The sequence below is a fragment of the Camelus bactrianus genome, chromosome 24 (assembly GCF_048773025.1).
Source record: "Camelus bactrianus isolate YW-2024 breed Bactrian camel chromosome 24, ASM4877302v1, whole genome shotgun sequence".
In the NCBI taxonomy this organism is placed as follows: Eukaryota; Metazoa; Chordata; class Mammalia; order Artiodactyla; family Camelidae; genus Camelus; species Camelus bactrianus.
The window spans coordinates 25,112,123-25,182,694 of NC_133562.1; the positions used below are offsets into that span (position 1 = coordinate 25,112,123).

The 70,572-nt window shown below is 53.9% G+C and overlaps 1 protein-coding gene across 1 annotated transcript; it reads left to right on the top strand.

Annotated features, from left to right (window-relative positions):
- Nucleotides 1-18,088: 18,088 nt before the first annotated feature.
- Nucleotides 18,089-24,341, top strand: LOC141574919 (tensin-3-like). The gene is made up of 3 exons (XM_074352304.1): nucleotides 18,089-20,573; nucleotides 23,455-23,550; nucleotides 23,849-24,341. The coding sequence occupies exons 1-3, from the start codon at nucleotides 20,450-20,452 to the stop codon at nucleotides 23,995-23,997; spliced, it is 369 nt and encodes a 122-aa protein (XP_074208405.1). The 5' UTR covers nucleotides 18,089-20,449; the 3' UTR covers nucleotides 23,998-24,341.
- The last annotated feature ends 46,231 nt before the right edge of the window (nucleotides 24,342-70,572 follow it).

Here is a 70,572-nt window from a genome sequence, read left to right on the forward strand (position 1 = left end):
CAGTATAGACGGCTGGATAGCCAACGACGGGTAAGATCCTCAGAGGAGGACAACCTAAGACAGGCACAGCCGGCTGGACCACAGATGGCGTACACAATGTGTCCAGTATGGACGGCTGGGTAGCCAACGACGGGTAAGATCCTCAGAGGAGGACAACCTAAGACAGGCACAGCCGGCTGGACCAGAGATGGCCTACTCAGTGTGTCCAGCAGGGACGGCTGGATAGCCAATGACGGGTAAGATCCTCAGAGGAGGACAACCTAAGACAGGCATAGCCGGCTGGACCACAGATGGGCTACTCAATGTGTCCAGCAGGGACGGCTGGCTAGCCAATGACGGGTAAGATCCTCAGAGGAGGACAACCTAAGACAGGCACAGCCGGCTGGACCACAGATGGCCTACTCAGTGTGTCCAGTGTGGATGCCTGGGTAGCCAACGACGGGTAAGATCCTCAGAGGAGGACAACCTAAGACAGGCACAGTCGGCTGGACCAGAGATGGCCTACTCAGTGTGTCCAGCATGGACGGCTGGATAGCCAATGACGGGTAAGATCCTCAGAGGAGGACAACCTAAGACAGGCACAGCCGGCTGGACCACAGATGGCGTACACAATGTGTCCAGTATGGACGGCTGGGTAGCCAACGACGGGTAAGATCCTCAGAGGAGGACAACCTAAGACAGGCACAGCCGGCTGGACCACAGATGGCCTACTCAATGTGTCAAGCAGGGACGGCTGGCTAGCCAATGACGGGTAAGATCCTCAGAGGAGGACAACCTAAGACAGGCACAGCCGGGTGGACCTCAGATGGCCTACTCAGTGTGTCCAGTGTGGATGGCTGGGTAGCCAATGACGGGTAAGATCCTCAGAGGAGGACAACCTAAGACAGGCACAGCCAGCTGGACCAGAGATGGCCTACTCAGTGTGTCCAGTGTGGATGGCTGGGTAGCCAATGACGGGTAAGATCCTCAGAGGAGGACAACCTAAGACAGGCACAGCCAGCTGGACCAGAGATGGCCTACTCAGTGTGTCCAGTGTAGATGGCTGGATAGCCAACGACGAGGCATAGCCGGCTGGACCACAGATGGGCTACTCAATGTGTCCAGCAGGGACGGCTGGCTAGCCAATGACGGGTAAGATCCTCAGAGGAGGACAACCTAAGACAGGCACAGCCGGCTGGACCACAGAGGGCCTACTCAGTGTGTCCAGCTTGGACGGCTGGCTAGCCAATGACGGGTAAGATCCTCAGAGGAGGACAACCTAAGACAGGCACAGCCGGCTGGACCACAGATGGCCTACTCAGTGTGTCCAGCATGGACGGCTGGCCAGCCAATGAAGGGTAAGTTCCTCAGAGGAGGACAACCTAAGACAGGCACAACGGCTGGACCTCAGATGGCCTACTCAGTGTGTCCAGCATGGATGGATGCCTAGCCAATGACAGGTAAGATCCTCAGAGGAGGACAACCTAAGACAGGCACAGCCGGCTGGACGAAAAATGGCCTACTCAGTGTGTCCAGCATGGACAGCTGGCTAGCCAATGACGGGTAAGATCCTCAGAGGAGGACAACCTACGACAGGCACAGCCGGCTGGACAAGAGATGGCGTACACAATATGTCCAGCATGGACGGCTGGATAGCCAATGACGGGTAACATCCTCAGAGGAGGACAACCTAAGACAGGCACAGCCGGCTGGACCAGAGGCGGCGTACTCAATGTGTCCAGTATGGATGGCTGCATAGCCTACGATGGATAAGCTCCAGGGAAGCTCTGGAGCCCTGAAGTACCTGAAATAACCGTAAGTTCAGGAAAAGAATAAAGCTCAATGATAAAGAAAATCTCTATCATTTTATTCATTGAATCATGTTTTTTATGTTTACATATAAAATATGCATATTGTGTGCATATGCATGACTATATTTTGGGTTGTTATGTAATAAAATTACATATTAACATTTTATTTCTTTAAAACATTGACGCATTGTGGCAAAATGTTAGCATTTAAAAATCTTTCTTTTAATAAATCAGATCATATACAAATGCTTGAAGTTTCTTTTTCACCTTTCCTTTATCCCATTCCCTTCTTTGCATCCCAAGAGGTAACCATTATCCTGAAGTCAGTGTTGTTTTACTTTCCCAGCTGTTTTTTTTTTCGCCAGTCCCGCGGCCTGGGGAGGGTGGGGCTCCTGCGAAAAGACGAGGGGCGGGTTCCCCTCCCGATCTCAGAGAAGCTCCAAAAAGGTCAGCGGCATGCCCACCTGCCGCCACCTCGGGCGACCGCGAACCATTCAAATCGCCCGCGCCAAGAGGTACCCGGCGCTCGCGATTGGCTGAGCCGGACCAGCGCCCCTGGGCGGGGCCGGCCCCCTCGCAGCGGCCGCGGGTCCCGCCCCCACGCAGGGGCCGCGGGTCCCGCCCCGCTGGTGCGCATGCGCGCAGTCCCCAGAGGAAAGAGTCTGCGCACACCCCCGCCCGGCCTCCGACTCGCGCCGCGGCTCCCTCCCTTGTCCGCGGAGGCTTGTCGGCTGGGCGAGACAGCAAGAGCTGCGGCCGGCAGGGGGCTGTGCGGACCCAAGGCGGCTGCGGTGGCGCCGGCCTGTGGAAAATGCCACCAGGCGGCGCTTCGGTTCGTTGCTCGTGTGACGGCCGTTCCCCGCCCCCCCATCCCTGAACCCCCTGCGACCGCCGGGGAAGAACCGGCCCGCGCAGTGAGTACCGCACCGAGACGCTTCGGCGGGAACGAGGCCGACGGCCGGCTGTGCCGGTTGCGCCCCTGAGGTGAGTGCGGGCTGCGGCGGCGGCGGCGGCGGCGGCGGCGGCTGCGGCAGCGGCGGCAGGGCGCGGGGCGCGGGAAGGACGGGGGTTGCGGCGGCTGCCACCCCGGGTCCCCGCGGCGGAGGGAGGCCGCGCGGGCCTCTGCGGGGCGGGGAGGGCCGGCGCCGTCAGTGTTTAGTCTCAGCTATTCTGATGTCTAGTTTTGTGCCCTTTGCTATGTCCAATCCTATATGAATTTCTGTTTTTATCTGATCGCATGGGACTAGCCCAGTGGTTCTCCAATTGGCTGGACATTCAAATTGCTTGGAAAACTTTTTAAAAACATAGGGGCCTGCAGCCTTCCCCAGACAAGTTAATTCAGAATTTCTGAAGGTGGGGCTGAGGCATTAGTATTTTCTTAAGCTCCCTGTGTGATTATTATGAGTCCAACAATCACTCCCAACTCTAATAAAACGTTCTGACATTTTATAAAACTTGCCGATTGAGAACCTCAGCATGTGTTTCAAATGAGTTCAGAGGAGAGAGTTTCCAGTGTTAGGTGTTGGTGTTTGTTCTATCAGTTGCATTCACAATGTAGGCTGACAAGGGGAAAAAAAAAAAAAACAACAACAACAAGAAAAAAAAATTCAAAGGGAAGGTAGACAGGCCGTGCAAAGGAGAGCTCAATCACAGAAGAGCTGTCTCCAGGAGACCAAAGTCATGCTCTTTAACATTCTAAGTGATTGGTTTGTGCAGTGAACCAAATCTGAGCAGTTCCAATGTTTGAAAATGTAATGACTTACATAGAAATACTAATATACCCTTCAAGGTCATGGAACAGTTCCTTGGCCTTAGGAAACGTGTAACTTCTGTGAGCTCATGTAGGTCAATTTGATGGGCCTCTTATAACCTTAAGATTCATCTTGCTCCTTATCTTTCCTCTGCATTAAAATATGTTAATACCAGCTTTGGAATCAAATCAATTCTTTTCTTTTTAAATCTGCCTTTTTAAAAGTTCCTTTGTATTTGCAGAATTACCAAGGAGTTGTTAAAAATTACCGTATTTTCTACCTCTGAATGAAATTAAGCAAAGACCGAAGTACGAAAAGGTCATCGAAACAAGAGACTATAAAAGAAACCTGAGAATAGCGGTACACTGCTAATGATAGCCTAAAATTTAATTTAAAGTCAGTCCTGAAACTGTGTAATGGTTAAGGATTGAGTTTCTATCCTCATCCACATGTTTAAAGAATCTTCTGTATTGGCTATCTCTAACCAAATTAGTGGGAATGGGAGAGGGCGGGGAACAGCTCACTAAGAATCTACTCATCTATAGTCCTTTTATCTTTTCATTTAGAAGGGTAAGCTACTGAATGTCATATATATAATGCGGTACATAAAATGTGATAAATGCTGCACCTAACACACAAAGTCTACAATAGACCATAGATCTACAAAGGACTATGATCTATGGAGCAGAACTAGCAGAGTTAACATCAACCCAGTTCCTAGCAAACGTTGCTAACTTATGGCCATAGCTATCGTTTCAGACCCAATAGCTCTCCATTTCCTTGCTTAGCCGTGGAAACTACCATTCTACTTTCTGTCTGTATGATTTGACTGTTTTAGGCACCTCATATACATGGAATCATACAATATTTGTCCTTCTGCTTTATTTCACTTAGCACAGTGCCTTTAACACCTGTCCATGTTGTAGCATGTGTCATAATTTCATTCCTTTCTCAGACTGTATAGTAACACTCTACTATATATAATACCACATTTTGCTTATCCAGTCATGTATAGATGGACATTATTTTCATCTTTTGTTTATTATAAATAATGGTGCCATGAAGATTGGTGTACAGATACCTGTTCAAGTCTCTATTTCCAATGCTTTTGTTTACATATGAGAGGTGGAATTACTGAATCATATGGTAATCGTGTGTTTAATTTTTTGAGGATATAAATATTTTAAAATTTTATATTTCAAGTGTTTGTTAGTCTTTAAAAGTAAAATGAATTTTGGGGTGTTGACTTTATACCCTGTGATACTGTTAAATTCACTCACTAGTCCTAACATTTTATAGATTCCTTTGGATTTTCTACACAGAGAGTCATCATCTTTGAAGAAAACAGTTTAACTTCATCTTTGATAATATTAATGCCTTTTTTTCTTTTTGCCTTATTTCATTGGCTCAGACCTCCAGTGCCATATTGAATAGAAATGGTGAGAGTGGATATCCTTGTTAAATTCTTAGCCTTGGGGGAAGGAATGTAATATTTCACTATTAAATGTTACCTTACCTGTAGAATTTTTTTAAAGCTACCTTTGTCTGATTGAGAGAATACTCTAATATTTCTAGTTTTCTAAGGAGTTTTAAAAATATCATGAATGGATATTAAATTCAGTAAATTCTTAGTGGTTTTTGATGATCTGAATATAATAATTGAATGTTATTTGTTCAACAAATATTTATTATCTACTAGCCAGTATACAGAAGTAAACGAAATGTACAAAATCACTACCCTCTTGGAACTTATGTTAAAATATATAGGGATAAAGTATAAACAACAAAAAAATAGATATTATATATTATACTAGAAGGTGGTAGTTGCTGTAAGGAAAACAATTAAACAAGGAAAGGGGATGGGGTGTCATGGTTAGAGGAAGCAGTTGCAATTTTAAACTAGAGTGGTCAGAGAAGGACGTACTGAGTGAGTAAGTATTTGAGCTGAAGGTGGTGAGTGAGGAAGTCCTGCAGATAGCCTGGAAAGGTCTGGATGATATCTGGGAAAAAGGGTGTTCTTGTCAAGGGGAACAGTAAGTGCAGAGTGTAAAGGCAGAACTCCACTTTGTGTGTTTGGGGGCAGCAAGAAAGGTGGTGTGGCTGGAGGGGAGCAAGTGGTGGGTGACAAAACAGTGCTGGGAGTAGCAGTAGCAGTAATGGAAATAATGCTAGTGATAACAGAGCCCGATACCCGTTGTCTAACAGCTGCCTTCTGCCAGACACTGTCCCAAGTTCATGAAACAGTAACAGCAAGAGATGAGGTCAGAGAAGTAAGTGAGATACATGGGACAAGTCACTCTTGTTGGCCAGAGTAAGAACTTGGGATTCTGAATGATGTGGAGCCACTTTTAGGTTTTGAGCAGATAAATGTTGATCTAACTTAAGCATTAGTAGAAGTGCTGAGGCTGCTGTGCTGACAGTAGATGAGGGTTGAACCAGCAAGGCCAGTGAGGAAGCTGTTGTGATAATCTGCACAGTCCCTGGTGGTTTGGAGGTGGTGAGCAGGTGTTGGGATCTGGATCCGGTTTAAGGAGAGAATGGGCAAGATTCTCTGTTGGATTGGAAGTGGGTGAAGGAGAAGGAACATACAAGAATGACTCTGAGGTTTTGGCTGAGGGGCTAAATGTGGAGTTTGAGGTGGAGTGGAGTAGGTTTATCTGAGTGGGGTGAGAACTAGATTTTGACATGGTAAATCTATTCTTTTGCTAAATTTTCAACTATGCTATGAGAAGGAACCATGGAAAGTTAGAAAAATAGGTTAAAAGTAATGGTGTTTAAATTCAGCACTTTTGAAAAAAAAAGTCTTTAGATGGATCATTTCTTTAGGAATCCAGGTTTGACCTTAGGATATTGGCTGCAACTTTTCCCCCCTCTGTTTCCTATGGCAGCTGCTTACTATTCTAATATTAAGTTTATAACTTGCAGATTCAGAGATCTGAATTTCACAAACAAGTATCCTTTAAAAGGGTTTGGAGATTGATACAAGACTGCCAATGTTTTATTTTTCCAACTCCTTTTTTACTAAAAGTTTTATTTGATCTCAACCTCATGTCATGAAAGGAAGGGTTTTTTTTGTTTGTTTGTTTGTTTTTTCCCCCCACCAAAAACTAAAAGACAACAATGGAAGGACAAAGTGTCATACAGCCATTTAACTTTTGTGACTTCTCTTCAACCATATACGTTCAAAAGTACACGCCTTAAAGAGTGTGGGACAGTCTGTCAGCTGTTTTGGTTCCACTTACTGAGCACGTACTCTGGACTGATGAAGGCATGGAAGGTGTGGATCTTCCCTTCTCCTAGCAGGTCTGGGTGTGCAGCGAATCTTCTGTTCCCCTGAGTCTACAGCCCCATGTCCCTCAGCTATGTGCCATTCAGGTCTTTAAGAGGTTTGTTTTTAAAAACATCATGACACTTAAAGGGAGCCCAATTATTTCATCAGATACACTCAACCATAGGATTAGCAATCTATTCCATGCTGTAGGAAAATTAGGCTGTGATTGGCTTGGACTTCATTTGTGTACCTTCATAAGAAATTTTGAAGGATAATTTTGGCTGTATGCAACTTTTCCAATAAGGAATCACTTTACTCCATCTTAACATATTGTTGCACTGTGGTCTCAGAACAAAGGATAACCCTTTACATAGACTATTTTAGCCTATGGATAAATGCGTTTTGTTGCCCTTATTTTTCTTATTTTGTTGTAGATGGGTCAAATTTTCATTACAGATATTCATCAATTCTCAGACCTGCAACTGAAAATCAGTAATTCAAGGAAGTGGATTAGTTTTCATGAATGAAAACACTTGGGATCTGGATGGAGAGAGTTATTTCCTAACCCAAAGTCACAGATAGTGGAAGTATCATCTCCAGCCTCCCTGGTGTTCTTCAGAAGTAGAGTTGAAAGATCTGATGTGTCAGGGCCGGGCCCAGAGCCAGGCACATAGTGGGGGAAAAACAAATGTTAATTCCTTTCTCCAGCTTTATCATCCTTCCCAACTTTATCCCATTTCTAAATGTCACAGTTGGGATTTTTAGCCCTGGCTAGATCAAGAGATGTCAGATGGTAGAGACAGCTGAGTCTTGAGACAAAGCTGAGGTCTCTTTGAGGTATCACAGTGGAGGACAGGCAAGTTCAATTTCTGGAAGGTGAGTTGAGCTGGTGTCCTGAGGCATAAAGGCAAAAGGCAAAAGGCAAGAAAAGTATAAACGATGGGTGGTTGTTGATATTAGGGAAGAATTGGCTATCAGGAAACTGTAGGCCCTGCCTGAAGGCTGTAGAGAAGAAGCCATGGGCTGAACTGATAAACAAGCTGTGAGAAATGTCAGGTAGCTGGCTGGATAAGAGATGGCCTACTCAGTGTGTCCAGCTTGGACGGCTGGCTAGCCAAAGACGGGTAAGATCCTCAGAGGAGGACAACCTAAGACAGGCACAGCCGGCTGGACCAGAGATGGCCTACTCAGTGTGTACAGTATAGACGGCTGGATAGCCAACGACGGGTAAGATCCTCAGAGGAGGACAACCTAAGACAGGCACAGCCGGCTGGACCACAGATGGCGTACACAATGTGTCCAGTATGGACGGCTGGGTAGCCAACGACGGGTAAGATCCTCAGAGGAGGACAACCTAAGACAGGCACAGCCGGCTGGACCAGAGATGGCCTACTCAGTGTGTCCAGCAGGGACGGCTGGATAGCCAATGACGGGTAAGATCCTCAGAGGAGGACAACCTAAGACAGGCATAGCCGGCTGGACCACAGATGGGCTACTCAATGTGTCCAGCAGGGACGGCTGGCTAGCCAATGACGGGTAAGATCCTCAGAGGAGGACAACCTAAGACAGGCACAGCCGGCTGGACCACAGATGGCCTACTCAGTGTGTCCAGTGTGGATGCCTGGGTAGCCAACGACGGGTAAGATCCTCAGAGGAGGACAACCTAAGACAGGCACAGTCGGCTGGACCAGAGATGGCCTACTCAGTGTGTCCAGCATGGACGGCTGGATAGCCAATGACGGGTAAGATCCTCAGAGGAGGACAACCTAAGACAGGCACAGCCGGCTGGACCACAGATGGCGTACACAATGTGTCCAGTATGGACGGCTGGGTAGCCAACGACGGGTAAGATCCTCAGAGGAGGACAACCTAAGACAGGCACAGCCGGCTGGACCACAGATGGCCTACTCAATGTGTCAAGCAGGGACGGCTGGCTAGCCAATGACGGGTAAGATCCTCAGAGGAGGACAACCTAAGACAGGCACAGCCGGGTGGACCTCAGATGGCCTACTCAGTGTGTCCAGTGTGGATGGCTGGGTAGCCAATGACGGGTAAGATCCTCAGAGGAGGACAACCTAAGACAGGCACAGCCAGCTGGACCAGAGATGGCCTACTCAGTGTGTCCAGTGTGGATGGCTGGGTAGCCAATGACGGGTAAGATCCTCAGAGGAGGACAACCTAAGACAGGCACAGCCAGCTGGACCAGAGATGGCCTACTCAGTGTGTCCAGTGTAGATGGCTGGATAGCCAACGACGAGGCATAGCCGGCTGGACCACAGATGGGCTACTCAATGTGTCCAGCAGGGACGGCTGGCTAGCCAATGACGGGTAAGATCCTCAGAGGAGGACAACCTAAGACAGGCACAGCCGGCTGGACCACAGAGGGCCTACTCAGTGTGTCCAGCTTGGACGGCTGGCTAGCCAATGACGGGTAAGATCCTCAGAGGAGGACAACCTAAGACAGGCACAGCCGGCTGGACCACAGATGGCCTACTCAGTGTGTCCAGCATGGACGGCTGGCCAGCCAATGAAGGGTAAGTTCCTCAGAGGAGGACAACCTAAGACAGGCACAACGGCTGGACCTCAGATGGCCTACTCAGTGTGTCCAGCATGGATGGATGCCTAGCCAATGACAGGTAAGATCCTCAGAGGAGGACAACCTAAGACAGGCACAGCCGGCTGGACGAAAAATGGCCTACTCAGTGTGTCCAGCATGGACAGCTGGCTAGCCAATGACGGGTAAGATCCTCAGAGGAGGACAACCTACGACAGGCACAGCCGGCTGGACAAGAGATGGCGTACACAATATGTCCAGCATGGACGGCTGGATAGCCAATGACGGGTAACATCCTCAGAGGAGGACAACCTAAGACAGGCACAGCCGGCTGGACCAGAGGCGGCGTACTCAATGTGTCCAGTATGGATGGCTGCATAGCCTACGATGGATAAGCTCCAGGGAAGCTCTGGAGCCCTGAAGTACCTGAAATAACCGTAAGTTCAGGAAAAGAATAAAGCTCAATGATAAAGAAAATCTCTATCATTTTATTCATTGAATCATGTTTTTTATGTTTACATATAAAATATGCATATTGTGTGCATATGCATGACTATATTTTGGGTTGTTATGTAATAAAATTACATATTAACATTTTATTTCTTTAAAACATTGACGCATTGTGGCAAAATGTTAGCATTTAAAAATCTTTCTTTTCAGAAATCAGATCATATACAAATGCTTGAAGTTTCTTTTTCACCTTTCCTTTATCCCATTCCCTTCTTTGCATCCCAAGAGGTAACCATTATCCTGAAGTCAGTGTTGTTTTACTTTCCCAGCTGTTTTTTTTTTCGCCAGTCCCGCGGCCTGGGGAGGGTGGGGCTCCTGCGAAAAGACGAGGGGCGGGTTCCCCTCCCGATCTCAGAGAAGCTCCAAAAAGGTCAGCGGCATGCCCACCTGCCGCCACCTCGGGCGACCGCGAACCATTCAAATCGCCCGCGCCAAGAGGTACCCGGCGCTCGCGATTGGCTGAGCCGGACCAGCGCCCCTGGGCGGGGCCGGCCCCCTCGCAGCGGCCGCGGGTCCCGCCCCCACGCAGGGGCCGCGGGTCCCGCCCCGCTGGTGCGCATGCGCGCAGTCCCCAGAGGAAAGAGTCTGCGCACACCCCCGCCCGGCCTCCGACTCGCGCCGCGGCTCCCTCCCTTGTCCGCGGAGGCTTGTCGGCTGGGCGAGACAGCAAGAGCTGCGGCCGGCAGGGGGCTGTGCGGACCCAAGGCGGCTGCGGTGGCGCCGGCCTGTGGAAAATGCCACCAGGCGGCGCTTCGGTTCGTTGCTCGTGTGACGGCCGTTCCCCGCCCCCCCATCCCTGAACCCCCTGCGACCGCCGGGGAAGAACCGGCCCGCGCAGTGAGTACCGCACCGAGACGCTTCGGCGGGAACGAGGCCGACGGCCGGCTGTGCCGGTTGCGCCCCTGAGGTGAGTGCGGGCTGCGGCGGCGGCGGCGGCGGCGGCGGCGGCTGCGGCAGCGGCGGCAGGGCGCGGGGCGCGGGAAGGACGGGGGTTGCGGCGGCTGCCACCCCGGGTCCCCGCGGCGGAGGGAGGCCGCGCGGGCCTCTGCGGGGCGGGGAGGGCCGGCGCCGTCAGTGTTTAGTCTCAGCTATTCTGATGTCTAGTTTTGTGCCCTTTGCTATGTCCAATCCTATATGAATTTCTGTTTTTATCTGATCGCATGGGACTAGCCCAGTGGTTCTCCAATTGGCTGGACATTCAAATTGCTTGGAAAACTTTTTAAAAACATAGGGGCCTGCAGCCTTCCCCAGACAAGTTAATTCAGAATTTCTGAAGGTGGGGCTGAGGCATTAGTATTTTCTTAAGCTCCCTGTGTGATTATAATGAGTCCAACAATCACTCCCAACTCTAATAAAACGTTCTGACATTTTATAAAACTTGCCGATTGAGAACCTCAGCATGTGTTTCAAATGAGTTCAGAGGAGAGAGTTTCCAGTGTTAGGTGTTGGTGTTTGTTCTATCAGTTGCATTCACAATGTAGGCTGACAAGGGGAAAAAAAAAAAAAAAACAACAACAAGAAAAAAAAATTCAAAGGGAAGGTAGACAGGCCGTGCAAAGGAGAGCTCAATCACAGAAGAGCTGTCTCCAGGAGACCAAAGTCATGCTCTTTAACATTCTAAGTGATTGGTTTGTGCAGTGAACCAAATCTGAGCAGTTCCAATGTTTGAAAATGAAATGACTTACATAGAAATACTAATATACCCTTCAAGGTCATGAAACAGTTCCTTGGCCTTAGGAAACGTGTAACTTCTGTGAGCTCATGTAGGTCAATTTGATGGGCCTCTTATAACCTTAAGATTCATCTTGCTCCTTATCTTTCCTCTGCATGAAAATATGTTAATACCAGCTTTGGAATCAAATCAATTCTTTTCTTTTTAAATCTGCCTTTTTAAAAGTTCCTTTGTATTTGCAGAATTACCAAGGAGTTGTTAAAAATTACCGTATTTTCTACCTCTGAATGAAATTAAGCAAAGACCGAAGTACAAAAAGGTCATCGAAACAAGAGACTATAAAAGAAACCTGAGAATAGCGGTACACTGCTAATGATAGCCTAAAATTTAATTTAAAGTCAGTCCTGAAACTGTGTAATGGTTAAGGATTGAGTTTCTATCCTCATCCACATGTTTAAAGAATCTTCTGTATTGGCTATCTCTAACCAAATTAGTGGGAATGGGAGAGGGCGGGGAACAGCTCACTAAGAATCTACTCATCTATAGTCCTTTTATCTTTTCATTTAGAAGGGTAAGCTACTGAATGTCATATATATAATGCGGTACATAAAATGTGATAAATGCTGCACCTAACACACAAAGTCTACAATAGACCATAGATCTACAAAGGACTGTGATCTATGGATCAGAACTAGCAGAGTTAACATCAACCCAGTTCCTAGCAAACGTTGCTAACTTATGGCCATAGCTATCATTTCAGGACCAATACCCCCTTTATAAAAGCAAATATTGTGTAGACCCCCTTCCCTTCCAAACGAGGCACTCTATCTTCAACTATAATTTTTAAGTAAATTTAAATCAATTTAGAATAATGGAATATATGTTATTGTACATTCATAACTATACTATATTCCTATTCCTACACCCCTCTTAATTATAATAAATAAGTTAGGATCAGGGAACGCAATATGAGAAATTATCCCACACGAGAAATTCAGGAAAAATGAAAGAGCAAAGGCAGAGATGGACTCTAAGCTAATAGCAGACCAGTTTTATCTGTAGACGATCACAGACAAAGGGGGAAAAATACTTAATTGAAGTATGTTTAACATGCTAAGATAAATTACAATCTGTCAATGTTGACCAAGAATGAGGAAGTTTGATATTCTTGTGAATAAGCTATTTCTAAACGTACTTATAAAACAATTCAGTGTGTTATGACACGAGTTAAGAGTGCCAATGAAGTGCCCTGGAAACATTTCATCCCAGAGCCAGCCACATGTCCAAAGATGCATTCTGTCTGTGGTGGGAAAGATAAGCGGGCCGGGGGCTCCAGATGAGGGGAGCCGTGTAGCAACTTGGGGCAAGGACGCAGATGCCAAAGCTGGGCCTGTCCGACAGAGAGCTCAGGAGGGACTCAGCTGCTGCTTTGGGAGGTGGCAGGAAGTGGGGGGAGGGGATAGCCCGACCCTGGCTCCTGAAGCACCCCTCCCCTCCCTTCCTACTTGGGTCCCACACAGCGCCCCTCACTCCATCCTGCCTTGGCCTACCTGTGCCTCACATACACCCCGGTGCTTCCCTCCCCGTTGCCTGACCCCGAGCCTCCCTGCCTGCCTTCGACCATCCCCAGTATCCCCATCCTGCCATGACCTACCTGCACCTGGGGCTCCATCCTGCTTCCCTGCTGGGGACTGGCCTTCTTTGACATGTGCGTCTCCTGGCAAGCTCTGGAGCCCTGAAGTACCGGAAATAACCGTAAGTTCAGGAAAAGAATAAAGCTCAATAATAAAGAAAATCTCTATCATTTTATTCATTGAATCATGTTGTTTATGTTTACATATAAAATATGCATATCTGTATGCATATGCATGACTGTATTTTGGGTTTTTATGTAATATAATTACATATTAATATTTTATTTCTTTAAAACATTGAAACATTGTGGCAAAATATTAGCATTTAAAAATCTTTCTTCTAAGAAATCAAATCATATACAAATGCTTGAAGTTTCTTTTTCAACTTTCCTTTATCCCATTCCCTTCTTTCCATCCAAAGACATAACTGTTATCCTGAAGTCAGTGTTGTTTTACTTTCCCAGCTTTTTTTTTTTTTTTTTTTTTTTTTTTTTTTTTTTTTGCCAGTCCCGCAGCCTGGGGAGGGTGGGTCTCCGGCGAAAGGATGAGGGGCGGGTTCCCCTCCCGATCTCAGAGAAGCTCCCAAAAGGGCAGCGGGCTGCCCATCTGCCCTCACCTCAGGCGGCCGCGAACCATTCAAATGGCCCACACCAAGAGGTACCCGGCGCTCGCGATTGGCTGAGCCGGACCAGCGCCCCTGGGCGGGGCCGGTCCCCTCGCAGCGGCCGCGTGTCCCGCCCCCACGGAGCGGCCGCGGGTCCCGCTCCGCTGGTGCGCATGCGCGCAGTCCCCAGAGGAAAGAGTCTGCGCACACCCCCGCCCGGCCTCCGACTGGCGCCGCGGCTCCCTCCCCTATCCGCGGAGGCTTGTCGGCTGGGCGAGACAGCAAGAGCTGCGGCCGGCAGGGCGCCGTGCGGACCCAAGGCGACTGCGGTGGCGCCGGCGTGTGGAAAATGCCACCAGGCGGCGCTTCGGTTCGTTGCTCCTGTGACGGCCGTTCCCCGCCCCCCACCCCTGAACCCCCTGCGACCGCCGGGGAAGAACCGACCCGCGCAGGGAGTACCGCACCGAGACGCCTCGGCGGGAACGAGGCCGACGGCCGGCTGTGCCGGTTGCGCCCCTGAGGTGAGTGGGGGCGGCGGCGGCGGCGGCGGCGAGGCGCGGGGCGCGGAAAGGACGGGGGTTGCGGCGGCTGCCACCCCGGGTCCCCGCGGCGGAGGGAGGCCGCGCGGGCCTCTGCGGGGCGGGGAGGGCCGGGGCCGTAAGTGTTTAGTCTCAGCTATTCTGATGTCTAGTTTTGTGCCCTTTGCTATGTCCAATCCTATATGAATTTCTGTTTTTATCTGATCGAATGGGAATAGCCCAGTGGTTCTCCAATTGGCTGCACATTCAAATTGCTTGGAAAACTTTTTAAAAACATAGGGGCCTGCAGTCTTCCCCAGACAAGTTAATTCAGAATTTCTGAAGGTGGGGCTGAGGCATTAGTATTTTCTTAAGCTCCCTGTGTGATTATAATGAGTCCAACAATCACTCCCAACTCTAAAACGTTGTGACATTTTATAAAACTTGCCGAGTGAGAACCTCAGCATGTGTTTCAAATGAGTCCAGAGGAGAGAATTTCCAGTGTCAGGTGTTGGTGTTTGTTCTATCAGTTGCATTCACAATGTAGGCTGACAAGGGAAAAAAAAAAAAAAAACAACAACAAAAAAATTTAACAGGGAAGGTAGACAGGCCATGCAAACGAGAGCTCAATCACAGAAGAGCTGTCTCCAGGAGACCAAAGTCATGCTCTTTCACATTCTAAGTGATTGGTTTGTGCAGTGAACCAAATCTGAGCAGTTCCAATGTTTGAAAATGTAATGACTTACATAGAAATACTAATATACCCTTCAAGGTCATGAAACAGTTCCTTGGCCTGAGGAAACATGTAACTTCTGTGAGCTCATGTAGGTCAATTTGATGGGCCTCTTATAACCTTAAGATTCATCTTGATCCTTATATGCATTAAAATATGTTAATACCAGCTTTGGAATCAAATCAATTCTTTTCTTTTAAATCTGTCTTTTTGAAACTTCCTTTGTATTTGCAGAATTACCAAGGAGTTGTTAAAAATTACCGTATTTTCTACCTCTGAATGAAATTAAGCAAAGACCGAAGTACGAAAGGTCATCGAAACAAGAGACTATAAAAGAAACCTGAGAATAGCGGTACACTGCTAATGATAGCCTAAAATTTAATTTAAAGTCAGTCCTGAAACTGTGTAATGGTTAAGGATTGAGTTTCTATCCTCATCCACATGTTTAAAGAATCTTCTGTATTGGCTATCTCTAACCAAATTAGTGGGAATGGGAGAGGGCGGGGAACAACTCACTAAGAATCTACTCATCTATAGTCCTTTTATCTTTTCATTTAGAAGGCTAAGCTTCTGAATGTCATATATATAATGCGGTACATAAAATGTGATAAATGCTGCACCTAACACACAAAGTCTACAATAGACCATATATCTACAAAGGACTATGATCTATGGATCAGAACTAGCAGAGTTAACATCAACCCAGTTCCTAGCAAACGTTGCTAACTTATGGCCATAGCTATCATTTCAGACCCAATACCCCCTTTATAAAAGCAAATATTCTGTAGACCCTCTTCCCTTCCAAATGAGGCACTCTATCTTCAACTATAATTTTTAAGTAAATTTAAATCACTTTAGAATAATGGAATATATGTTATTGTACATTCATAACTATACTATATTCCTATTCCTACACCCTGCTTAATTATAATAAGTAAGTTAGGATCAGGGAAAGCAATATGAGAAATTATCCCACACGGGAAGTTCAGGAAAAATGAAAGAGCAAGGCAGAGATGGACTCTCAGCTACTAGCAGGCCAGTTTTCTCTGTAGACGATCACAGACAAAGGGGGAAAAATACTTGACTGGAGTATGTATAACATGCTAAGATAAATTACAATCTGTCAATGTTGACCAAGAGTGAGGAAGTTTGATATTCTTGTGAATGAGCTATTTATAAACGTACTTATAAAACAATTCAGTGTGTTATGACACGAGTTAAGAGTGCCAATGAAGTGCCCTGGAAACATTTCATCCCAGAGCCAGCCACATGTCCAAAGATGCATTCAGTCTGTGGTGGGAAAGAAAAGTGGGCCGGGGGCTCCAGATGAGGGGAGCCGTGTAGCAACTTGGGGCAAGGACGCAGATGCCAAAGCTGGGCCTGTCCGACAGGGAGCTCAGGAGGGACTCAGCTGCTGCTTTGGGAGGTGGCAGGAGGTGGGGGGAGGGGATAGCCCGACCCTGGCTCCTGAAGCACCCCTCCCCTCCCTTCCTACTTGGGTCCCACACAGCGCCCCTCACTGCATCCTGCCTTGGCCTACCTGTGCCCCACATACACCCCGATGCTTCCCTCCCCGTTGCCTGACCCCGAGCCTCCCTGCCTGCCTTCGACCATCCCCAGTACCCCCATCGTGCCCTGACCTACCTGCACCTGAGGCTCCATCCTGCTTCCCTGCTGGGGACTGGCCTTCTTGGACATGTGCGTCTCCTGGCAAGCTCTGGAGCCCTGAAATACCTGAAATAACCGTAAGTTCAGGAAAAGAATAAAACTCAATGATAAAGAAAATCTCTATCATTTTATTCATTGAATCATGTTGTTTATGTTTACATATAAAATATGCATATCTGTGTGCATATGCATGGCTATATTTTGGGGTTTTATGTAATAAAATTACATATTAACATTTTATTTCTTCAAAACATTGAAGCATTGTGGCAAAACGTTAGCATTTAAAAATCTTTCTTTTAAGAAATCAAATCATATACAAATGCTTGAAGTTTCTTTTTCACCTTTCCTTTATCCCATTCCCTTCTTTGCATCCAAAGAGGTAACCGTTATCCTGAAGTCAGTGTTGTTTCACTTTCCCAGCTGTTTTTTTTTTCACCAGTCCCGCGGCCTGGGGAGGGTGGGGCTCCAGCGAAAGGACGAGGGGCGGGTTCCCCTCCCGATCTCAGAGAAGCTCCCAAAAGGGCAGCGGTGTGCCCACCTGCTGCCACCTCGTGCGGCCGCGAACCATTCAAATCGCTGGCGCCAAGAGGTACCCGGCGCTCGCGATTGGCTGAGCCGGACCAGCGCCCCTGGGCGGGGCCGGCCCCCTCGCAGCGGCCGCGTGTCCCGCCCCCACGCAGGGTCCCAGACTGGGACAAGAAGCCTGCCAAGGCCTCGAGCGGCGGGGCCAAGGGCCGGGGTGGGTGGCGTCTCTAATTCTAGTCGTCACACCCCTGCCTTTGTCCATGTGGAAGACCAAGCACCCGAAAGGCGATGGGGCCTGCGGCCAGCTTCTCCCGCGCAGCCCTCACCCCTGCGTGCAGTCTCAGGACAGTGGGAGGAACTGAGAGCAAGTTAGGGTTGTCGGGCGCTGTTTCCCCAGAACCCGAGTGGAAGTGGGGGCTGGCAGCCTGTGGAGCTGTGGGCCCCCTGGGCGGACCCTGGGCAGCGGACTCCCTCCGAGAGCATGCTCTGGCCCTGGCTGGGGGGCTGGCAGGTGCCCGGAAGTATGAAACTCCTCAGGGGCTTCCCGGGGGCTCTGGGCTCAGAAGAGGGTGGCCTGGCTTCCACTGCTGCTCGGAGCCGGCCCTCAGCCTGGGGAGGAAGTCACCAGCTCTCGGGGTTACGTCCCCAAAGTGCCTGGATCTGAGGGGTTAAACAGGCGAGAGAACAGCTCTGTCCAGCTTTTTATTCAAAATTCTTCTACTCAATTAAGGAGATCATAAAAATGCTAAGCATGTCCCTTTCTTCCCAGGAGCTCAATGGACCGACCCATTGTGGTTTCATATGGGGAGCCCGTGGCCTGGGGGGCTGCCAAGGCCCTGAATTGGCCTTTGTGCCAGACTGAGCTCATGGCCGGGCTGCGCTGTGGCCAGATGCCCGGTCCAATCCCCTCCCTGCTCCGTTGGCAAGAGTCCCCGTGACCGTGGCCCTCATCCTGCCCACAGACTCTGCGGAGTGCTTGTCAAGGGCCCTGTTCTGGAACGTTCTCAGCAGACCCTCCTATGGGTCTGCGTGAGCTCAGCCCGTCATCCCAGGGCGGAGGGCTGGCCTGCCCCATTTTGGACTGGCACTCAGAAGAGGCAGGTGTGGCTGGCATTTGCCTGGCGGTTCCTGCCTGGGGGGGCCTGGGGAACAGTCCTGGGCAGAGGGCACCTCCTTGCTAGCCCTGCTGGGCACACAGAGGGTGGTGGAGTTACTGTGGTCGTCATTCTGAGCCACAAATTTAAGAACATTTCTTCTGGGCCGTCCCCCCACCTCAAAATAGCTGATATGCGGCCTGGGCATTGATTTTTTCCAGCTGAACCCCAGGAGCGGAGCTTCCTCTGTTTCCTGGGTGTTTTGTATGGACCCCTACTTGTTCTGTCGGGGGTGCCACTTCTCCCGAGGGAAGAAAGCCACCAGAGGTTCTGTTGTAACCTCTGGAATGTGCCTTTTCCTGGAAAGGCTGCAGTGAAATTTCAGGGAGGTGGAGGAGGGGAAAGGCCCCGGGGCTGTTTTCAGGCACAGCTGGTCACATGACTGTGGCACTTAGGGCCTTGGCATTTTTTAAAGGTGGACATAGAACTGGCGGGAGGTCAGGGCTCTCAGCCTCTGCTCCCCATCCTTAAACGCAGCAGCTGCAGGGAGACAGGTGGTGAGGGAGTGTCTTCTGCAGCCTGGTGGTGCCCTGGTGGGTGTGAGCTCCTGTCTGCTTCAGGAAACAGTGAGTCCAGCCCAGACCTCAGGCTGCCCTCCACATGTGGCCCCCGTGTCCCAGGCGGCCTGGCCTCTGGGGAAGGGGCTGGGAGCCGGGAGCCGCCCGGAGCAGCCCCAGCTGGCCATCTCTGCCCCCCACGAGTCTGGGCTGCTTGTCTCCACCCCCGTGGGGTGGAGTCACGACTTAGAAAGGCAGAGCTAGTGAGGTTGTCACAGTGGAAAAAAATACGACTTCTGTGAGTGAGATTCCCTTACTTAAAGAATAACAGTCATACACGTTCAGCCCCAGATCTGGAAAACAGCCTGTGACCCAGACCCTGCTCCGTCCGGTCCCCAGTGCAGGTGGGAGAGGCTGCCGGTCCCTCCGCCGTGTCAGGGTCACCCCAGGCCCGGTCCCTCCGCCCCTCCCCACATGCTGTGTGCAAGCCCCCACCTGGGGGCCCCGTCCCGCCCGCGGGGCTGGGGGCAGCCCCACGGAGAAGTGCAGAAGGAACCCCGTGTCTCGCCAGGCCAGGAGGTTGGGGCTGGAGTCGGTGCGTACGGGGCTGGGACAGGGCGTTTCCCAAGATGAGACAGGCTTCCTGCTCTCCCGGGTTTGTGTCCCGGGCCCTGACCCGCTGCAGACAGGGCTGCAGGCTCCACAGAAAGGCGGTGTTACAGCTGCCGTTCTGCACTGCATTACGCTTCAGATTGCTAGTTGTCTTTCTATAAAAGGTGCAGGTCTGTGAAGGAAGCTCTGGGCTCTGCTCCTCTCTGGGCACCATCAGGGTTGCCTGAGGTTACCACCGCCCTGACCCATCGCTCTTTCTTCCTGTGTCATCAGTGGAAGGCCTGCGAGAGCCAGGCTTCAACCCAGAGGCAAGGCAGGGAGGGATGTTCTTGTTAAGTGACAGTCAGCGCTCACCTGGGGCGGGTGGAGAGCGCGGGGCCAGGCTCAGCCCTTGGCCCTGACCAACAGGTGACCGCCACACCGAAAAGGGGCTCACAGCCCCACCTAGGTGGGAACCGCTGACCAGAGCAGCCACATCTTCCCCAACCACCGGATGGAGGGCCACCCGTGGCCACATCTTTACCGTTCCCTGGGGCAGAGAGGGAAATTTGTAGTAAACATGCAGTGACTTTGGGGTCACATGCGCAGACTTGGAAAGTGCGATCAGAAACTTCTTTCCTTCTGTTGAAAGTTGACAGTGTCCTTTCTAATATCGCAAGAAATGCCAGGCCGGGAGACGGCCCAGGTGGCCTCCCTTGGTGCTGGGCGCCACTGCTTGTGGGGACATGCGGTCTGGGCGTGTGTGCCTGTTTCCTGGTGGGGGTGTCACGGGGGCTTTGCAGGTGCTGTGGGGTTGACGGGGGTCATATGTGTACTATGTGTGTGTACATGAAAGCCGCACCTCTGTCTGGTGACCCTGCAGACCCCGGCCATCACCGGGTGTGGCCGTCGGAGAGGCAGGCCATGGTCCCCGCTGCGCACACACTCACACCTCTTTCCCTCCTGCAGCCATCGCCATGCTGAAGGACAAGGAGCCCAGGGCCTTCATCGTCAGGGACAGCCACTCCTTCCGGGGCGCCTACGGGCTGGCCATGAAGGTGGCCATGCCCCCGCCCTCCGTCCTGCAGCTGAACAAGAAAGGTGGGTCCCGGACGGCTCTGCTCAGCCCCACCTGCTGCTTAACCTTCCCGCCCATGCGGCCCTGGGGACAGGAACAGCCCTCACGGGTCTTCTCAGCATTTCCTGTCTCGGCTCTGTTTTAGGAAGTGCTGCCCAGCTCAAGAACGGAGGTTAATTGTCAGCTTTATTTTTCTGATTGCTCTGAGCAGGTGACCCAGCCCATGGGTCAGATGCCGGACACGGTGCCCACTCTCAGCCTGTCTGCCTCAGTCCCTCTGACTTCCGAGCGTAAACGTCTAATAAGTTCCCCTGTCTTCTCCCTGGCTCTCTGTCCAGTGCACACAAGCACACGTGTCCTCCCCTCTTACACCAGAGGCGGCTCACCACATGCCTGGCCTTCGTTCCTCCTCCCAGCCGAGCGTTCTGGTGGATTGAACGCGAGCCGGTGCGGGCCTGGTGTCACCAGGTCACCCCTCGGGGGAGAGGACGGAGCCTTCCGCCCTCCGGGCCAGGGCTTCGGCCGGTGCCGAGGGCCAGCGGGTACCACGTGGTTCACTCGGGCCTCTTGCTCTGTAACGGGCGCTCCGTGGCTTGACATCGTCAGGCCCAGGGAAGTGCGTGGTGCCTGCGCACAAGGCGAGCGTTGTCCTGCACCTGGTGGGTGTGCAGTGGACCCAGGCCGCGGGACTGTGGGGAGCCCGCCATGCCCTTCCCTCCCCGGGCATCGTAACCCAGCACCACTGTTCCTTCGGGGCCCCAGGTCCCCCGGCTCCGCCCCGCGAGGCCCGTCCAGCTGGCCCCGTGTCCTGTTGGTGGCCCCCCGGGAGCCTGCAAGCCACCAGCTCCCGGGAACAGCAGACACGCTGTGCTCGGCCTGGCCTCTTCCCAAGAACCCTGGTTCTCTGCCGGGAGCAGTGCCTAGAAACCGAGCTCCAATCACCAGGTTGCCCTTCGCTTCTGACTCTTGGCTTCCCTCCAGACCAGAGCTGGGGAAGACACCATTTTTAAAAATTCCTGAACTAAAGCTGATGCCACCAGCTCGCATACAGGGTCACGAGGTCCTTCCTCGCCTTCTCCCTCGGGGACAGGCTTGGCTTCCAGCAAATCAGTTTACGTCCTCCCTTCTCTGACCCCTAACACTTACTCTCATTTTTCTTTTTCTGTCACCCTCCTCTTTGCCTTTTTTTTTCTTATCGTTATGCTGCAAACGCTAAAGAATGGGAGTTTTTTTTTTTTATGGGAGTTTTTTTTTACCTCTCTTTCCCCCTAAACGGAGATTGTGGATGTCAGCACGTCACATGGCTCTTCCGGGGGGCACCTGGGCTCGCCTGGGGGCAGCGGGCATCAGAATAAGCAGGTTCTGAAGCCCCGGTGTTTAAAAAAGGTGCCGCTGCCCGCTTCCCTCAGACTCATGCCCAGCACCCAGTCCTTGGGTGAACTCTTTGCTTAAAGCTTCCTGGTGGAAAAGCGCCTGGAGTGAGTTACACCCTGCGGAATGTGAGACTCGGTGGCCCAGGGGTTATCAGGACGCAGGTGGTGGATGTGTGCACAGCAGCGGGGAGGGGCTGGGAAGGGGTGAGCCCGGGGCCGTGGTTGGAAGTGAGGGAGGGAGATGCTGTGTGCACACCAGCCAGGAGAGGGGAGCCTGGGACGGGAAGGAAGGAAGGAAGGAGGGACCACCACACACTCACTCCTGAGTGGAAACCAGGGCTTCTGGAGCTCAGGAGCTGCGTCGGCTTGACTGGGGGATGCAGGCGCTGGGCTGCAGGGAAACCCGTGGCTGACAGTTACAGCAGGAGTCTGGAGGCAGGAGTCAGAGCCCCGCAGCTGCCCAGCTCCTCTGTCTCCGCTGAGGCTTTTAAAGCGAGGCCACCTTTACCCCTCCTGCGTGCATCGCCTTTCAGGGAACACAGACGGTGGTGTGTAACTGTCCCCTCCAGGTGTGCAACCCGCCCATCTCTCAGGCTGACCTGCCTCAGCCTTGAGGCAGAGGCCACAAATAGGGGCTCTTGCAGGGGCAGACATCGGGGCTCACCGGCTTCGCCCGGCCCCTGGATGTGGCATTTGGATTTCAGAGCCCAGGGACAGATCTGAGAGGAGAGCTGGCCAAACCCGGAAAGAGGCCCACGGGTCCCCATGCCCCACTGGTTTCCCGGGGAGTGGGCAGCCATGGCCGCACGGCTGGGTTCCCGCAGTCACTTCGTGCCCTGGAACCCTTCCTGCCGGCTACCTGTCCCGCGCAGTGCCGGCACTCAGATGGCTGATGCCGTCTCTGTGTGTAACATGCGTCACGGGAGCCAGCTGGTCCTGCGTCAGAAGCATGAGTGGTCATGCAGGCTCGTCCCCACGGAGGACCAGGAGCGCCGTGCTGGTCAGCGCAGGGCGGCGGCTCCTGTCCCTTCTGCTCATCTGTGCTTTCCCTCCCTGGACCACCTGCCGTTCCCTGGCGTTTCATGCTGTGCTTTCTCTCTGGGCTCGTGGGCCGGGTGAACGCAGGTGTGCGGGGGCCCGCCCTCCGGGGGCTCCTGCAGCTGGCTCGGGGCTCAGTTACCCAGGAGACTGGCACCACCCGGCTCTTTCCCGCAATGAGTTCTGGGGCATCATGCAGGGTCTGGGTCTCCCTGGCCTCCCGCTCAGGAGGGGAAGGAGCTGGAGTCCACATCACTGGCTCTTAGCTGCTTGTCCGGGTCCCTGGGGACGGTTCTGCAGGATGTTGCAAACGGTCCCCCGGGGACTCCCCAGCTCCAGGCATGGTCACTGGAGGCGTTCTGGCCGCCCATCCAGGCCATGACCCCCCCCAGCTCAGCTGCCTCCCGCGGGGCCGAGCTCTCCTTCCCATGTCCCCACCTTCCCAGGCGCTCGGTCTGTAAAACTTCTCTTCCTTTTGAATCTCTTGCCCCAGCTGGAGACTTGGCCAACGAACTGGTCCGGCATTTCTTGATCGAGTGCACCCCGAAGGGAGTGCAGTTGAAAGGATGCCCCAACGAGCCGTATTTCGGTGAGTGGCCGAGAGCCCGTGGTCGGCGTCCTGAACCCACAAGCCCGTTCATAGCGGGAGCTGCCTCGGATCCCGCAGGCGGTGTGGCCAGTCCTTTACAGATGGGCGGGGGGTGTCTCTGCCAAGAACCAGCCGCAGTCCCCTTCCCCCGACCCTTCCCCACCTGCCACGCTCCTCAGTTATTGAGGCTTTGCCCAGAGCCCCCCAGTAACAGAGCGTGCGTGCTGCTGAAGATAGAAGGGCCCCCTTTCAGAAGGTGCAGTGTGCTAATGCCTCTTTTGTCTTCGCCCATCCGCAGGGAGCCTGACGGACTTGGTGTGCCAGCATTCCATCACGCCCCTGGCTCTGCCCTGCAAACTGCTCATTCCAGACAGAGGTACGCTGCCGGCTGCCCCAGGGCCGCTCTGGTTGGCTGGGTGGGCTCGCCCGCCCGCACAGATGCAGTGAGAACTATCAGACCGGAAGTTCCTTCTGCTCCCACGCTGGGGGTCCGCCCTGAGTAGCCCACCCCAGTCACGTAAGAGGTGGTCCCTCTGCACACACAGCCCTCGGTCGTATCTTCACATCGTGGGCTTTGGGAACAGTTTCAGTGGAGCAGAGACCCGTGGCTCAAAATTACAACATGCCTGGACTCAGGGACCTTCAGGGCCATTTACGTGTGAGTTTTATAATTCTGCACGATCACCAGCTGTTGATATTGTTGGCCAGAGGTGTGGGAAGGGCTCGGCTCTTTCCCTTGGTGTCTGTCTGAAAACACCCACAACACAGATTTAACACAAAGTGGCGTCCACTTCCCCGGATAGCCTCGAGGTCACAAATTGCATCATGGTCCAGAAAGACGATTCGTTTAAAATACAGGCAAAGCTGACTTGCTTTCTAAGATGCAGTTGTTCGTCTCCATTCACCCAGAGACGAGGAGGGTGTTTCACTGGGCTGCACCTGCCCCGGACATGGTGACGGTTTCTCCAGGCTGGGCTGTTTTCGCCTGGGGAGACCCCTCTCTCCGCGAGCTCAGTCACGGGCTTCCCCGCTGTCACGAGGGTTCTTGCCGGCGAGCCGGACCCATGTCTGTGTTTTCTTGCTCCTCCCGGCAGATCCGTTGGAGGAAATAACAGAAAGCTCTCCCCAGACCATGGCCAACTCCGCGACGGAGCTGCTGAAGCAGGGGGCAGGTGGGTCCCTGCTGCGTCCCCCAAACCTCCCGGTCCTGGGCACTGCCGGGCTCCTTTCCTCCCCGTGCATCCCGGGAGGTTTCCGTTGGGAAGCTGCACTGGGGCTGGGGGGCCCAGGGGTCGGGGCGGCAGGTCCAGGACTCCGCAGGCTGATCAGGACCAAATTCCGTGGAATCAAGGTCGAGTCCTGGGTTTTGTTCGGGGGGGTGTGGTGAGGCAGGGCGTGATGACCTGCCCCTCCAGCTGCAGGCGTGCAGATGTGCACGTGACCAGTGAGTCCACAGAGGGACTCACGCTGCCCCCAGCCCAGGCTGACCCCAGGCGGCGACTCCCCGGAGCACTGTGTTCTTAGTAACAGGCTTTATTTTTCAGCACAGGTTTAGGTTCACAGCAAACCTGGCAGGAAGGTACAGGGATTTCCCATGTGGCCCTGCCCCCACACGTGCACAGCCTTCATCCCAGTCCCTGAGCCTGCAGGGGCCCGTCATCGTCACCAGCGCCCACAGTTTACACGAGGGCTCCCTCTCGGCTGTGTAAGGACACGTGTCCAGCATTGCTGTCCCACAGAGCAGTGCCTCCGCGCTCCACCCACTCGCCCCCCTCCCTCACCCTGGCCACCCCTGGTCCTTGATGGCCCCGTGGTTTTGCCCTTTCCAGAGTGCCGCATAGTTGGAATCATACAGCACGTAGCTCTTTAGACTGGCTTTCTTCCCTGGGTCATATGCATTCAGGACCCCTCCATGTCCCTTCACGGCTCTGTGGCGTGGTTCTTTTTATCACCAAATGATATCCCATCGTCGGGACGGACCACAGTGTATTTGTCCATTCGCCCGCTGAAGGACATCTTGGTTGTGTCCACGTTTTGGCAGTTGCAAATAAAGCTGCTGTAAACAGCCACATTCAGGTTACGACGTGGACATAATTTTCATCTCCTTTGGGTAAAGACTGGGGAGCCCAAATGCTGGATCGTAGGGTAGGAGTGTGTTCATTCTGTAAGGAGGCACCAAACCGTCTTCCAAAGTGGCCACACCGTTTGCATCCCCACCGGCAGTGCTGAGTGTCCTGTGGCCCCACGTCCTCCCCAGCGTGTGGTGGCGTCTGTGTGCTGGGTCGTGGTCCCTCTTGTTGTTTTGATGGCATCTCGTTGTTTTAATTTCGCATTTCCCTGGCAACATTTGACATGAAGTGTCTTCTCAGGTGCTCATTTGCCATCTGTGTGTGTGTCTTCTTCGCTGAGATGGCTCCGAAGGCTGTTTGTCCATTTTTAAATAAGGTTGTTGTTTTCCTATTGTTGAGTTCCGAGGGCTCTTCGTATGTGCTGAATACAGTTCTCTGTGCGATTTGTCTTTTGCAAATACTTTCTCCCAGGCGGTGGCTGGTCTTCCCGTTCTCTTGACAGTGTCTCTCTTGGGGCAAAAAACGTTTTGTGGGAATGAAATCCATTTTTCAGTACTTCCCTCCATGGATCGTGGCTTTTGTACTGTATCTAAAAATCATCACCAAACCAAAGTCATCGAAATTTTCTCCTTTGTTGTCTTATAAGAGTTATAGTTTTGGGTTTTACACTTAGGTCTACGTTCTATTTTGAGTTAATTTCTGTGAAGGGTGGAAGGTCTGGGTCCAGATTCATGGTTTTGGACGTGGATGTCCGGTTGTTTGAGCCACATTTGCTGAAGAGACTGTCTTTGCTCCTCTGTCAGAGATTGGTTGGCAGTGCTTATGTAGGTCTGTTTCCGGGCTGACCGTCCTGCTCCATTGATCTGTCTGTCTGTTATTTCACGAACACCACACTGTCTTGATTGCTGTAGCTTTTGAGTAAATCCTGAAGGCGGGTAGTGTCAGTCCTCCAACCAAGGTCTTCCCCTTCAGTCCCGTGCTGGCTGCCCTGGGTCTCCTGTCTCTCCGTAGATACTTCAGAACCAGTCTGTTGACGCCCACAGAGTATTGGAATTTCAGTGACTCCACAGATCAGCTTGGGGAGAAATGACACTTTGACTCTGTTGAGTCTCCCTGTCCATGAACATGGGACATCTCTCCATTTATTTAGTTCTTTGATTCCATTAGTGGGACTTTAGCCATTTTCCTCATATAGGTCTTGTACCTATTTTAGCAGATTTACACCTACCTATTTCATTTTGAGCGAGGTGCTAATATACACGGCATTGTGGACTTTTTTTTAATTGAAGTATGCTCAGTTGCAGTGTGTCAATTTCCAGTGCACGGCATCACGTTTCAGTCATACACGTACATAAGTATATTTGTTGTCATGTTTTTGTGCATGATAGGTGTTTATAATTCCACATTCCACTGTCTTCTGCTGGTGTCCAGGAAAGGGACTGACTTGTGTGTGGTCACCTTGTACCATGTTGTGTGTGGTCACCTGCAGCCTTGTGCAGTAGCTCACTCTTCTCAGGCCAGGTCACTCCTGCAGCATTGGGTGCCCAGCTAGTGACCCCAGCTTGAGAGGGTTGTGGATGAGCCAGAGACCACAGGGCTGTTGCGGGTCTGCGGCTCTGAGGGACGGACACGGCTGGAGAGGACTAGGGGCCCCATGACCTGAGATCCCCGGTTGGAGGCCTTTCCCACAAGGTGGACATTGACTCTCAGAAGTGCTGGTGAGGGAATCCCTGTGTCTGTGGGAGGCTGGACTAGGCTGCCCCCGTTCTCCACCTTTCTCTGCCTGTGGAGTTCTTCGTAGCTATGACTCCGGAAACAAAGGAATATGCAGGAAACAGGCATTTTCTTGTTGCTTCCTCTGCCCAATGTGCATCATTCTTCTGTGCCGGTTTTCTCAGCAACGCTGCTCAAGTAAAACCTCTCTGTTTTCAAAGGAGACTTTTAGTGCTGGACTCTCTGTAGACCATCCTTAAAGGATACGCTCTCCGTGGCCAGAACAAAGGTGACAGGAGTTTGCCCAAAATAGCGAACACGCTAGAACCGAGACCCCGAAAGGCAGCAGGGGTCTGTGTCAGTCCCAGTTCCGATCCAGGCCTGCCGCCCCCGCAGGACCCTTGGCCTGCAGACGTCAACATTATCGTGATAATCTCTCCCCAAGTCAGTAGCCACAAAGGCCAGATGAGCAGGTGCCGAAAAGTCCCTCGGGGACCAAAACATGGTCACATGAACCGCCGTGCCCCTGCCGCTCTGCTTTTGTGTAAAAAGGCTTCTCCTGGCCCAAGAGGAATGGCCATCCTCTCTGCAGGGCCCAGTTGAAAGGGCCAGTCCTGGGTGACAGCCCGTGGCAGCTTGGAAGCTGCGTCCCCACGGCAGAGGCCATGAGCTCGCCGCCTGCGCCTTGTTGCCGGGGGTCATCCCCACCCAGGTGCCAGGGCAAATTACGCAGCAGGTGGACAGTCGTCCGGGTCTCCTTGGCCCCAGACAGGGTGACTCTCACACTGGCCTTGGGGCAGGTGTGTCTCTGGGTCGCCACTGTCCAGGCCGGTGGAATTAGGAGCAAAGGGCGTTGGCCTCGGCCGCACCTCACCCGGGCCGCGGGGATGTGCGGTTCACATGCCTCCCCTCCGTGTCTTCCAGCCTGCAACGTGTGGTACCTGAACTCCGTGGAGGTGGAGTCCCTCACCGGACACCAGGCCATTCAGAAGGCCCTGAGCATCACCCTGGTCCAGGAGCCGCCCCCCTTGTGCACGGTCGTGCACTTCAAGGTGTCGGCCCAGGGCATCATGCTGACGGACAACCAGAGGAAGTGCGTGTGCAGGGCGGCAGGGGCGGGCGTGGAAGGTGTCATTTTTGCAAATGCAAACATCTTTCAAGTCGTTTCTGAGAAAGACTCAGACTGTGATAGGAGCCACTCCCCTGCCCTTCAGTGTCACTGCTCCTGGCTGGAGGTCATCCCGTCCAGGCGAGCCTGTGATCTTTACGTCCACGTAACATCAGTGATTATGTAATAACATAGTAACACAAGGATGCTTGATGCTAACAGAAAGCATTCATTTCCTAGACGTGAGAGCGCGTCAGTACCGTCTGAACGCCCAGACGGCAGGCACCACCTCCGCCCCCGGGGCTTCCCTCTGAGCAGGGCTTCCGGCGGGACACCAGGGAGGGACACCGGGGAGCCTGGCCCGAGTGTGGGGGCGCGGACAGAATGGCGGCAGACGCGTTCCTCCCCTGGGCGGGGCCTCGGACCAGGGTCAGAGGCATTTCAGAGGAAGTTGCTCTTTGTTATGCAGATGGCCTTGCTGACCAGGGGGCCATGCCATCAGCCCTAAAGGTGGTGGCAGGAGCTTCATGGGGCAGTGGTGGGTTGGGGGGGGCCGGCAAGGAGCACGGCTTCTTTCTTCAGAGCATCTCTGTTGCTCCCAGCTGCGTGCTCTTCCTATGTCTCTGGCTTCCCTGTGTCCTGATAAATCTGCGGGGGCAGGCTGCGTCCACTGCACTCAGAGTCCTTCCTGTGGCTAGAGACGGGACTGAACTCACTGGCTGATATGGGCAGAGGGCCTGGGTCCCCGGTGACAGCCAGCCTCGGGGTCCCCAGATGCCTGGGCTCCGCCTGTGCCCTCCCTGACGCTGGCCCCTCCTCTCTTGCCTTCTCCTATGAGAGCACAGCCGCCAGCCTCTGGGGACACCACCATGCTGGACTGTGTCATGGAGCCTCATGACCCCAGGCCCATAGGAGCAGGGCAGGCTGTCAGGGAAATGGGGACCTGGGACCATGGACAGAGGGGTCCCCTGGGGAAACGGGGAGCCAGGACTGAGGACAGAGAGAGGGGTCCCCTGGGGGCTCCCCCGCAGCTGTGCGGGGCCCCTGTTAGCAGCACGTCCCTGGGATTTCCTGAGCACAGCCCTCGACAGTTTGGCCCCTGTCCTGGGGCTGCGGCTGGCTCTTCACATGCTGTTTCACAGGCCAGCATCCAGATTGGAGACCGGGGTGTTCCCCAGGGGTGAGGGCAGGCAGTCGGGCGTCACTCCCTGTGACCTGTCCCCCACACGCTCTGCAAAGAGCCCCTCACCCAGGCCCTGCCCACTTTCCTAGAGCGCCAGCTTCAGGTCTGCTCACTTCCAGTGGGTGAAAACGCAGAATACGCTTCTGCCCCGAATCTCCTCGTGGGGGCCCCAGTGCCTCACTGTCCCCGGGACACCCAGTGACGGGCTCGCCCGCCTGTCCCCCACAGGCTCTTCTTCCAAAGGCACTACCCCGTGAGCAGCGTGATCTTCTGCGTGCTGGACCCCCAGGACAGGAAGTAAGGAGTGTGTGTGTGCCAGCCCCGTGCCGCACCCGCCGGGCCAGGGGCCTGAACCTCACTCTCCCTTGCTCTCTGACTTGCCAGGTGGATCACAGATGGCCCCTCCTCAAGGTATGTCGCCAGCGGTCTCCACAGCCTCTTAGTGGATGGTTGCCTCTGAAGCTGAATTCTTTCCCAGATGCCCAAAGAGGAAATGACCCCATAACGCCAACGGGTTGGGGTCTGGCTTTAAACAGAAATGAAAGTGTTCGTAGACAGAAAGTGTCCACAAAGGGTTACCTTTTCTGCTTGCTCTTTGAGCAGTATGTACGTCCAGCCCATAAGATACAGTACAGAGAGCATGGGGCGGTTGGCACAGCATTTCCAGCCTGGCCGCGGGGCCTTAGACCCTCCAGAGCCGTCTGCATCATTCCCCCAAACATGACTGCCACGGCGTCCAACCTCGGGGGTCCCCTTCCAGGATTCCGATTTCACACTCCTCATTTGTCTGGGCATCTGATAAAGTGCCGGGCAGGTGGGGCGTGACCCCCCAGCTCTGGCCAACAGGGTGGACGGCACTCCCCGCTGCGTGGACGGGGCCGCCCCAAGGGGGCCACTTGGCACCATCGGCCAGTCCCTCCCTTGGCATGGAAGCCACTCGGCTTATACAAAAAGATTCCCCATTTCCCTGAGAAGGAGGAGAAGGACTTTTGCCAAGGATTTGGATTCAGATAATGGTAGTTACTGTGTTAAGTCAGGGCTTGAGAAACCCTGTTCAGATAAAGGCTTCAATTCTAAGGAAAATAGTTCGACCGTGCCGTTCTCTCAGTGTCCTCTCCTGTGTGTAGCCTGTAACTCAGGAGCACGCGGCCTGAGAAGGGGGCCCTGCTGTGTTTTCACCCCCCATCCGCTGGCCCGGGTGTGGGAGGAGTGTGGGCATCGGGCAGAGCCCACCGGCATCCACACCATCTCAGGACCAGAGCTGGGATGTTGTCACTCACGAGGTCTGTGAGGAGAGACCAGGTGGCCCCTTAGGAAGAGCCAGGTCCTCCCCTCCAAGACTCAGGTGAGGCGCTCAGGAGCCGTGCAGCATCTGGAGGGCTCTGGCCAGGCCTGGGGTAGCCGCTGCAGTGCAAGTCCAAACCCTGTCCCTCGGGCTCCTCCCCTGTGACACCTGGGCTCAGCCCCACCCCCACAGGGTCTGGGAGGTGGAGGGAGGCGGGGCAGGTGGCTGGCGGGCTGGCGCCTGGGATGATGCAGTGGCCGGGAGGGGGAGCAGAGGCTGGCACCCGATGGGACGAGGCCCGCTGCTCGCTGACCCGCGTTCCTTTTGCAGGGTCTTCGGTTTCATGGCCTGGAAGCAGGGCAGCACCACGGACAACGTGTGCCACCTGTTCGCGGAGCATGACCCTTAGCAGCCCGCCAGCGCCATCGTCAACTTCGTGTCCAAGATCATGATCGGCTCCCCGAGGAAGATCTGAGCCTCGCACCGGAAGACCCCAGAGGGGCCGGCTGTGCCCCTGACCTCCCCAGCCCAGGAGGGAAGGGGCCCCTCCAACTTACACACCAGAACGAGCCACCCCACGGCCCAGTGGCCTTCCCGGAAAGACACGTTTCTGCCACCCAGGGCCCCAGCGGAGGAAGACGGGCGCCGGATGGGCTCCCAAAATTGCATTCTTACATCTACGAGGGGAGGGGAGCCCAGCCCACTTGGCAGTGGCCCGAGTGGCCGCTGTGCCTCGGGGTAGCCGTCTCGGGGGGCTTCTGTCCAGCGGACACCCTGATGCCTCTGTCCTCTGGCGATCACCACGGAGAGGCTGATTGGTGGGCCTGAAAAGGGGTGCATGCCTAATGGAGGTTCGTGCAGGTCAGGCCCTCCGGATCACTGGGGCGTGAACAAGGGGTCGGCGTGATGGGCGGCGAGGCCAGGAGGTCCCTGGGTCCCCGTGGAGGGACTGCCTCTGCCTCCGCTCGCCCAGCTCTGAATGGCACGCTGGGCCATGAGGGGAACACCGTTTCCATAAAAGTTACGTTTTACTTCTGCCAAATTATTTATGGGAACAGTTTGCCAGTGCTGTGCAGTACTGGGGTCCAGTTACTGCCGCCTCCCCAGCTGGGTTCTCGGCGGAGCGTCTGCCCCGGGGCGGGTCACCGAGATTTGGAGGCTGTGGGTCCCCACTGGCGATGCTGTGGGCCGTGGCTGCTGCCCGCAGCCTTTCCGAATTCCTGACCACCCGCGCGTCCTTTCTGGGGAGGACGGTTCCAAGGGGTGGGACGCGCTTAGTTGTAGCCTCAGTCCCCACGCCGCACCGTCGTCTTGGGGTGGAGACTGCCCTGAGGACACTGCCCCGGGGACCTCTCGGTTGTCTTGTCCATGCCTGTTGGCTCCTGCCCGGGTCCTGCGTTCCGGCAGGAGGATGAGACCGGACGAGTCTCGGTCCTTCCAGGGAGCTCTGACTCAGCTCTGCTGCGTGTCCGCGGCCCGGATCAGGTGCGCTGTCTGCGCGGATGTGCGCACTGCAGTGCCGTGGTCCGTCCGCCCATCGGGTGGTGGTCCAAGGTCCCGCGGATGCCACGGAGCGAGAGACGGAGCTGGGCACCACCGTCTCCTTCCCCGTCACCTGGGCGCTCGCCCCCAGGCTCTCCCTCAAACAAGGGCCTCCCGGGCGCCTCCGCATCCCCAGTCAAGCACCAGCCCTCAGGTCACCAGGAATCACCGCAGCCAGCGGTCACCGCACAGGGCTTTGGAAATGTGCTTTGTGGACTGTTTCAAAGTGGGCAGAGACAGACTCGGCCGCGGCAGAGGTGGGATGGGCCGAACCGCAGTGGGCATCGAGCGTGTGCGCCTGCACGCGTGGGTGTGCGTGCCTGTGTGACTGTGTGCGCGCGAGTGTGTGAGAGCAGGCACTGAGTCCACTGTGTAGCTCCTATTAATGCACCAAACGCAAGTGCCTCATTTCTGTGCCAAATGTTTGCCTTGGTCTTCGTGGACCACCTTCCCTGCCACGTGGCTGCGTGGCCGGTAAGAAGATTGTACCGGCATCTTCGGAGGCCCGACGCCTTGGTCCTCAGCAGTGGCCTGTCTGGCATTTCCGTTTTCCATTCTCAGCAGGAATTCAGCCCAGGGGGCAGCAGTGTGCGCTGCCCCCAAGACCTGCCCCCCTCCCGAGATGCTCGAGCCCAAAGTCTGACCTAAGGGCCCCAGGCAGGTGCCTCGTCCTTCTGATAAAGCAGGAGCGGGGAGGATTGAGAAGCACGAACCCCGAGTCAGAGAGAGCTGGGCCTCCCTGGCCGAGCTTGTCCAGAGCATGCAAGCCACAGCATTTGCTTTATAGACTGACCAGCCGCTGAGACGCGTGCTCTCAGCACCCAAGGGTGTCGGAACGCTCCCCGCCAGCAAACGGCTCCCTCGGAGGTGACGGACCGAAGGGAGCCAATCCCTGGTTCCCGAGGAGCTGGTACGACAGTGTTACATATGCAGCCGCGAACTCTGCGCTCAGGCCTCGGGGAGCCCCACCCCGGGGCCCACGGGGAGGGAACGGCCCCCAGCATCCAGCCTCCAGGTGCCGGCGGGCACAGGGGCACTGTCCCAGGGCACGCACAAGGCCCGCGCCCCGCAAGTGTCATAGCCAGGGTCCCTTAACCCACCCATTGACCTGTGCTGTGTCCCTCCAATGTTAACCTGTAATCTCCTTGAGTCACACCGCACCTGAGGGCCCCCCACCCGCGCATCCTCTGTGTCTGACCTCACCGTGCCCCCTTATCTGCCCTGCCAAGTAGTGGGTGTTTCTACTTCCGCCTTGTAAAGAGTGTACCCAGTATGTAAATGAACGTTCCACGATAACCCTCTGTATAGCGCTCTGCTCTGCTCTTTAAATATCGCTTCTATTCAGAGTGTGATAAAGTTATAAACTTGGTAAGCCTCGGGGAGGCAGGTGCTTGTTTGTGGTGTCGGATGGAAGCTTCCGGAAGGGTGTCTTGGGGTGTGGACGTGTGTGTGCACGCCTGGGTGTGCCTGCGTGTGTGTTTATTTGGGAGTTTTATTTGGGACTGTTTATGGGTCAGTAAATTCAGTTATACATTCGTGTGTGTTTTGCCTCCAGGATTATAGTCTGAGATTTCTGCCCAGCGACTTCAGAAAATTGTATTTGTAGGTTTTAAGTAGTGAATGATAGTAACTGGTTTTGATCATGGGTTCTGCTATGTTTTAGGGTTTTTTTTTTTCTTTTCTTTTCTTTTCTTTTCTTTTCTTTTCTTCTTTTTTTTTTTTTTTTTTGCTGCTACATTTTTCATGTTGGTATAAAGCTCGCTGTTCCAATGGCTGTGGGAGAAAGGTCCCTGCTTAGACCAGTGTCTGATGGGACTTCCCAGATGTCTGCTGAGTTTGTTGGTGACCCAGAATAGGAAAAGCCTGGTGGGTTCACCTAATCTTTCAACGGATGCTGGTGACAGTCTCAGCCAGCTCTCCTGGGTTAGCAAGGTTCACCCCACAGCGAGGCGGGGGCCCACTGTGCTGGCTTTCTGCCCGCTGGGGTCTGGAGCCGTCCTGAGCTTGACCTGCCTCCCCTGTTTGGTGAGGGCACGGGACCCTGCTGCCTGCCCTCCCTCTGTGTTCTGGAGCCTGGAGCTGCTCTGTCCCCGCAGGAGGCCAGGTGACCCCTGGGTGTGCCTGGACCTGGTCTGTGAGGGTGGGCAGTCACTGGGTGGCCCAGGCCCACCTGCCTCTCCTGGTGCAAGCTCTGCCACGGAGTGGGCGCCGTCCTCACCAGGTTCGGGCTGGGGGTGACCCTTCATATGGCTTAGAGCGGGCTGCTTCTGCTCCCACTCAGGAGAGAAACTGCCTGGCCCATGGCAGCCGTGGACAGATGGCAGCTGACCCCACCCGCAAACCTCAGGTCTCCACCCACACTGCATGACTGTGCTGGCATGGCCCTCTGGGCGCAGGCTCCGAGGACACTGTACTGGGGAGGGTGCCCTGCAGTGGTCCCCATGTCAATGCCAAGCATGGAAGGGAGGGCAGGTGGGGAAGGGGGGCTGAGTCTTGTCCACAGGAGGGTTCCACTGGGTCCTGGACCCTGGACCAGTGTCACAGCAGGGCTCTGGGCCTACTGTCTTTATGGGCACACTTTCAAGGACACAGTCTGGATTTGTCACAGTGGCTCCAGGCTGCACAGAGGACCATCGGAGACCCAGTGACCACGAGGCCTTGTGGAAGGACCCCTGCCTCGTGCCAGAGTGTCATGCTCCCTGTTCATCACTGAGCCATCCACCCGTGATGCCCCCGGCCCCGCCCACTCGGGTCTGGATCTCTCAGGGACGGCCGGTCGCTGGCGGGTAAACGTTGGGTTGGACCCTTTATCATGTTTTTTTGTCTGCTAGAGGTTTGTGTGTGGTCTCGTGTCCTGGGATGAGGGGCCCATGGACCTGGGGGTCACATTTCAGAGCAGGGGCGATGGAGCTGGGCTCAGAGCTGAACCGAAGTGTCCAGGTGGACCTGGGCTTCAAGGAAGGGACATTTCATGACGTATCTGAACACACTGGAGCCTCAGGGCTATTGAACAGATAACAAGAAAAATGATTCAAGAGCAAATGTCTTTAAAGTTCCCCAGGAATCAGAGGCCACGGTCCCAGCCTGGGCAGGGGCAGCAGTTCAGGTGGGGTGGACTGTCCCTTGTGGGGATTCTGCCAACTGACCGAGCCCCTGCAGCTTGTCCCCAAGGACCTAAGACACCAGGGTGGTGCTGGGGACTGCCACTCTCTCCCCTACCGAGACCCTGTCTGCCTCTCAGGCAGCCCCACAGGGGCCAGTGGGAGACACAGCCCCAAACTGTGGAAAGACCAGGGCAGCCGACCCGTGTGGGAGCACAGCCCACGGCTGCCTGGATCCTGGGGCTACACCTGCCCAGGGCAAGCCCTGTGGACACCTGACACTTAACTGGGACCCAGAGTCTTCTAACACAACAGCCAGATCCCCAGGATACAACAGAAAAGGACCTGCTGAACCAGGAGTCAGGGAGTTCACAGCCCAAATGAGAAAAGACGGGAGCTGAGGAAGCGGGTGCTGGGATTGCGTGGCCAGGGAGGGGGGCGTTTAAAGCAACCGCAGAATCCATGCTTTAGTGAGCAAGTCTGAATGGAAAAGCAAAAACAGAACCCCAGCACAGTCACGAAGTCACGGAAAAACCGAAGTACGGAACTAAAATGCAGAAAACAAACTAAAAACCCACTGGGAACTCCGTAGCAGAGTGGAGATGCCGGATGAACAAATCCGTGACCTTGAGGACCGATGGATAAAATCCCTGATCTGAACAACAGAGGCTTAAAAAAAAGTGAGGGGACCTGGGGACAATCATGTGAGTCACTGAGTTCCAGGAGGTGGGGAGAAGGGAGGGTTGAGGAGTATCTGAAGAAATGGCCCCAAACTCTCCAAATTCAGCCAAAGACACAAACCTGTAGATTCAAGGAGCTGAGTGAACCCCAAACAGGGGAAACCTCAAAATCCATGCGAGATTCACCGGAATCAAACTTCTGACAAGTAGAGATGAAGGAAGAATCTGGGAAGTAGCCAGAAAGAAGCGATGGTTTCCATGCACTGAGTGAAGGTGGGTTTCTCACATCAAAACACAGAGGCCAGAAGGAAATGACACATTTTTCGAGGCTGAAAGTAAAAGAAATGCCAGCTGTGAGGTCTCTGTCCAGTGAAACCGCCGTCAGGAATGAAGGGGCCATAAGGGGCCATTCTCAGGTGAAGGGAACCTGCAAGAATCGTCTTCAGCTGGCCTGCTCTTAACAATCTGCCTAAAAGACGTTCTTCAAGCAGAAATGAAACGGTGACGGGGAAACCTGGAGGGTCAGGAAGGAAGGAGGAAGGAGGGGGTACAGTGGACGCTGCTTTTCCTGGCGGGGATTACAAATAAGGCATGGCTGGCGATGGCAGCAAGAATTCCAGCTCCAGCCAGCACTCAAGCCTGGGACGTCTCAAAGTGAAGGAGGCAAAGGGACCTCAGTGGAGGTGGCACCTCCACACGTCAGCCCCAGTGCTGAAACCTGCTGACAAGGACAAATGGCATTTGTGTATGTTGTGAGATTCCACTAAATGATTGAATTAGCAATTCATCCCAGCTGGCCGTTCCAGGGCCTGTGTCCTCCCGGTGGCCCTGAGAAGCCGTCCCTGTGCGCTGCCCCCCAGGGAGCCATCTCCTGTGAATTGGTCCCCTCCCCCTGCACTGTGACCTCCAATGGGACAGGAAGGCTGTGGCGGAACTGATGCCCGGGTCTCCCAGGACTTGTGCAGGAGGCGGTGGGTGAGCGCTCGCGGGCAGCCCCGCCCCCTGGTGGTCAGTGTGGCTTCACCGCAGCAGGCGGAACGCCGCGGACCCGGCGGAGCGGGAAATAGAGACAGCTGCCTTCATGCTGGAGCGTGGATGCTGCAGCCCAGCTGCGTTCACCTGCAAATCTCGGCTCGCGGGCGTAGTCACCCTGTGCCTTTGACAAGCTACGCGACCAGGCCAGTCTTCTCCTTTATCAGATGGGAACACTGCTTACGTGCTGTATCTTGAGGTCCTCTGTGCTCCCAGGAGCAGGCCGTGTGCGGGGCAGACACCGTATCCTCCTGGCTCTGCGGGAGCAGCCTCTGCCCCAGGAGAGGACTGTGCCCCAGGCTCAGAGGGCTGCTGCCCCGCCCGTATTTCTACCCCCTTGGCCACCAGTGGGCTCAGTCTGCTCTGCAGGGTACCCGTGAATGTGCTGTGCACAAATGTGTATGTGTGCGTGTGTGTGTGTGTGCATCTGAGGCCTTGCACCCTCAAACCCCTGCTGGGTAGTGACTATGTGGGTCCCCAGCGACAGGCACCACGAAGTGTAAGGGCCTCCTGCTCCTCAGCGGCCCGCAGGCTCACCAGGGACCCCAGGGGTTCCCTGCTACTGGGCTGGGGTTTGGCGGGGTGTCAGGAAGGTTCGCAGAGCCGGCACCTCGCAACGACCAGGGGGCTGCAAGGTGAAGCCACATTAGCTTCGCCTTAGAGAAAGTGGGCAGTGCCTTTGCAGAAGCGGGTTGGAAACTGCAAACTCACATCAGCTCCTGGGGTAGGCACGCTGCTGCCCTGCCCGCGGGCCCGTTCCTGTGATGCCGTCGCCAAGTGGGAGCGAAAGATCGTGGAAGGAAGGCTTGAGGGAGGAACACAAAATGGGAACTGTGGTTGTGCCAGAGTGGATTTCCTTTTTTCTCCCTTTTTTCGTAATTTTCAGAATTGGCCATGATGCTAAGATCTTTTATATGAAGGGAAATGTCTGCTGGTAGGTGCCTCGCGGCCGGGTCTGCGCAGGGACCGGGTGGCCAGCAGGGGGAGCGCGCCATCCGGGACTCGTAAGGGGCGGAGGAGGTGGGGGGAGGGAATCTCTGCGCAGGAGGCGGGGCCGGGGGCGGGGGTGAATGCGGGGAGGGGCGGGGGTCCTCAGACAGCCAGGAGGGGTGACCGTGGGGTGGGCGGGGTCTGCACAGGAGGCGGGGCCTAGAGGCAAGGGCAAGGGGGACACAGCGGAGAGGGGCGGGGTCCCGGCGCAGGAAGTGGGGCCTGGAGAGGGAGTCTGCGTGTTGGACACGGGGGTCGGTGGGGGAAAACCGCGGGGAGGGCGGGGGTCCGCAGACCGCCCTTGGGGCCTGGGGGCGGGGGTCTGTGCGTGGGATGCGAGTCAGGCGCGGAGGAAGCCGCCCCGCCCTGCAGGGTCTGTTGGCCCGGGCCAGGGGCTCCCGCAGGGTCCCCAGGGCTGGGGAGGTGGGATGCGCTGGGGAGGGAGAGGTGTGTATCCGGGATAGAGGGGGCCCCAGGGGCTAGCCCGAACCCCGCGGGAACCCACCCGAGGCGGGGAGGGGGCAGGGTCCTCCGGGGGGGCGTCCTCGGGCCGGACACGTGGCAGTGCTTTGCATGACCGCCCGGTAAGGATACCACCCCGCGCGGTCCTGGGGGGCGCGGACCCCTCCTGCCGGGCTCCTCCCCAGCGCTGGGAACAAGAGGGACCGGGGTTTAAGAAGAGAACTGTGAGGGAGCGCCCTGAGCGCGGGGGCCGCGTGGCTGTGACGCTGTAGGGCGCTCGCTGCGCCGGGAGACTTCCTCTTTGGCGGAGGTCGTTTGTTGGGACCCACAGCTGAGCTTTCTGGGCACAGAGGCCGGATGCGGGTTGAATGTCAAACAACCAGCAGACTTCCTGGCATTTCTGAGCATCGGGATGGAGGGGAAAAAGGAGGGGAGGGGGGAGGGGGAGGGCCCACCTGCCCTTTCAGAGCATCCAGGGTCGCAGGTTCCAGATGTCCTGAGACAGTGGCCTTTTCCACGCTAAGGACGGGCCACCATGGATTTGCAAGTTTTGTATCAGGCACCACCAAGTCCCCGAAAGGTTGAAACAAGCAGCCTTCCCACGGGTCTCAGAGCTGCGAGTCTGCGATCAGGGTGTCGGCAGGGCTGGTTTCTCCCCAGGCTTCCTCCCGAGGCTTGCGGAGGGCTGCCCTCTCTGTATGCATCTCTGCTGTCGCCCTTCTTATAAGGGTGCCAGCCCCACCCGTGCGATCTCACGTAACCTTAATCACCTCCTTAGAGGCCCTGTATCCAAGTACAGTCCCACTGGGGGCCCGGATTTCTCCCTATGAATTTAGGGGGCATCCAGCAGTGGGGTGCCTGCTGACCTGAGAAAAGCCCAGTGTCCTTGCAGTGGGAGGGAGGGGCTTCCGAGTGGAAGGAAGCTGGAGAGGTGGGACAGCCCAGAGCCCACCTGCAGAGCATGGGGACTCCCCAGGGCGTGGTACCCAATGGCTGGTAACCATCAGCCGGGGGCCCCAGGGTCTCTCTGGGGCCAGAGCACCGTGTGCACCTGCCAGGCAACGGCCAGAGGCAGCCTGTGCTGTGTCTTCACGTGGCTGCAGGAACCACCTCCTCACCATTGTCAACTGGAGCAGGGACCGTGGTTCCCCAGCAGCTTTTCAAGGACTTTGCCCAATGTCCTGAGGCCTTGTGGGAAACCAGGCCTCTCCTCCCTTCCTTTTTTGTAAACAAAGAAATTGCCAGCATGGAAACTGCATCTCCCTTGTTCTTCCTTCAAAGGGTGATGATAACCTGGGTCATCCATCATTTTTATTTCTGAAGGATGGACGTGCCTGCTCCACTGGCCCTGGAACTTTCCTCCCCCTCAGCCGTTGGCTCTGGCCTCTCCCGATGTTTATTTCAACCTCACGATTAAAGAAAAATGTTAAGTGTGCAACAGCTCTTTTCCAAATGCTGGAAAGATCTGGAACCAGGCAGTCCCTTGGGAGAAGCTTCAAAAAGGGGGAAAAAAAAAACCCACGTTTACAAATAACACACTTGGAAATAACAGATCATCTCGGTTTGGGACACATGCAACTTTCCTAGACTTTTTTTTTTTTTTTTAACGAGGATCTTCTGAAAATCAACAGAAAGAGGTCAACCGTAATAACAATTTCAGAATAACCATTAGAAACCAAACAAAGAAAAACATCTGGAGATGATAAATAGGAAGCTGTGACAATCTGTATAAGGGTCATTTCCTAAAAGTGACTGAGCAGGTACAGAAGTGCAACCGCAGAGCTCTCCCGTGTCCTCACAGGTGCCCAATTAACAGAATTTTAGTGCAGGATTTTAGAGGGAGATTTGTTGCCTGTTATGGCTGCATCGTTTCACTAAACTGCGACAGCCCAGGAAGACCGGGTGTTCTAGCCTTGCTGATAGGGAAGTGCAGGAATTCCCCCGAATTGCAGGGGTGGTGGGTCTGAGACGGGAAGGGGGCAGGGCACAGCTATTCAAGGACCGCTACTGCAATTAACGTCAAACTGATGGAAGATTCAACCCCCAGGAGGCATTGGGGCTCAAGGTGGTGGGAGATTTGCCCTCTAGGAGACCTTGAGCTTCATTATACGCCCACTGTAATATATCAGCATGGTGAATAACACGCCCACAGGCACCATGGAGGACCCGAGGCTATCCACAGAAGGTCAAAGTGTGGGAAAAGGCCAACTTCCTGGGAATCCCAGCCCCTGCCCCAAGCTAGTTACACTGGTCCTTCTACTTCTTTGCATATGAAGCCACCAAGCCCATAAAAATGGGCAACACTGCCCCTCACGGCCTCTGTCTCTGTTTGGAGACGGCCGGCACTCTGTCTATGGAGTGTGCACCTACTTTTACTCTAACCTGAGCCCCCAACCCCCACACCTCATGGCCTTTCTCTTGCCTTTCGATGTATCTCTCTGAATAAATCTACCTTTACTCAATGGTGGCTCACTCCTGAGTTCTTTCCTGCACGAAGCCAAGGACCCACACTTGGCGGGGCATGTCCCAGGGGCTCCACCGAGACCAGGGACATGGCCCCCCTCACACCCCACGTCTGTTTTTCCTGCATCAGTTCCACAGCTCTTTGGAATCCGTCTCTCTTGGCTGCCAAGCAGGTGTCTCCCAGCTGTGCTGCTCTGGCGGGCCAGGCCTTACCAAGCAGGTCACATGCTGAGGGGGTACCTTTGGGCTCTGTGACTCATGAAAGGGGGCACTTGGGGGCTGGTGACGCTCCTCCCTGGGGACCTGGGAGGCGGGCTGTTGTGACGGGGAATATGTAAATGAGACACAGGCAAGGAGGCTGAGCCGTTTCCCACAGTCCACCACGCATCCCTCTGTCTCTTCTATCCCAGGGTATTAGCTTTTCCAGGGGAGAGGGCAAAGGAGCGGTAACTCAACCCTTCACCATCAAAGTGCCCACATGCACGTCCCCAGCCCAGCTGGGAAAGACTGCTCAGATGCCTTCAGTCTGACAAACCCAAGACAGACCCTGGTGGCCCTGTAACCAGAGCACCCCTCCGGAATTGCTGTGGGCGGGACGGCCCTCACGTGGTCAGACGCCAGCATCCCCGTGGCAGCTCACTCAGGTCTCCTCCAAGCGGCCACTCCCTTGGGGAAACCTGTGTCTCAAGAAATGGCTTCGTGCTGATGGCTGTCGTGGAACCAAAGGGTGTGAGGTGCCGGGGGCAGAGCAGAGGACGCCAGGGATAGCGTGTCCTTAGGGTGTCCCCAGGTCCGTCAGCAGATGGGGGAAGGAGGGGTGGTGGGGGCACGGGGCCCTGAGCGATTTTCATTTCAGCGCTCAAGGAATGTGACCTCACAGGGTTGGGGATTTGGAGAAACACAATAACTGACGCCGGGGGGTTAGAAATAAGAAAGAAAGACGGACATCTTATCTTCTGTGTGCACAATTCTGACTCAGAAGCCTCAGCCTCATTGCGCCCCAGGGGACAATTTTTTGTGGGGAGAGAGCAGCCCTTGTAATCAAAGCCAATGGCATCAGAGCTGCAGCAAAAGCACAGGGCAGAGCACAGAAAGCTGTCTGCAACACGTCCCAGCGGGAGCTCTCCCGGGCCCCCCCCTCCGGCCTGCGGTTTTGCCCTCTTGCACCATCTGTCTCTCCGAGGCCTCTGCACCTCTCCCCAGCAACACTTACAGGCCGTTCGATCTTAGCAGCAGCCACTTTGCTTGGCCACAAATATACCTCGATGCTTTCAGAGTCCCATGAGAAAAGTGGCTGACCTGGGGGTTCCAGGGATGACTCACCCTGGGGTGTGGATAAGCACCGAGGACCAGTGAAATCACAGGGGTTGAGGAGAGCCACGGGGTGGGGGAGAAGAGGGAGGGACGGGAATGGAAGACAATGCCCACTGGTCCAGAAATACAAAACTTCTGAAAGTATGCATTAATAATGAACTTAAAATTTTTTTTTTAACTTTGGTTTTTAAATTTTTTTGAGGGGGTTGTTTTTGAGGGAGAAGTAATTAAGTTTATTTCTTTATTTTAATAGAGGCAGGGGGGATTGACCCAGGACCTCATGCATGCTAGGCCTGTGCCCAACCCACCTCGAATTTCTGAAATGCCAGCATATCTCCTGGTCTCCTTAGAAAAGGCTGGAAGGGGTGACTTCCCAAACACCATGAACAGGAACGTCTCGGGATCGTCTGCTGGGGGTGACGCGTCCCTCACCCGCCCACGGAACCTGACGCCGGGCTTGGAGACTGCTGCGAATTTAGCCCTGTGCTCACAGAATTGCCATCAGACAGAGTCCGCAGAGCGTGTCCTCCGTGACCTTGCCTTTGGCAGTTGTTCTGGGCAGAGTCTTGTCCACCCCTCCTCCAAGTTCATACGTCCAAGTCGTAACCTCCTGGACCTCAGCATGTGACTGTATTTGGAGGCAGGATCCTTAAAGAGGTAACTAAGGGGAAGTGGACCCTGAATCCCACGGGACTGGTGTCCTTGTAAGCACAGGAGCTCAGGATAGAAGGAGACCCTGTGAGGACGCGGGGAGGAGTCGGCATCTGCAGCCAAGGAGAGAGGCCGTGGGAGACACCGGCCCTGCCATGCCAGCACCTCTCGGACTGCAGCCTCCCAGGCACTAAGGCACACAGCCCTCTGTGGCGTTTCTTACAGCAGCCCAGCAAACTCACACAGCAACATAAGGTTGTTAAGAGCCCTTGGCGAGAGGTCTGCTTTTGAAAGCGAGTGCCCCTAAAACCCAGTCCCTCTGCCGAGTCTATGATTAAGCCCTCTGCCCAAACCTCACACCCTTTCTTTCCCTGAACCCATTCCCCAAAAGACTGAGGGGTATCAAAGAAAAGGGCGTGGAAACTACATACAGGGCCCTGGGACCCTGCCCTTTGATGTGAGAGGCTTCTGCTTCAGTTTTCCAGGCCCCCCCTGAGTCTCAAAAGGCTGCTCAGCAGTGAATGACTAGGAAGCGAGAAGATGCAGAAACAAGGACTATTTGTTGGGAAGGAAACTGGTAACAATCCAGACTATAAACTGGCCACACAGCCGAGTCACCAAACTCCCAGTTCCCTGAAGATACAGATAAAGGTCTGGCCCACAGCCCCAAGGTGTTTTTGCAGGAAACAGACCCCCGACCAGAGGAAAACTGCTGGCAACAGGCACGTGCAGCCCGGACCACCTGAGGCCAGAAGGCTGGCTGGTGATGCTTGAGACTGGACCTCGGTGCCAACCTGAGAACTGCGCCCAAGATGATCACGCCCCCTCGGGCCCTCCTAACCCCTTCCCTGAACCCCGTCGGGAAGTCGGGGTGCCCCTCCCCGCTGGGCGTCTGCGGCACACGCTGCCTTTTCCTGCACCACAACCCGGGTCAGGAGACAGGCTTCCCTGCGCGCAGGCATGGTGATGCTTGGATGGGGCTGGGGGTGATGAGAGGTCACGGGGAATCAAGGGGATTCCTCGCCTCGTGGCTGTTTATACAGGTTGGAAGAGGAGGGAGGGGACCTATTCCTGGAGCTTGGCCCCACCTGCTCTCTCTCTCTTTCACCAAATAGGATATTCTTGGTACGTCTTTTGTACCCTCAGCTCCTCGTGAGGGGCCCAGTCTAGGTCCTGACCAGGCGTCTTGAAGGTTCCAGGAAGTGGCCTCGATGTCGGTCCAGGGGCCTCTGTGTCTGGTGCTCACAGGCTCAGCAAGCTCTTCAGGGCTGGGGAGGGCCTCGGGTCAATCACGTCTGCACGAGTCCTGGGGTCATCGTGGCCACAGCCTCACTCGCCCAGTTGCCCGCCCAGGACTGGATGAGAGGACACAGCTCGCGGTGAGGCCGCCCCCAGGAACCTCCTGCAGGCTCCCCGCCTCCCCTGTGGGGCCTGCCACGCCCTGCCCCCCACCCCGGGCCATGAACATGGATGGATGGGAGTTCAGGTCTCAGCTCCTTCCTCGGGGACTCAGACCAGAGGACACCCGTGTCAGCAAGAATGCAATCTTGCTGGTTCAGGATCCCCTCTGCGTGGCCAAGATCTGGAACGTTCTGGAAAAAAGATGCCCATGCTGAGGGCTCTGGAAGGGCCAACACGAGAGGGGCCGAGTGGGGCAGGTAACTTGCAGGAGATGGTGGGGCAGGCAGGACTTTCAAGCAGGGACCACGGATCCAAAGGGCTCAGGGTTTCTGGGCAGGCACGTTATCCAGGCAAGTGCTGTGGAGGTGCTGGTGCAGGAACAGCCGAGTTTGGCATCCTCCCGGAACCCCCCTGAGAAACGCTGCCTCAGCCAGGCCACCTCCATCGTGGTCTCTTCGCCGGCGGGTTTCAAAGCTACGCTTTGCCTATTCCCAGGGGATGTAAATCTGTGACTTTAGAAGAGCACAAAGTATAAAAGACAGAGCAAATTTAAGGTGAAAAAACATAGAAAACACAAAGGCACCTCCTGCCACCGCTCGCACCCTGCCGAGGGTCCGAGTGGAGACCCAGCTGCACGGGAAAGAGGCGGACGGCTGGCCTGTGAGAATAAAGGGAAGAAATAAATGCTAAGAGAGGAATGAAAGCATTGTTGAAGTGAGAAGGCTTTAAAAATTGAGTCCCTGAAAAGAAGACTAAAACACACGATAAAAAGGAAGAAGTGTTTGAACAACAAATTAAAATAAGAATCAGCTATGCAAACAGGTCCACAGAAGAAGGAAATAGCGAAACAGAAAATGGGCCCAGGAAGACATCATGAAGGGGAACATCGACCAGGAGGCTGCGGAGAAGGGAAGACCCCCATGGGGGCTTGAAAAGGAGCTAAATGGGCAGAAAACAAGTATGAACGGAGGCGGGTGAACACGGACAGACCACGGGTCTGCGACTCTCTTCTTTCACAGTCAAAGAAAAACGGGGCAAAGAGGAAACCCAGCAGACTTGAAGGTTGGGACGGTGGGTGGTGGGAAGGCAGAAGGAGAGCCCTGAAAACCAGCATGAGCAGAGGCGTGGGATCTCCGGGACAAGGCAGGGTCATGAGGGCGTCAGCGTTTTGCAAACAGAGTAAATATATCCTCCAAGATCAGGAAACAAAAACAAACAAATTGGAAGGAAAAAAAACCCCCAGAGTTGAAAGCCAGCAAGTGTGGGTGGTGGGGCTGTCCTGGGCTTGTCCCTGAGCGGGGACGGCAGGGCGTGGGGCTCGGAGCAGGGCTGGACCTGCTGAACGAGGCTTGCCCGGGGCTCTCCTGGCCCCTGACACTCGGTGAGTGCCGGTGCTTGTCGGGGAGGGACATCTAGAGCAGAGGAACACTTTCCACCGTGTTGCTCTGTCCTCCGAGTCTGGGAGCAGTGACGGTGACGTCTCCGCATCAGCCTGCCCAGGCCGGCGGGCTCAGTTACTGGCTCAGGCTCCCGTCTAGGTGTTGCTGGAAAGGGCTTTCTCCACGTGATAGACATCGCCAATCAACTGAAGTTGACATAAAACAAATGACCCTTCATAATGCGGGGGGCGGGGAGTGCTTCATCCATTCAGTTTGACAGGCAACAAGGAGAGGTGCACCCAGTGAAACTGAGGCAGCAGAGGGCGCCCCCAGAACAGGCTGAAGAGGACACGGGAGGAAACCCACAAGCTTTCCTGGGCAGCCACCGTCCCCCTCTGCCGCCCTCACTGTGGCTGCCCCGCCCCCGCTCCTTTCACCGCCCACTGAATGCAGCCGCACCCGCCTCCAGGGAGACAGCCAACAAGGAGATGTGCACCCAGTGAACCTCCAGTAGCAGATGGCGCCCTCAGGGAAGGCTGAGGGGAACAGGGCAAGAAATCCAAAGGCTTTCCTCGGCAGCCACCGCACCCCGCTTCCCCCCTCTATAGAGCCGCCCAGCCCCTGCCCCTTCCACTGCCTCCAGGGCGCACCGACTCCGCCTCTCAGGAGGAAGCCAACAATGAGATGTGCACCCAGGGATTCTGGTGTACCACAGGGTGTCCCCAGAGTAGGCTGAGGGAGACACGGGAGGAAATCCACTTGCTTGCCTGCGCAGACACCCCGCCCCCCACGGTACCGCCCTCTCTACAGCCGCCCCACCCACTCACTCGTCCCCGCCCCCTGGGGATACCTCGCTAGCATCCCGGTAGCCGGCCTACACCGGGAAGTGCACCCAGTGAACCTGGGGTAGCATAGGGCGCCCGCAGAGCAGGCTGAGGGTGACACTGGAGGAAATCCAAAGCTTAACTGCGCCGCCCCCGCCCCGCTACCGCACTCTCTGTAGCCGCCCAGCCCCCGTGCCATACACGGACCCTTGAGCACACCGAGCCCTCTTCCAGGGAGCCAGCCAACAAGGAGATATTCACCAAATGAACCTGGGGTAGCAGTGGGAGCCCCAAAGTAGGCTGAGTTGGACAAGGGAAGAAATCATCAGGGTTGCCTGGCCAGCCCCCATCCTTCGGTGCTGCCCTGTCTGCAAGCGCCACGCCCCCTCCCCAGACCCCGCCCCCTGGCAATACCGCGCCGGAATCCTGGGAGCCTGCTACACGGGGAAGTGTAGCATGTGAACCTGCAGAAGCAGGGGGCACCCGCAGATCAGGCTGAGGGGGACAAGTCTGGAAATACCCAGGCTTCCGTGCACAGCCCCCATCCATCCCTGCTGCCCTGTCTTCTACCGCCCCGACCCCTTCCCTGACCCCGCCATTGGACATACTGCACCAGCATCCCGGGAACCAGCCAACACGGGGAAGTTCACCCAGTGAATCTGGGGTAGCAGAGGGCACCTCCAGAGCAGGCTGAGGGAGAAACGGCAGGAATCCGAATCTTACTTGCGCTGACCCCGCCCCTCGCTGCCGCACTCTCTGCAGCCGCCCCTCCCCAGCCCCATAGAGGGACACCTGAGTGCACCGCGCCTGCCTCCAGGGAGCCAGCCAACAACGAGATGTGCACTCAGTGCACCTCAGGCAGCAGAGGGCGCCCTCAGAGCAGGCTGAAGGGGACACGGGAGGAAACCCAAAAGCTTTCCTGGGCAGCCTTCGCCCCCAGCTGGCGCCCTCTCTGTAACAGCCCCGTCCAAAGCATTTCACCGCCCTCTGAGCGCAGCCAACCCTCCTGCCGGGAGTCAGCCAACAAGGAGATATTCAGAAAATGAACCTGGGGTAGCACTGGGCGCCCCAGAGCAGGCTGAGTTGGACATTGAAAGAAATCATCACGGTTGCCTGGGAAGCCCCCATCCTTCGGTGCTGCCCTGTCTGCATCCGCCCTGCCCCCTCCCGCGAACCCGCCCCCTGGGCGAACCGCGCTGGCATCCAGATAGCCAGCCAATACGGGGAATTGTATCCAGTGATCCTGGGGCAGCAGTGGGCGCCCCCACAGCAGGCTGAGGGGAACAGCGTAACAAATATACAGGCTTCCGTTTGCATACCCCATCATTCGCTGATGCCATGTGTGCAAGCGCCACGCCCCCTCCCTGGACCCCGCCCCCTGGCAATACCGCGCCGGAATCCCGGGAGCCGGATACACGGGGAAGTGTAGCATGTGAACCTGCAGAAGCAGGGGGCACCCGCAGATCAGGCTGAGGGGGACAAGTCTGGAAATACCCAGGCTTCTGTGGGCAGCCCCCACCCATCCCTGCTGCCCTGTCTTCTGCCGCCCCGCCCCCTTCCGCGACCCCGCCCATTGGCCATACTGCGCCGGCATCCCGGGAGCCAGCCAACACGAGGAAGTTCACCCAGTGAATCTGTGGTAGCAGAGGTCACCACTAGAGCAGGTTGAGGGAGACACGGAAGAAATCCGAATCTTACCTGCGCTGACCCCGCCCCTCGCTGCCGCACTCTCTGCAGCCACCCCTCCCCCGCCCCATAGACGGACACCTGAGTGCACCGCACCTTCCTCCAGGGAGCCAGCGAATAAGGATATGTGCAGAGAACCTCAGGCAGCAGAGGGCGCCCTCAGAGCAGGCTGAAGGGGACACGGGAGGAAACCCAAAGACTTTCCTGGGCAGCCTTCGCCCCCAGCTGGCGCCCTCTCAGTAACAGCCCTGTCCAAAGCATTTCACCGCCCCCTGAGCGCAGCCGACCCTCCTGCCGGGAGCCAGCCAACAAGGAAATGTTCACAAAACGAACCTGTGGTAGCACTGGGCGCCCTAGAGCAGGCTGAGTAGGACAAGTGAAGAAACCATCAGGGTTGCCTGGGAAGCCCCTATCCTTCTGTGCTACCCTGTCTGCATCCGCCCTGCCCCCTCCCAAGAACCCGCCCCCTGGGCAAACCGTGCCAGCATGCTGGTAGCCAGCCAATACCGGGAAGTGTACACAGTGAACCTGGGGTAGCAGTGGGAGCCCCTACAGTATGCTGAGGGGGACAGTGGAAGAAATATACAGGCTTCCGTTGGCATCCCCCATCCTTCGCTGATGCCATGTCTGCAAGCGCCACGCCCCCTCACCGGACCCCGCCCCCTGGCAATACCGCGCCGGAATCCTGGGAGCCAGATACACGGGGAAGTGTAGCACGTGAATCTGCGGTAGCAGAGGGCACCCGCAGAGCAGGCTGAGGGGGACAAGTTTGGAAATACGCAGGCTTCCGTGGGCAGCCCCCATTCATCCCTGCTGCCCTGTCTTCTGCCGCCCCGCCCCCTTCCCCGACCCGGCCCATTGGCCATACTGCTCCAGCATCCCGGGATCCAGCCAACACGGGGAAGTTCACCCAGTGAATCTGGCGTAGCAGAGGGCGCCTCCAGAGCAGGCTGACGGAGACACAGGGGGAATCCGAATCTTACTTGCGCTGAACCTGCCCATCGCTGCCGCCCTCTCTGCAGCCGCCCCTCCCCCACCCCATAGACGGACACAAGAGCGCACCCCGCCTGCCTCCAGGGAGCCAGCCAAATAGGAGATGTGCACCCAGTGAACCTTAGGTAGCAGAGAGTGCCCTCAGAGCAGGCTGAAGGGGACACGGGAGGAAACCCAAAGGCTTTCCTGGTTAGTCTTCGCCCCCAGCTGGGGCCGTCTCTGTAACAGCCCCATCCAAAGCATGTCACCGCCCTCTGAGCGCAGCCGACCCTCCTGCCCGGAGCCAGCTAACAAGGAGATATTCACCAAATGAACCTGGGGTAGCACTGGACGTCCCAGAGCAGGCTGAGTTGGTCAAGGGAAGAAACCATCAGGGTTGCCTAGGAAGCCCCCATCCTTCGGTGCTGCCCTGTCTGCATCCGCCCTGCCCCCTCCCGCGTACCCGCCCCCTGGGCGAATCACGCTAGCATCCTGGTTACAGGTCATTATGGGGAATTGTACCCAGTGAATCGGGGGTAGCAGAGGGCGCCCGCAAAGCAGGCTGAGGGGGACAGTGGAAGAAATATACAGGCTTCCGATTGCATCCCCCATCCTTCGCTGATGCCCTGTCTGCAACCGCCCCGCGCCCTCCCCGGACCCCGCCCCCTGGCAATAAGGCGCCGTAATCCCAGGAGCCGGCTACACGGGGAAGTGTAGCACGTGAACCTGCGGTAGCAGAGGGCACCCGGAGAGCAGGCTGAGGGGGACAAATTTGTAAATACGCAGGATTCCGTGGGCAGCCCCCATCCATCCCTGCTGCCATGTCTACTGCCGCCTTGCCCCCTTCCCCGACCCCGCCCATTGGCCATACTGCACCAGCATCCCGGGAGCCAGCCAACACGGGGAACTTCACCCAGTGAATCTGGTGTAGCAGAGGGCGCCTCCAGAGCAGGCTGAGGGAGACACGGCAGGAATCCGAATCTTACCTGCGCTGACCCCGCCCCTCGCTGCCGCACTCTCTGCAGCCTCCCCGCCCTCGCTAGCGCCACCGCCCTTCAGGGCACAGCGCCCGCCTAGAGGGAGCCAGCCAGCACTTGGATGTGCAGCCAGTGAACCTGGGGTATCAGACGCAGACCCCAGGTCAGGCCAAGGGTGACATGGGAGCAAAGATTCAGGTTTAGTGGTTAGCCCCGCCTTTCCACTGCAGCCCCTGATGGAACCTCGGCAGCCTCCCATGACTTGGCTGACAAGGAGACTTCAATCCCGCAAACCCGGGGTTGCAGAGGCCGTCCCAAGGGCAGGAGAGGGGGAGATCGGAGGAAAATTGCCAACTCGCCAGTGCAGCCCCCTTAGCTGCAGTGCCTCCGCACCCTCCACCGCTATCCTCTTTGACTGAGAGCACCACGCCCGCTCCCAAGAGCAGGCTGATTAAAGGGTTTGAGTCTGGCGAACGTGGGTGAGCGGAGGTCGCCCCCAGGCCAGTCCGTTGAGGACATGGGAGAAAAACCTCTGGCTCTCAAGGGGCACCCCAGTCCCCTCACGCTGTCCCTGACACCGTCCCCTGGCGGCACTCCGCCTCTATTGTGTCTGTCTGTCTGTCTGCCTGCTTGCCTGACAGTCTATCTATCTATTATAGGAGGGGAGAGGATAGTCTTTGTCTGCGTGTTTCTGTGTGTCTATCTAATGGACGAGGAGGAGGCTAGAATGTCGGTCTATCTCTCTGCCTACCTATATCTCTGTCAATCTATCTATGCAAAGAAGGAGGCAGAGGAGGCAAGTGTGTTTCTCTATCTGCATAATTGAGGAGGAGAAGGAGGGTAGTGTGTGTGTGTGTGTATGTATGTGTGTGTGTGTGTGTGTGTGTGTCTGTCCATGACTATACTTTCTATCTAATGGAGGAGGAGGTGGAGGAAGCTAGCGTGACTTTCTGTCTGTCTGTCTGCAGATGCATCTAATGAAGTAGGAGGACGCTAGTGAGTTCGTCTGTCTGTCTATTGGAGGAGTTGAGTGTGTCTGTCTCTCAGTCTGTCTAATTGTTTCTTTATCTACTAGAGGAGGAGGCTAGTGTGCCTATCTATTTAAGCTATTGTAGTAGGAGGTGGAGGGTAGTCTGTCTGTCGCTATTATCTATCTACCTATCTACCTACCTATCAAGTGGAGGCATACGAGCAGGGTAGTGTGTCTTTTCATCTATCTGTGTGTTGGAGGAGGAAGTTAGCGTGTCTATCTACTTACCTACCTTATTGAGGAGGAACAGGAGGCTGGTGTGTGTGTGTATCTGTCTGACAATCTATCTAATGGAGGAGGAGATCAGTGTGTCGATCTACCTACCTAATTGAGGAGTAGAAAGAGGCTTCTCTGTGTGAGTGTGTGTGTGTGTGTTTGTGTGTGTGAGTCTGTCTTTCTATCTATGTATGGGTGTACCTACATAATATAGGAGGGCGAGGAGTTTAGTATAACTATTTGTTAATAAACGAATGAAGAGACTAGTGTGTCTGCCTCTCTATTTATATGTGTGTCTCTCTGTGTATTGGAGGAAGCCTCCCAGGACTCGACTGACCTGAAGGGATGTCAAATGCCACCCTGAAGCAGTAGAAGGACCCCAGAGAGCAGGCTGAGGGGGACTCGGGAGGAAATCCTCAGGTTTTCCTGGGAGGCCCAGTCCTTCGCTGCTGCCCGGTCTGCAGCTGTCCTGCCCCCTGGGCATAGCACGCCATCATCCCTGGAGCAGGCAACCACAGGGAAGGGCACCCAGTGAACCTGGGGTAGCAGATGGCGCCCGCAGAGAAGGCTGAGGGGAACAGGGGAAGAAATTCAAAGTCTTTCCTGGGCAGCCACCGCACCCCGCTGCCACCCTCCGTGTAGCCGTCCAGCCCCTGCCCCTTCCACTGCCTCGAGGGCGCACCGAGCCCACCTCTAGGGAGGAAGACAACAAGGAGATGTGCACCCAGTGAATCTGGTGTAGCAGAGGGCGTCCCCAGAGAAGGCTGAGGGGGACATGGGAGGAAATCCACAGGCTTGCCTGCGCAGACCTCCCCCCCACCGCCCTCTCTGCAACCGCCCCACCCACTCCCCCGCTCCCTGGGCATAACTCGCTAGCATCCTGGGAGACTGCCAACATCGGGAAGTGCACCCAGTGAACCTGGGGTAGCAGAGGGCGCCGCCAGACCAGGCTGAGGGTGACAGTGGAGGAAATCCAAAGCTTACCTGTGCAGCCTCCGTCCCCCGCTGCCGCACTCTCTATAGCCGCCCCGCCCCCGCGCCATAGAAGGACCCTGAGCGCACCGCGCCTTCCTCTGGGGAGCCAGCCATCAAGGAGATGTGCACCCACTGAACCTCAGGCTGCATATGGCGCCCACAGAGCAGGCTGAAGGGGAAACGGGAGGAAACCCACAGGCTTTCCTGGGCAGCCTTGGCCCCCAGCTGGCGCCCTCTCTCTAACAGCCCCGTCCCAAGCATTTCACCGCCCACTGAGCGCAACCGCACCCGCTTACAGGGAGCCAGCCAACAAGGAGATGTTCACCAAGTGAACCTGGGGTAGCAGTGGGCGCCCCAGAGCAGGCTGACGTGCACAAGGCTAGAAACCCACAGGCATGCCTGGGCTGCCCCTATCCATCGCTGCTGCCCTGTCTGCAGACGCCCCGCCCCCTCCCCCGACCCCGCCCCCTGGCCTTACCGCGCCAGTATCCTAGGAGCCAGCCAACACGGGGAATTGCACCCAGTGAAGCTGGGGTAGCAGAGGGCGCCCCCGGAACAGGCTGAGGGGGACAATGGAAGAAATGCACAGGCTTCCGTGGGCAGCCCCCATCCTTTGCTGCTGCCCTGTCTGCAGACGCCCCGCCCCCTCCCCGACCCCGCCCCCTGTGAATACCACGCCGGCATCTCAGGAGCCGGCCAACACGGTGAAGGGCACCCCGTGAACCTGGGGTAGAAGAGGGCGCCCATGGAGCAGACTGAGGGGAACACAGGAGGAATCCAAAGCTTACCTGCGCAGCCCCCCCCTCGCTGCCTCATTCTCTGCAGACACCCCGCCTCCGCCCCACAGAAGGACCCCTGAGCGCACCGTGCCCGCCTCCAGGGAGCCAGAAAATAAGGTGATGTGCACCCACTGAACTTCAGGCAGCAGAGGGCGCTCTCAGTGCAGGTTGAAGGGGACACGGGAGGAAACCCACAGGATTCCCTGGGCAGTCCCGCCCCCCGATGCCGCACTCTCTGCAGCCTCCCCGCCTTCGCTAACGCCACCACCCTTGAGGGCACAGCGCCCGCCTAGAGGGAGCCAGCCAGCACTTGGATGTGCAGAAGGTGAACCTGGGGTATCAAACGCAGAACCCAGGTCAGGCCAAGGGGGACATGGGAGCAAAGATTCAGGTTTAGTGGTTAGCCCCGCCTTTCCACTGCAGCCCCTGACAGAAACTCTGAACCACGAAACCATCACGACACTCTTACTCTCTATGCTTATTCCTGAAAAAGTGAGCTCTCTACTGGAGTAAAGATGGTTCCCGTCAGAGATGTATGGCTCCCTGTCCCAAGGTCCAGAAGAAGAGAAAAGGAAAGATTCCTGGTTCCGACGGTTCCATTTTGTCACCTTAGAGATCTAGTTCTCCGTGTGGCTGTGGTGGAATCTGCAATATCTTGCCTCAGAGTTCCCTTTTTTTGGCTTACTAGGGGAGCCGCATTAGCTGAGGTCGCCGCGCTCTGGCTCTTGTCAGGATCCCGGTGCTGAGGCAGCCCCTTCCCCCCACCCCCACTCCTTGTTATTTTGATCGTGCAAACTGGGTGCCAGCTGCGTGAACCGTGCACCTGGCGGCCAGGATTGCCCCGCCCCCACGCGATGTGTCCCCAGTCCCTCGGCGTCCCTCACTGCTACCAGCTAGCTCCAGGAAGGGTGCGAGCTGGCTTCCACTGCCGTCCTTCCTCCTTCCTGTCCAGGCGGGCCCTCCTTTGACGCTAGTGGGCCCGAAACCTTCTCTCCTGCGCTGCATACAATGAAGAAATTCCTCAGCGTTTCCAGCCGCTAGAGGGCGCTCTTCTCCTCTCTTTGGTCCCCTTCAGCGCTTACAGTGGAAATGTAGGAGGTGGGAAGGGCTTGGGGGTTCTCCGTATCTAGGGGCTCCGGATCCAGCAGATTCAACTAACTGTGGGTTGAAAATAATCGGGAAAAAAACAAAAAGTTTCAGAAAGCGACACTTGAATTTGCCACACACCGGCAACTGCTTACATAGCATTCACGTTGCCTTCCATACCACGCGTCATCTAGAGATGACTTAAAATACACAGGAGGACACAGCGAAAGAGAATGTGACAATCAACGTATGCGTATGTTCATTTAGAACTGAAAAATTGTGCCCTACATTGGAATTCGACACAACATTGTGAAATGACTATCACTTGGAGAAAAAAAAAAATGTTTGTATGTAAAAAGTAAAGTACACGGGAGGATGCTTGTAATTCCACATAAGTCCTATGTCATTGTATACAAGAGGCGTCAGCATCATGGATGTTGGAATCCGTGGGGAGTCCTGGAACCAGTGCCCCATGGTTACCAAGGGATGGCTGGAAGCCCAGGCTCCTTATCCTAGCCTGTCATGTCCCCACGTGGTCTGAATCCTGCCTGTACCACACTCCCCTGGTCACTCTCCTCCAGCCCTGCCTCCAGACTGCCCTCTTCGTCTGGAACAGCCCAAGCTCACTGCACTTCATGTCTGAACTCTAGAAATACCAGTTACTTTCTGAGCACGGCTCTGTTTCAAAAACACGGGCTGCATTGCCACTAGAGAAGGCAGGATGGAGGTTCCTTAAAAAACTAAAAATAGACTTACCTTATGATCCAGCCTTCCCATGCCTGGGGATACGTCAGGAGAAAACTCTAATTCAAAAATTCACATGCACCTCAATGCTCACAGCAGCCCTATTTGTAATAGCCAGGACATGGAACCAACACAAACGTCCATCGCCTGGTGACTTGAGAAAGAAGCAGTGGTTATTTATAAAGCGGAATACTATACAGCCATGAAATCGATAAAACGATGCCATTTGCAGCAACACGGATGGACACAGAGCTAGTCATTCTGAGTGAAGTAAGCCAGAAGAGAGAAAAATGCTATATGATACCACTTCCATGCAGAATCTAAAAAAAAAAAAAAGGCACAAATGAACTTAACGACAAAAGAGGAAGAGACCCACAGACATAGAGAAAAAAACTTATGGTTACCCGGGAGGGAAGGGGGTGGGAAGGGGTAAATCTGGGAATTGGAAAAATACCCCTCTTGGGGAGGGATGGAAATGGTAGCTATCATGAGTGTGGTGATGGTTTTCTGGGTGTAGACATCTATGGAAATTCACCAAATACTACATGAGAGAAGTGTCTAATTTACGGAACAGAAATCGTACCACAATAAAAGTGTTTAAAAAAAAAAAAAAGAGATGGGCTGCGTTGTGTCCTCTGTTTGCATGTGTCTTCAGGGAGGCCTCAAGGGGGCGGTGCTGGCCTTCCTGCCAACAGGATGACATGAAGCCCGAACAACCCATCGATGGGAAGAAGAAAAGAGCCACGGTCACATGTGGACCCCAAACTTAGACAGGGTGCACGGGTGATATTTGTCGACAATCCAGCGAGGTTCCGGAAAGAGCTAGAGGCCGGGGCAGCAAACCGGGAGTGGCACTAAGGAGCATCGTGGCACAGAGGCTGGACTGGGGGCCCGCAGGCTCCTCCCAGGAGGAGCTTCAGGGTTTGGGAGGTGGCTAACGTGCCTGCTTCGTGTCACCAGCAAGTGAAGCCACCTGTGGAAAATCAGCTGGAATCCTGAGCCAGGTCAGTCCTGGGTGATGCGGTAAAGGCTCCTAGCAGAGGGAGCGCCAGACGGTCAGTGAACCAAGCAACAGGCTGCTGAGATTCCGGCCTGTGTTTATCGTGCTTTCCGTGTCTCACTGCATTTCAGTGTCACCCGGAGGAATTGGGGCGGTGTTTGGAGGCTGATGGCCTCTCGGTTCCTCATCAGCCTCCAAGCCCCCAAGCCCTCTCTGGGCAGATCTCGGGCGAGCGCCTTCCCTTGTTCAAACAAAAGCCTTCCCACCCTCGCCTGTGGTGAGCTTTTGTTTGTTTAATTGATGGGAATGAGGATACCTTACAGCCCCCTCAGGCCCTTCCTTAGGGCTTCTGCCCTTACACCCCGGCAAGGGCCCCCCACCCCCACCCCACAGCTGCCCTGGGTCCTGCACTACACAGGGTCCCTCTGGCCCTGACGCTCCCTCTGGACAAGCCCTACACGGGGTGGAGTCCGCCAGGCCAAGGGGACACGCCAATTGGCTCACTCCGGGCTCTGGAATCCCAGGACCCCGAATGCCCAGCCCCAGCAGCCCCTGACCCACTTCTGGTGTCCGCACCGGCTCTCCCCGGAGTTGAGCTTCCCAGAACTCACAGAGAGGCCAACGGGCAGCTGTAGGCATGGAGGGTATGGACAGAGCCTGGATGTGAGGTCCGAGTGTCCCCCTGTGCACATCCAAGGCCCCTTGGGGCAAGGGATGGACCCAGCATTGGGAAGAAAAGGGTCAGGCTAGTGGTCCGAGACTGGGAATCGGCTCTCCCCACACTGTCACTTTCTTGGCGGGACTCCCCTGAGTCTGGGAATTGTAAAGTTGAGCCTGGCCTTCCCCCTTCTAATAAATGTGTATTTGTAAAGGCAGGAGTTTAGAACCTACTGCACTTAAAATGTTTACATATATTAAGGATGGGAACTCCCAGGGATGCTCTGGCCCTGCACTTCCAAAGGTCCAGAGCAGTTATGTTTGCTCTGTTGAGACTGCAAGAGGAAAAGACCACCTCCAGAGAGAAGGGGCTCCTGATTCACGCCCCGAAGGGAGGAGCTTCTGAGCGGATGAAACAATGGACACTGAGACCCTCGAGTGCATGTTGGTTTCGAATGACGTCAAAGGTGTGTGTGACGGGTGTGTGTGTGTGTGTGCGCACACGCGTGCACCTGGGGACGTGTGTGGTACGTGAGAGTGACTTCACGTGTGTGTGCGCGCCTGAGGACGTGTGTGGTTGTGTGTATGTTGTGGGTGTGTGTGGGGTGCATGAGTCCAAGTGTGTGTGAGCGTGGGGATGTATGTGGAGCAGAGTCAGTGTGTCCGCACGTGCGTTTGTGTGTACGTGCATGCGTTCGTTTTAAGAATAGTAGAAGTTGTCCTTTAGAAGGCTAAAGTAGTAAAAGTTGTATTGTGTCCCTCACTGTACAATTCAAAATGAAAATAATCTTCAACCACCAAGAGGTACCCGGCGCTAGCGATTGGCTGAGCCGGACCAGCGCCCCTGGGCGAGGCCAGCCCACACGCAGCGGACGCGGGTCCCGCCCACACGCAGCGGCCGCGGGTCCCGCCCCGCTGGTGCGCATGCGCGCAGTCCCAAGAGGACAGAGTCTGCGCACACCACCACCCGGCCTCCGACTCACGCTGCGGCTCCCTCCCGTGTCCGCGGAGGCTTGTCGGCTCGGCGAGACAGCAAGAGCTGCGGCCGGCAGGGGGCTGTGCGGACCCAAGGCGGCTGCGGTGGCGCCGGCCTGTGGAAAATGCCACCAGGCGGCGCTTCGGTTCGTTGCTCAAGTGACGGCCGTTCCCCACCCCCCCCACCCCTGAACCCCCTGCGACCGCCGGGGAAGAACCGGCCCGCGCAGTGAGTACCGCACCGAGACGCTTCGGCGGGAACGAGGCCGACGGCCGGCTGTGCCGGTTGCGCCCCTGAGGTGAGTGCGGGCTGCGGCGGCGGCGGCGGCGGCGGCGGCGGCGGCGGCGGCGGGGCGAGGGAAGGACGGGGGTTGCGGCGGCTGCCACGCCGGGTCCCCGCGGCGGAGGGAGGCCGCGCGGGCCTCTGCGGGGCGGGGAGGGCTGGCGCCGTCAGTGTTTAGTCTCAGCCATTCTGATGTCTATTTTTGTGCCCTTTGCTATGTCCAATCCTATATGAATTTCTGTTTTTATCTGATCGCATGGGACTAGCCCAGTGGTTCTCCAATTGGCTGGACATTCAAATTGCTTTTAAAACTTTTTAAAAACATAGGGGCCTGCAGCCTTCCCCAGACAAGTTAATTCAGAATTTCTGAAGGTGGGGCTGAGGCATTAGTATTTTCTTAAGCTCCCTGTGTGATTATAGTGAGTCCAACAATCACTCCCAACTCTAATAAAACGTTCTGACATTTTATAAAACTTGCCGATTGAGAACCTCAGCATGTGTTTCAAATGAGTTCAGAGGAGAGAGTTTCCAGTGTTAGGTGTTGGTGTTTGTTCTATCAGTTGCATTCACAATGTAGGCTGACAAGGGAAAAAAAAAAAAAACAAGAAAAAAATTTAACACGGAAGGTAGACAGGCCGTGCAAACGAGAGCTCAGTCACAGAAGAGCTGTCTCCAGGAGACCAAAGTCATGCTCTTTCACATTCTAAGTGATTGGTTTGTGCAGTGAACCAAATCTGAGCAGTTCCAATGTTTGAAAATGTAATGACTTGAATAGAAATACTAATATACCCTTCAAGGTCATGAAACAGTTCCTTGGCCTTAGGAAACGTGTAACTTCTGTGAGCTCATGTAGGTCAATTTGATGGGCCTCTTATAACCTTAAGATTCATCTTGCTCCTTATCTTTCCTCTGCATTAAAATATGTTAATACCAGCTTTGGAATCAAATCAATTCTTTTCTTTTTAAATCTGCCTTTTTAAAACTTCCTTTGTATTTGCAGAATTACCAAGGGGTTGTTAAAAATTACCATATTTTCTACCTCTGCATGAAATTAAGCAAAGACCGAAGTACGAAAAGGTCATCGAAACAAGAGACTATAAAATTAACCTGAGAATAGCGGTACATTGCTAATGATAGCCTAAAATTTAATTTAAAGCCAGTCCTGAAAATGTGTAATGGTTAAGGATTGAGTTTCTATCCTCATCCACATGTTTAAAGAATCGTCTGTATTGGCTATCTCTAACCAAATTAGTGGGAATGGGAGAGGGCGGGGAACAACTCACTAAGAATCTACTCATCTATAGTCCTTTTATCTTTTCATTTAGAAGGGTAAGCTACTGAATGTCATATATATAATGCGGTACATAAAATGTGATAAATGCTGCACCTAACACACAAAGTCTACAACAGACCATAGATCTACAAAGGACTGTGATCTATGGATCAGAAGTAGCAGAGTTAACATCAACCCAGTTCCTAGCAAACGTTGCTAACTTATGGCCATAGCTATCATTTCAGACCCAATAGCTCTCCATTCCCTTGCTTAGCCCTGGAAACTAGCATTCTACTTTCTGTCTGTATGATTTGACTGTTTTAGGCACCTCATATGCATGGAATCATACAATATTTGTCCTTCTGCTTTATTTCACTTAGCACAGTGCCTTTAACACCTGTCCATGTTGTAGCATGTGTCATAATTTCATTCCTTTCTCAGACTGTATAATAACACTCTACTATATATAATACCACATTTTGCTTATCCAGTCATGTATAGATGGACATTATTTTCATCTTTTGTTTATTTTAAATAATGGTGCCATGAAGATTGGTGTACAGATACCTGTTCAAGTCTCTATTTCCAATGCTTTTGTTTACATATGAGAGGTGGAATTACTGAATCATATGGTAATCGTGTGTTTAATTTTTTGAGGATATAAATATTTTAAAATTTTATATTTCAAGTGTTTGTTAGTCTTTAAAAGTAAAATGAATTTTGGGGTGTTGACTTTATACCCTGTGATACTGTTAAATTCACTCACTAGTCCTAACATTTTATAGATTCCTTTGGATTTTCTACACAGAGAGTCATCATCTTTGAAGAAAACAGTTTAACTTCATCTTTGATAATATTAATGCCTTTTTTTCTTTTTGCCTTATTTCATTGGTTCAGACCTCCAGTGCCATATTGAATAGAAATGGTGAGAGTGGATATCCTTGTTAAATTCTTAGCCTTGGGGGAAGGAATGTAATATTTCACTATTAAATGTTACCTTACCTGTAGAATTTTTTTAAAGCTACCTTTGTCTGATTGAGAGAATACTCTAATATTTCTAGTTTTCTAAGGAGTTTTAAAAATATCATGAATGGATATTAAATTCAGTAAATTCTTAGTGGTTTTTGATGATCTGAATATAATAATTGAATGTTATTTGTTCAACAAATATTTATTATCTACTAGCCAGTATACAGAAGTAAACGAAATGTACAAAATCACTACCCTCTTGGAACTTATGTTAAAATATATAGGGATAAAGTATAAACAACAAAAAAATAGATATTATATATTATACTAGAAGGTGGTAGTTGCTGTAAGGAAAACAATTAAACAAGGAAAGGGGATGGGGTGTCATGGTTAGAGGAAGCAGTTGCAATTTTAAACTAGAGTGGTCAGAGAAGGACGTACTGAGTGAGTAAGTATTTGAGCTGAAGGTGGTGAGTGAGGAAGTCCTGCAGATAGCCTGGAAAGGTCTGGATGATATCTGGGAAAAAGGGTGTTCTTGTCAAGGGGAACAGTAAGTGCAGAGTGTAAAGGCAGAACTCCACTTTGTGTGTTTGGGGGCAGCAAGAAAGGTGGTGTGGCTGGAGGGGAGCAAGTGGTGGGTGACAAAACAGTGCTGAGAGTAGCAGTAGCAGTAATGGAAATAATGCTAGTGATAACAGAGCCCGATACCCGTTGTCTAACAGCTGCCTTCTGCCAGACACTGTCCCAAGTTCATGAAACAGTAACAGCAAGAGATGAGGTCAGAGAAGTAAGTGAGATACATGGGACAAGTCACTCTTGTTGGCCAGAGTAAGAACTTGGGATTCTGAATGATGTGGAGCCACTTTTAGGTTTTGAGCAGATAAATGTTGATCTAACTTAAGCATTAGTAGAAGTGCTGAGGCTGCTGTGCTGACAGTAGATGAGGGTTGAACCAGCAAGGCCAGTGAGGAAGCTGTTGTGATAATCTGCACAGTCCCTGGTGGTTTGGAGGTGGTGAGCAGGTGTTGGGATCTGGATCCGGTTTAAGGAGAGAATGGGCAAGATTCTCTGTTGGATTGGAAGTGGGTGAAGGAGAAGGAACATACAAGAATGACTCTGAGGTTTTGGCTGAGGGGCTAAATGTGGAGTTTGAGGTGGAGTGGAGTAGGTTTATCTGAGTGGGGTGAGAACTAGATTTTGACATGGTAAATCTATTCTTTTGCTAAATTTTCAACTATGCTATGAGAAGGAACCATGGAAAGTTAGAAAAATAGGTTAAAAGTAATGGTGTTTAAATTCAGCACTTTTGAAAAAAAAAGTCTTTAGATGGATCGTTTCTTTAGGAATCCAGGTTTGACCTTAGGATATTGGCTGCAACATTTCCCCCCTCTGTTTCCTATGGCAGCTGCTTACTATTCTAATATTAAGTTTATAACTTGCAGATTCAGAGATCTGAATTTCACAAACAAGTATCCTTTAAAAGGGTTTGGAGATTGATACAAGACTGCCAATGTTTTATTTTTCCAACTCCTTTTTTACTAAAAGTTTTATTTGATCTCAACCTCATGTCATGAAAGGAAGGTTTTTTTGTTTGTTTGTTTGTTTGTTTTTTCCCCCCACCAAAAACTAAAAGACAACAATGGAAGGACAAAGTGTCATACAGCCATTTAACTTTTGTGACTTCTCTTCAACCATATACGTTCAAAAGTACACGCCTTAAAGAGTGTGGGACAGTCTGTCAGCTGTTTTGGTTCCACTTACTGAGCACGTACTCTGGACTGATGAAGGCATGGAAGGTGTGGATCTTCCCTTCTCCTAGCAGGTCTGGGTGTGCAGCGAATCTTCTGTTCCCCTGAGTCTACAGCCCCATGTCCCTCAGCTATGTGCCATTCAGGTCTTTAATTGGTTTGTTTTTAAAAACATCATGACACTTAAAGGGAGCCCAATTATTTCATCAGATACACTCAACCATAGGATTAGCAATCTATTCCATGCTGTAGGAAAATTAGGCTGTGATTGGCTTGGACTTCATTTGTGTACCTTCATAAGAAATTTTGAAGGATAATTTTGGCTGTATGCAACTTTTCCAATAAGGAATCACTTTACTCCATCTTAACATATTGTTGCACTGTGGTCTCAGAACAAAGGAAAACCCTTTACATAGACTATTTTAGCCTATGGATAAATGCGTTTTGTTGCCCTTATTTTTCTTATTTTGTTGTAGATGGGTCAAATTTTCATTACAGATATTCATCAATTCTCAGACCTGCAACTGAAAATCAGTAATTCAAGGAAGTGGATTAGTTTTCATGAATGAAAACACTTGGGATCTGGATGGAGAGAGTTATTTCCTAACCCAAAGTCACAGATAGTGGAAGTATCATCTCCAGCCTCCCTGGTGTTCTTCAGAAGTAGAGTTGAAAGATCTGATGTGTCAGGGCCGGGCCCAGAGCCAGGCACATAGTGGGGGAAAAACAAATGTTAATTCCTTTCTCCAGCTTTATCATCCTTCCCAACTTTATCCCATTTCTAAATGTCACAGTTGGGATTTTTAGCCCTGGCTAGATCAAGAGATGTCAGATGGTAGAGACAGCTGAGTCTTGAGACAAAGCTGAGGTCTCTTTGAGGTATCAGAGTGGAGGACAGGCAAGTTCAATTTCTGGAAGGTGAGTTGAGCTGGTGTCCTGAGGCATAAAGGCAAAAGGCAAAAGGCAAGAAAAGTATAAACGATGGGTGGTTGTTGATATTAGGGAAGAATTGGCTATCAGGAAACAGTAGGCCCTGCCTGAAGGCTGTAGAGAAGAAGCCATGGGCTGAACTGATAAACAAGCTGTGAGAAATGTCAGGTAGCTGGCTGGATAAGAGATGGCGTACTCAATGTGTCCAGTATGCACGGCTGGATAGCCAACGACGGGTAAGATCCTCAGAGGAGGACAACCTAAGACAGGCACAGCCGGCTGGACCAGAGATGGCCTAATCAGTGTGTCCAGTATAGACGGCTGGATAGCCAACGACGGGTAAGATCCTCAGAGGAGGACAACCTAAGACAGGCACAGCCGGCTGGACCACAGATGGCGTACACAATGTGTCCAGTATGGACGGCTGGGTAGCCAACGACGGGTAAGATCCTCAGAGGAGGACAACCTAAGACAGGCACAGCCGGCTGGACCACAGATGGCCTACTCAATGTGTCCAGCAGGGACGGCTGGATAGCCAATGACGGGTAAGATCCTCAGAGGAGGACAACCTAAGACAGGCACAGCCGGCTGGACCAGAGATGGCCTACTCAGTGTGTCCAGTATAGACGGCTGGATAGCCAAAGACGGGGAAGATCCTCAGAGGAGGACAACCTAAGACAGGCACAGCCGGCTGGACCAGAGATGGCCTACTCAGTGTGTCCAGTATAGACGGCTGGATAGCCAACGATGGGTAAGATCCTCAGAGGAGGACAACCTAAGACAGGCACAGCCGGCTGGACCACAGATGGCGTACACAATGTGTCCAGTATGGACTGCTGGGTAGCCAACGACGGGTAAGATCCTCAGAGGAGGACAACCTAAGACAGGCATAGCCAGCTGGACCACAGATGGGCTACTCAATGTGTCCAGCAGGGACGGCTGGCTAGCCAATGACGGGTAAGATCCTCAGAGGAGGACAACCTAAGACAGGCACAGCCGGCTTGACCACAGATGGCCTACTCAGTGTGTCCAGTGTGGATGGCTGGGTTGCCAACGATGGGTAAGATCCTCAGAGGAGGTCAACCTAAGACAGGCACAGCCGGCTGGACCAGAGATGGCCTACTCAGTGTGTCCAGCATGGACGGCTGGATAGCCAACGACGGGTAAGATCCTCAGAGGAGGACAACCTAAGACAGGCACAGCCAGCTGGACCACAGATGGCGTACACAATGTGTCCAGTATGGACGGCTGGGTAGCCAACGACGGGTAAGATCCTCAGAGGAGGACAACCTAAGACAGGCACAGCCGGCTGGACCACAGATGGCCTACTCAATGTGTCCAGCAGGGACGGCTGGATAGCCAATGACGGGTAAGATCCTCAGAGGAGGACAACCTAAGACAGGCACAGCCGGCTTGACCACAGATGGCCTACTCAGTGTGTCCAGTGTCGATGGCTGGGTAGCCAATGACGGGTAAGATCCTCAGAGGAGGACAACCTAAGACAGGCACAGCCAGCTGGACTAGAGATGGCCTACTCAGTGTGTCCAGTATACACGGCTGGATAGCCAACGATGGGTAAGATCCTCAGAGGAGGACAACCTAAGACAGGCACAGCCGGCTGGACCACAGATGGCGTACGCAATGTGTCCAGTATGGACGGCTGGGTAGCCAACGACGGGTAAGATCCTCAGAGGAGGACAACCTAAGACAGGCATAGCCAGCTGGACCACAGATGGGGTACTCAATGTGTCCAGCAGGGACGGCTGGCTAGCCAATGACGGGTAAGATCCTCAGAGGAGGACAACCTAAGACAGGCACAGCCGGCTTGACCACAGATGGCCTACTCAGTGTGTCCAGTGTGGATGGCTGGGTTGCCAACGACGGGTAAGATCCTCAGAGGAGGACAACCTAAGACAGGCACAGCCGGCTGGACCAGAGATGGCCTACTCAGTGTGTCCAGCATGGACGGCTGGATAGCCAATGACGGGTAAGATCCTCAGAGGAGGACAACCTAAGACAGGCACAGCCAGCTGGACCACAGATGGCGTACACAATGTGTCCAGTATGGACGGCTGGGTAGCCAACCACGGGTAAGATCCTCAGAGGAGGACAACCTAAGACAGGCATAGCCAGCTGGACCACAGATGGGGTACTCAATGTGTCCAGCAGGGACGGCTGGCTAGCCAATGACGGGTAAGATCCTCAGAGGAGGACAACCTAAGACAGGCACAGCCAGCTGGACCAGAGATGGCCTAATCAGTGTGTCCAGTATAGACGGCTGGATAGCCAACGACGGGTAAGATCCTCAGAGGACGACAACCTAAGACAGGCATAGCCAGCTGGACCACAGATGGGGTACTCAATGTGTCCAGCAGGGACGGCTGGCTAGCCAATGACGGGTAAGATCCTCAGAGGAGGACAACCTAAGACAGGCACAGCCGGCTTGACCACAGATGGCCTACTCAGTGTGTCCAGTGTGGATGGCTGGGTTGCCAACGACGGGTAAGATCCTCAGAGGAGGACAACCTAAGACAGGCACAGCCGGCTGGACCAGAGATGGCCTACTCAGTGTGTCCAGCATGGACGGCTGGATAGCCAACGACGGGTAAGATCCTCAGAGGAGGACAACCTAAGACAGGCACAGCCAGCTGTACCACAGATGGCGTACACAATGTGTCCAGTATGGACGGCTGGGTAGCCAACGACGGGTAAGATACTCAGAGGAGGACAACCTAAGACAGGCACAGCCGGCTGGACGAAAAATGGCCTACTCAGTGTGTCCAGCATGGACAGCTGGCTAGCCAATGACGGGTAAGATCCTCAGAGGAGGACAACCTAAGACAGGCACAGCCGGCTGGACAAGAGATGGCGTACTCAATGTGTCCAGCATGGACGGCTGGATAGCCAATGACGGGTAACATCCTCAGAGGAGGACAACCTGAGACAGGCACAGCCAGCTGGACCAGAGACTGCGTACTCAATGTGTCCAGTATGGATGGCTGCATAGCCTACGACGGATAAGCTCCAGGGAAGCTCTGGAGCCCTGAAGTACCTGAAATAACCGTAAGTTCAGGAAAAGAATAAAGCTCAATGATAAATAAAATCTCTACCATTTTATTCATTGAATCATGTTTTTTATGTTTACATATAAAATATGCATATCTGTGTGCATATGCATGACTATATTTTGGGTTGTTATGTAATAAAATTACATATTAACATTTTATTTCTTTAAAACATTGACGCATTGTGGCAAAATGTTATCATTTAAAAATCTTTCTTTTAATATTCAGATCATATACAAATGCTTGAAGTTTCTTTTTCACCTTTCCTTTATCCCATTCCCTTCTTTGCATCCAAAGAGGTAACTCTTATCCTGAAGTCAGTGTTGTTTTACTTTCCCAGCTGTTTTTTTTTTCGCCAGTCCCGCGGCCTGGGGAGGGTGGGGCTCCGGCGAAAGGACAAGGGGCGGGTTCCCCTCCCGATCTCCGAAAAGCTCCCAAAAGGTCAGCGGCATGCCCACCTGCCGCCACTTCCCTCGGCCACGAACCATTCAAATCGCCACCGCCAAGAGGTACCCGGCGCTCGCGATTGGCTGAGCCGGACCAGTGCCCCTGGGCGGGGCCGGCCCCCTCGCAGCGGCCGCGAGTCCCGCCCCCACGCAGGGGCCGCGGGTCCCGCCCCGTTGGTGCGCATGCGCGCAATCCCAAGAGGAAAGAGTCTGCGCACACCCCCGCCCGGCCTCCGACTCGCGCCGCGGCTCCCTCCCCTATCCGCGGAGATTTGTCGCCTGGGCGAGACAGCAAGAGCTGCGGCCGGAAGGGGGCTGTGCGGACCCAAGGCGGCTGCGGTGGCGCCGGCCTGTGGAAAATGCCACCAGGCGGCGCTTCGGTTTGTTGCTCGTATGACGGCCGTTCCACGCCCCCCCATCCCTGAACCCCGTGTGACCGCCGGGGAAGAACCGGCCCGCGCAGTGAGTACCGCACCGACACGCTTCGGCGGGAACGAGGCCGACGGCCGGCTGTGCCGGTTGCGCCCCTGAGGTGAGTGCGGGCGGCAGCGGCGGCGGCGGCGGCGGCGGCGGCGGGGCGCGGGAAGGACGGGGGTTGCGGCGGCTGCCACCCCGGGTCCCCTCGGCGGAGGGAGGCGGCGCGGGCGTCTGCGTGGCTGGGAGGGCCGGCGCCGTCAGTGTTTAGTCTCAGCTATTCTGATGTCTAGTTTTGTGCCCTTTGCTATGTCAAATCCTATATGAATTTCTGTTTTTATCTGATCGAATGGGACTAGCCCAGTGGTTCTCCAATTGGCTGGACATTCAAATTGCTTGGAAAACGTTTTAAAAACATAGGGGCCTGCAGCCTTCCCCAGACAAGTTAATTCAGAATTTCTGAAGGTGGGGCTGAGGCATTAGTATTTTCTTAAGCTCCCTGTGTGATTATAATGAGTCCAACAATCACTCCCAACTCTAAAACGTTCTGACATTTTATAAAACTTGCCGAGTGAGAACCTCAGCATGTGTTTCAAATGAGTCTAGAGGAGAGAATTTCCAGTGTTAGGTGTTGGTGTTTGTTCTATCAGTTGCATTCACAATGTAGGCTGACAAGGGGAAAAAACAAACAAACAAAAAAAAAAAAAGAAAAAAAAATTAACAGGGAAGGTAGACAGGCCGTGCAAAGGAGAGCTCAATCACAGAAGAGCTGTCTCCAGGAGACCAAAGTCATGCTCTTTAACATTCTAAGTGATTGGTTTGTGCAGTGAACCAAATCTGAGCAGTTCCAATGTTTGAAAATGTAATGACTTAAGAAGAAATACTAATATACCCTTCAAGGTCATGAAACAGTTCCTTGGCCTTAGGAAACGTGTAACTTCTGTGAGCTCATGTAGGTCAATTTGATGGGCCTCTTATAACCTTAAGATTCATCTTGCTCCTTATCTTTCCTCTGCATTAAAATACGTTAATACCAGCTTTGGAATCAAATCAATTCTTTTCTTTTTAAATCTACCTTTTTAAAACTTCCTTTTTATTTGCAGAATTACCAAGGAGTTGTTAAAAATTACCATGTTTTCTAGCTCTGAATGAAATTAAGCAAAGACCGAAGTACGAAAAGGTCATGAAAACAAGAGACTATAAAAGAAATGTGAGAATAGCGGTACATTGCTAATGATAGCCTAAAATTTAATTTAAAGTCAGTCCTGAAAATGTGTAATGGTTAAGGATTGAGTTTCTATCCTCATCCACATGTTTAAAGAATCGTCTGTATTGGCTATCTCTAAGCAAATTAGTGGGAATGGGAGAGGGCGGGGAACAACTCACTAAGAATCTACCCATCTATAGTCCTTTTATCTTTTCATTTACAAGGGTAAGCTACTGAATATCATATGTATAATGCGGTACATAAAATGTGATAAATGCTGCACCTAACACACAAAGTCTACAATAGAACATAGATCTACAAAGGACTGTGATCTATGGATCAGAACTAGCAGAGTTAACATCAACCCAGTTCCTAGCAAACGTTGCTAACTTATGGCCATAGCTATCATTTCAGGCCCAATACCCCCTTTATAAAAGCAAATATTGTGTAGACCCCCTTCCCTTCCAAACGAGGCACTCTATCTTGAACTATAATTTTTAAGTACATTTAAATCAATTTAGAATAATGGAATATATGTTATTGTACATTCATAACTATACTATATTCCTATTCCTACACCCCGCTTAATTATAATAAGTAAGTTAGGATCAGGGAAAGCAATATGAGAAATTATCCCACACGGGAAGTTCAGGAAAAATGAAAGAGCAAAGGCAGAGATGGACTCTAAGCTAATAGCAGACCAATGTTATCTGTAGACGATCACAGACAAAGGGGGAAAAATACTTAACTGGAGTATGTATAACATGCTAAGATAAATGACAATCTGTCAATGTTGACCAAGAATGAGGAAGTTTGATATTCTTGTGAATAAGCTATTTCTAAACGTACTTATAAAACAATTCAGTGTGTTATGACACGAGTTAAGAGTGCCAATGAAGTGCCCTGGAAACATTTCATCCCAGAGCCAGCCACATGTCCAAAGATGCATTCGGTCTGTGGTGGGAAAGATAAGCGGGCCGGGGGCTCCAGATGAGGGGAGCCGTGTAGCAAGTTGGGGCAAGGACGCAGATGCCAAAGCTGGGCCTGTCCCACAGGGAGCTCAGGAGGGACTCAGCTGCTGCTTTGGGAGGTGGCAGGAGGTGGGGGGAGGGGATAGCCCGACCCTGGCTCCTGAAGCACCCCTCCCCTCCCTTCCTACTTGGGTCCCACACAGCGCCCCTCACTCCATCCTGCCTTGGCCTACCTGTGCCCCACATACACCCCGGTGCTTCCCTCCCCGTTGCCTGACCCCGAGCCTCCCTGCCTGCCTTCAACCATCCCCAGTACCCCCATCCTGCCGTGACCTACCTGCACCTGGGGCTCCATCCTGCTTCCCTGCTGGGGACTGGCCTTCTTGGACATGTGCGTCTCCTGGCAAGCTCTGGAGCCCTGAAGTACCTGAAATAACCGTAAGTTCAGGAAAAGAATAAAGCTCAATGATAAAGAAAATCTCTATCATTTTATTCATTGAATCATGTTTTTTATGTTTACATATAAAATATGCATATCTGTGTGCATATGCATGACTAAATTTTGGGTTTTTATGTAATAAAATTACATATTAACATTTTATTTCTTCAAAACATTGAAGCATTGTGGCAAAATATTAGCATTTAAAAATCTTTCTTTTAAGAAATCAAATCATATACAAATGCTTGAAGTTTCTTTTTCTCCTTTCCTTTATCCCATTCCCTTCTTTCCATCCAAAGACGTAACCGTTATCCTGAAGTCAGTGTTGTTTTAATTTCCCAGCTGGGTTTGTTTTTTTTTTTTTTGCCAGTCCCGCGGCCTGGGGAGGGTGGGGCTCCGGCGAAAGGATGAGGGGCGGGTTCCCCTCCCGATCTCAGAGAAGCTCCCAAAAGGGCAGCGGGCTGCCCATCTGCCCTCACCTCAGGCGGCCGCGAACCATTCAAATGGCCCGCGCCAAGAGGTACCCGGCGCTCGCGATTGGCGGAGCTGGACCAGCGCCCCTGGGCGGGTCCGGCCCACACGCAGCGGCCGCGTGTCCCGCCCCCACGCAGCGGAAGTGGTTTCCGACCCGCTGGTGCGCATGCGCGCAGTCCCCAGAGGAAAGAGTCTGCGCACACCCCCGCCCGGCCTCCGACTCGCGCCGCGGCTCCCTCCCCTGTCCGCGGAGGCTTGTCGGCTGGGCGAGACAGCAAGAGCTGCGGCCGGAAGGGGGCTGTGCGGACCCAAGGCGGCTGCGGTGGCGCCGGCCTGTGGAAAATGCCACCAGGCGGCGCTTCGGTTTGTTGCTCGTATGACGGCCGTTCCCCGCCCCCCTATCCCTGAACCCCCTGTGACCGCCGGGGAAGAACCGGCCCGCGCAGTGAGTACCGCACCGACACGCTTCGGCGGGAACGAGGCCGACGGCCGGCTGTGCCGGTTGCGCC

Excerpts from the sequence above, each read along its gene's own strand:
- LOC141574919 (XM_074352304.1), top strand. The coding sequence starts at position 20,450 with ATGCTGAAGGACAAGGAGCCCAGGGCCTTCATCGTCAGGGACAGCCAC. Across the intron at positions 20,574-23,454 it reads CCTGCAGCTGAACAAGAAAG|CTGGAGACTTGGCCAACGAA; the intron begins GTGGGTCCCGGA and ends CTCTTGCCCCAG. Across the intron at positions 23,551-23,848 it reads CCCCAACGAGCCGTATTTCG|GGAGCCTGACGGACTTGGTG; the intron begins GTGAGTGGCCGA and ends GCCCATCCGCAG.